Genomic DNA, 70,916 nt, shown 5'->3' with positions numbered 1-70,916 from the left:
GAAGATACGTGCAAGGATTCTAACTGCTCAAAGTCGACAAAAGAGTTATGCGGATCAGAGAAGGAAACCGGTAGAATTTGAAGTGGGAGAACATGTATTTCTTCAGGTGACACCGACAACTAGGATTGGAAGAGCAATCAAGACCAAGAAGTTGAACCCAAGATATATAGGACCGTTTGAGATTTTGAAGAGATTCGAGCTGGTGGCGTATCAAGTTGCTTTGCCACCTCATCTATCTAACTTACATGACGTATTCCTCATGTCACAGCTTCGTAAGTACACATTGGATACGGCTCATGTATTGGAGCCTGAGTCGGTTGAGCTGAGGGAAAACTTGACATTCCAAGTAACTCCAGTGAAGATCGATGACACTAGTGTGAAGAAGCTATGAGGAAAGGATGTTCCATTGGTTAAAGTTTCTTGGGAGCGAGCGGGAGTAGAAGACCACACTTGGGAATTAGAATCTGAGATGCGAAAAGATTATCCCAAGCTTTTCTAAGGTAATTAAAATTTTGAGGGCAAAATTTCTTATTTGGTGGGGAAAATGTAAGAATCATGGTTCTGAAAATAGAACCGGACCGGCTGGTTCAACCGGATTAACCGAGAACCGGTCACTTAGCCGGTCCGAGTAAGGCCAAAAACCGCGTGGCAAAAAACCGGTGAAAAAATCGGTCGAACCGACAGTTAACAAGTAAACCGGTAGAACCGTCTAGTTTTTTAGCGGTTTTTTGGTTTGAAAATAACACCCCTAAACGGCGTCGTTCTGTCTTAAAAAAAAAGAAAATAGCGTAGAAGACCCAATCCCCTCTCCCTTCTATCTCAATCTCAGTATTCACCAAAATGAAAATGGTGAAATCCCTAACCCTATCAGAGCAAACAGCCGCCGCTACTCTGTGCTCGCTGTGAAGCCCGCCTCTGTCCACGCCGTCGCCGCCGCCTCTTTCTCGTCATCGAAACACCTCTGTCTCTGAGCCATCTCTCTCTCTCTCTCTCTCTGTGTGTTTTGGGCACCACTCTCAGTGCGTAGTGAGAACGTACCCTTGCCGCCGTGGACTCTTTGTTGTCGCCGTGAGTTCTTCAATCTTCGCCGTTCTTCAACATCTTCTTCATGCTCTTCTTTATTTCCACTGATTTTCTCCCTTTTTCACTTTAGTTTCTTATTTGTTTCCTCTGTTGTGGGTGGAATGAGTTATTGATTTTTCAATTTTTTTGTTATTTTTATTTATTCTGATTTCCTTCCTTTTTCACTACATTGTTTATGTTGAAGATGGCCGATCCGTCACTCAATAAAAAATCCAAGATCTCATTACCGTCACTTTCTTTCTCCGTCCCTGCCGGTACGTCAATTTATTTTTGCTTGTTTTCAATTATTTTTAATAATATTGATTCTATGATTCTGAGTTGCTGGGTTTGCTATTTTGAGTTACTAAGTTAGTATAATACTGATTTTGTGATTTTGTGATTCTGGGTGCGTAGGATTAATATTCTGAATTGTTGCTGCTTGTTTAAGTTAATTTTGTTAATGGTTAGTTTTTGAATTGCTGCTTTTTGTTTGAGTTAATTTTGTTTGAGTTAGTATAATACTATTGTTTGAGACTAATTGATTATGGAGGTTGATTTGGTTGAATTTGTGTAAATTGTGTTGTTTTGTTTTGTTTTGTTTGGATGGTGTAGGCTGAAATTCAAGGAGCATATGCAGTACTGGAGTAGATAAGCAAGCTTGCCAAGGTTCAGAAAAAGGTCTCTGAAGTTAAGGGTGTTATGATCTAGAATATTGAAAAGGCTGTAGAAATGTGAAAACTTTGTTTCAATTAGATATGCAGTTTTATTTTTCCCATAGTATCTATTGATTTGCCAGATTTAGTTTTGAAACTTTAATCAAAATAAAACAGGAAACTTTAGTTTTGCATGTAGCTTAGCCAACTAATTTAGAAAAAAGGAAGCCTTTGGAGGAACAGGGCCAGGTGGAGCAAGAAATATTGCAATTATTTGTTGATGGTTAGTTTCTGAATTGCTACTTTTTGTTTAAGTTAATTTTGTTTGAGTTAGTATAATACTATTGTTTGAGACTAATTGATATTATAGCTTAGCCAATCATTTTTTAGTATAATACTATTATTTGAGTTAGTATAATACTATTGTTTGAGACTAATTTGGTATTATATATTGAATTTTTTTATAATTTTAGTGTATATTTAATTAAACCGGTTCGACCACGATTCGACCTCGGTTGGACCATTGAACCATTGAACCAGTTGCTTCACCGGTTTGATGACCAGTCTGGTTTTCGTAACCTTGGTAAGAATCGCAACTAATCAACCGGTTAATTAAGTGATTATATTGCCCAAATTTGATTCCGAAAAGTTAGAGCGAGAATTTGAGGATTTAAATATCATTTTTGGACTCATTGGGTCTTTCTGAGTCAGAAAATGTGTCTTCTGCGAAAAACCATGAAAAACCGTGACCTGGCAGTTGAACCGATTGAACCGGTTCAAGTCTGCCCTGTACCACACGAGAAAAGTGAAAAATCGTCGAAAACCTTAGAAAAATGTTAGAAGTTGAAAACCGGGCGTTAATTTTAAAGGTTTGGCCCGAAGTTGGGTCAAACGGGCTAAAAAAGCTAACGGGTTGGATCAGACCCAAGTTGGGCCCAAACCTAATATATATAAACATTAAGTGAACCCTTTTCTCCTTCATTAAACACACACACATCATAATTGAGAGAGGGAGAGGAGAAGAGATTGAGCACTATTCACCTCAACTTTCGAAGCTCATATCTTGAGCTAGAGAGCTCCAATCGCTGCACCGTTTGCGGCTACACGTTCCTTGTGAAGAGCTCTACAAAGCCCATACAAGAAACTGGAGAGGTAACTACAAAATTTTTTCTATTCTTCTCTCCAAAATTTCGGTTCTTAGGGTTTGTGATTAAGTGAGTTTTTATGATTTTGGATGTTTAGGTTTGTTATAATCCTTGCTTAGCCTTGGGTTTTAACATCCAAATCAGTTGAGAAAGGTAAGAGCCACTAAATCCTTGTGAATTTATGATTAATTGGAACCCTAGGTTGATTTGAGGTGATTTATATGTATATAGTTTGATTATTGTGGCTTTGGGAGCTATTGGAACTTAATTGTGCTTATATGGGTAGAATTGAAAGCTTGGATTGTGGTTGGAAGCTTGTTTGTGCTAATTTGAAGATTTGGTGCATATAGGGAATCGCCAAGGTATGGTTTCAGTTTTCTCTATGTAGTATATAATATTCATGGACACTTAGGCTAGTGACCCATAGGATAGGTTTGGATTTAAATGGTTGTTAAGTTGTTAAATAATGATATGTGATGATTTATGATGAATTAATGATTGTTGGGTTTGAGTATGATGATTGATTGTGTAACTTGAAAAGGCATAATGATGATATAAGTGATGTTGAATTGGATTATTTGGCATTGTGATTGTAAAAGTGTGATATATTGGTGTTGATATTGAAGATGATGAAATGAGAAAGAAAATGTGGTAATGTTGGTGTATTATGGCACAATAGGTTAATTTTGATGAAAGATGAAGTTTTTGAATGGTTTGGTATGATTGGAATGTGTATGGTAAGAAATTATGTAAATGGTGAACTTTGTTCGATCATAACTGTTGCTTCGATTTTTGAAAATTGATGAAACTCGACTAGAATTAAAGATCTTTGAAAACCCTTTAAATCGATATAAAGTTTATGAAATTTGGAATTTTGTAGAGGAAGTTATGATCATTCAAAGTTGGTACTATTGAAAATCCCATTCGCATCCCTTCGGATCTCTTGAGCGTGCAGGCGCCGGTACCTGGACAGTGATTCGAGCACTATATCTCGGGGGTTACCATATGAGAAATTCGAAGGGCAACGTCTCCATGGAGATGTGTCGGGTTGGCAGTTAAACCGACAATGTGATATCACAGCTAGTAGGGCAGGCATTCATCATATGCATTTTCTATCTATTTGTATGCTTTGTTTACTTGTAATGGCTTGCCTAATTGAATAACATGCTTACTTGCTATCTGAATTAATTGCCTTATATGCTTCTACTTGTGCTTTACTTGCATTGTATATTACATGTGTTTTCTACTGGGATTGAGGAGGTTCGAAAGGCGGTGGCGATGGGATTGCATAGAGGATCGGTTGGTGAAGGCTGTGGGACAGCGGTGTTTGGTTAGAGTAGAAATCCCCTAAGATAGATTACCTGGCTCATTTAAGTCAATGTTGGTATATTATGCTTATCTATTTTAGAATGCTTTAAGCTTGAATCTTGTGATGGATATGGAGCTTAAGAATGCCTTTGGCGTCCCGGGGTCTTATATCCTACATCATTGGGCACTGTTACCATACTGAGAACCTCCGGTTCTCATACCATATTTCTTGTTGTGTTTTTTAGATGCAGATCGTAACCCACCTCGGTGAGTTGCCTTGGATGGTGACAGGAGCGGAGGATCTTGGATTCTTTTGGAGACTTTTGATTTATTTTGTTTATGCATCTCTCACTTTTGTATTTTGTCTTTGCCTAGAGGCTTGTATATGAGAGAACAAAACTTGTATAAGATGTTTTTAAACTATCACGTTTCTGTATGGTCTATATATGGCTAGCTGGCTTAAACTCCGCGTGTCGAGGCTAGTTCCTTATGATATTACACTATTATACTATTATCCTGTTTATATTACATCTATATCTTGTGCCTTAAGTTAGTAGCTTCGTTAGTACGCTTTGCACTTTTAAATCCTATTTTTGAGCTATATCCTTCATCGGACTTCTAGATTATACTATTCTTTATATATATATATATATATGTGTGTGTGTGTGTGTGTGTGTGTGTGTGTGTGTGTGTGTGTGTGTGTGTGTGTGTGTGTGTGTGTGTGTGTGAGCTTAGAACTGTCGTAATCTCTGATTAACCTTTACTTTCCGACGGGAGATAAGGCTTAGGCTAATTAGGGTGTTACATTTAGTGGTATCAGAGCGGTTCATCCTCGTGAGCCTGAGGGATGGACCGATTGTGCTTTATTGCATACTCTGTGTGTCTTTTCTTTGATGCTATTAGGTTATCTGTTTGATATTACATATCATGCTTGTTTGTGAGTGCCTGTTTGGGATAATTGAAGCACTACACTTTTGATATTGAGACTGATCACCTTGATATCGATTGTTTAGTGTAGAACAGATAAATAAACAGACAAAAAACAGAAAAATAACAAGAAATGGGTGTAAAGAGAACGAATCCACCTTTAATGGTGGCGTCTAGTGCTCCTCCTTGAGGATCCAATGTGATGCTTGATCTCTTCTATGTCATTCCTTTGCCTTTGTTGCTCTTCCCTCATAGCCCTTTGATCTTCCCTTATGGCTCTTTGATCTTTTCTTATTTTATTGAGAGTGGTAGCATGCTCTTGATGCTCGATCCTCAATTCCTCCATGTTAGTGCTCAATTCTCCAAGAGAAGTTTGCCATTGATTCCAATAGCTTTAGGGAGGAAAATATATCCCTTGAGGCATCTCAGGGATCTCATGATGAGGCGGATTCACAGGCTCCTGTGCATGCTCTCTGATTTGCTCAATCCGCTTCTTAGTGATGGGCTTATCCTTCCCAATGGAGATATCTCCATTTATGACAATTTCAGCTGAATTGCATAGATGACAGATGAGGTGTGGAAATGCTAACTTTGCATTGGTGTAAGGCTTCTCAGCTACCTTGTACAATTCTTGAGGAATCACCTCATGTACTTCCACCTCAGTTCCAATCATGATGCAATAAATCATGATGGCTTTGTCAATGGTCATTTCTGACCGGTTGCTAGTAGGGATGATGGATCTATGGATAAATTCCAACCATCCTCTAGCTATGGGTTTAAGGTCAACCCTTCTTAGTTGAATGGGCTTGCCTTGGGAATCCCTTTTCCATTGTGCACCTTCTACACAGATGTCTGAGAGCACTTAATCCAATTTCTTATCATAGTTGACTCTCCTAGTGTAAGGATGAGGATCTCCTTGCATTAGAGGCAAGTTGAACGCCAATCTCACACTTTCCGAGCTAAAATCTAAGATTTTTCCTCAGACCATGGTGCTCCAATTCCTTGGATTTGGGTTCACACTAGTGTCATGGTTTTTAGTAACCCATGCATTAGCATAGAACTCTTGCACCAAGAGAATCCCAACATCTTGAATGGGATTGGTTAGGACTTCCCAACCTCTTCTCCGGATCTCTCTTCGGATTTTCAGATACTTATTCTTCTTGAGCATGAAAGGGACCTTAAGGATCACTTTCTTCTCAGCCACTACTTTATAGAAGTGGTCTTGGTGGGCTTTATTGAAGAATCTTTCCATCTCCCAAAACTCAGAGGGCTACTGCCTTTCCTTTCCTCTTTCTAGAGGAGTCTCCAACCTTGGGTTCCGTGAATGGTAATGGAAAGAAAAAAAAGCTATGCTTTTCCAACACCAAACTTAAAACTTTGCTCATTCTCGAGCAAAAATAGAATGGATAAGAAGAAGAAGAAAATAGAAGGAGGGAGAGAGAGAGCCGGCCTTGTTGGGTGTGGAAGGATATGAGAGGTGTATGTATGAAGGATTATGGAGAGTGGTATTTATAGGAGTGGGGAGTGGGTAGGTTTGGCCATAGGGTGGGTTTTGGGTGGAAAATTTGATTTTGAAGTGGGTGGGGGTAGGTGGGAGTTATGATGGTTAGGGGAAATGATATGGATGTGATTGGGCTAGGGTTTTTTTAGGGAAGTGTGTATGGGGAAGTGTGAAAGTAAGTGGGGTAGGTAGGGTAGGTGAAAGATGTTGTGGGACCCACAGGTCTTGAGAGGCTAGGGAATCTAGATTCGCTGCTTTTCTGCATTGGCGTTTGAACGCCCAGGGGCTACTCCCTGGCTGGCGTTCAATGTCAATAATGCTCCCCTCTTGGGGCATTGAATGCCCAGCAGGGATACCCTGGCTAGCATTCAACTTTAACAGTCCATCCAGAGTGTTCTATTTTCACTGCTATGAATTCTGTCTCTTGACTGATGCATATGATCATGACTCTAAAAGAAAAATAAAATAAAATAAAAATAAATATAGTTGAGTAAAGTTGGGTTGCCTCCCGACAAGCGCTCTTTTAACATCACTAGCTTGACCTTTAGCTCCTTAAGGAGGTGAGTATGGGCTTAGATTCTTGCCCCTGACAGTGAACTTTCTTCCTGTCCTCTCATGAATGAGCTTTACATGCTTTAGAGATAGGACACGACTCACTCTATGTGGTAAGACTGACTTCTTAGTGAAGACAACTCTCATGCCAGGTGAGAGGCCTTCAGTAGGAACTTTCTTGTTCCTCCCGCCTTTAGGTACTTTCTTTTTAGTACCTTTGTGCTTAGAGCTTGTTGATAGCTGCCCAACACCAAAATTAGAATTAATGTCTGGGGGCTCTGCAGAGCTCTACACAGAAAGAGAGGGTTGGCACACTAAATGTTGCACTGTTATCTCTCTTTTAGAGGGAGAATTTGGATGAGGCATCTTGAATAAGATGTGGTCCTCCCCTAACTTTAGGGTTAGTTCTCCCTTAGCCACATTAATTATAGCATTAGCTGTGGCTAGGAAAGGTCTTCCAAGGATGACACAGTCATCCTCATCCTCTCCTATGTCCAAGACAATGAAGTTTGCAGGAATGTAATAGTTTTCAACTTTTATCAAGACATCCTCTACTAAGCCATATGGCTTCTTCAGAGTCTTGTCTGCCATCTCTAATAAGATGTGTGCAGCTTGTACCTCAAGGATTTCTAGCTTCTCCATTACAGAGAGTGGCATGAAGTTAATGCTTGACCCTAGGTCATGGAGCTTTATCAAAGGTCATGGTGCCTATGGTGCAAGGAATCAGAAAGCGTCCAAGATCTGGAAACTTCTGAGGTAGCTCTTGCTGAACCAAAGCATGGAGTTATCTGGTGAGCAGTGGAGGTTCTTCCTCCAGAGGCTTTGTACCAAATATCTTGGAATTTAGGTTCATTAGAGCTCCTAGGAAACTAGCAACTTGCTCTTTCTAGTGTCTTTATCCTCATCTAAGGAGGAGTAGTCATCAGAACTTATGCACTGCAAAAGTGCATTCAAAGGAACCTCAATTGTATTTATGGTTTCCTTTGGTTCTGGGCTAGAGGGTTCTTGAGTGGGACTTAGGCACTCAAAAGGTGTGCTTTGACTGGCGTTCAACGCCAGCTCTGTTAGCTTATTGGGCGTTGAACGCCCTTGCTGTCCACCCTGACTAGCGTTAAACGCTAGTCCCTCTAGCATTCTGGGCGTTGAACGCCTAGCAGGGATGTCCTTGCTGGCGTTCAACGCTAGCTTCCCTGGATGAGTGGGCGTTGAACGCCCAATGAGGGGTTCCTCATTGCTGTTTAGCGCCAGAATGGCTGCATGGTTGGGAGTTGAATGCCAGTGAGGGGTTCATCACTGGCGTTTAGCGCCAGAAAGCCTTCCTGTTTGGGCGTTGAACGCCTAGCCTGAACACCAGCTTTTCTGCCAGGATGGACGTTAAACGCCCAATGAGGAATGCCTAGTGAGGGATTCCTCACTGGCGTTTAATGCCAGGCTTGCTGTCATTATGGGCGTTGAATGCCCAGTGAAGGCTTTTTCACTGGCGTTCAATGCCATCCCATTCTCCTCTAATTTAGTCTCTACCTCCATGGTTATGGCCATGCACTCTTCTCTGGGATTCACCTTAGTGTTACTAGGAAGAGTGTGTGGAGGAGTCTCAGAGATCATCTTGCTTAGTTAACCAACCTGTACCTCCAAATTTCTAATAGAGGACCTTGTTTCATTAATGAAACTATGGGTGGTCTTAGAGAGGCTGGAAACCAGAATAACTAAGTCAGATAGGCTCTGCTTCGAGGTTTCCATATTTTCTTGAGAAGATGGGAGTGGTGGTCTGTTGTTGAACCTATTCTGGTTCCTTCCACCTTGATTGAAACCTTGCTGAGGTTTCTGTTGATCCTTCCATGAGAAGTCAGGATGGTTCCTCCATGAAGAGTTGTAAGTGTTTCCATAGGGTTCTCCCATGTAATTCACCTCCTCCATGGTGGGTTGATTAGGATTATAAGCTTTTTCTTCAAGAGAAGCTTCCTGAGCACTGCCAGCTGCAGTTTGCATCCCAGTAAGATACTGAGAGATCATATTGACTTGCTGAGTCAAGATCTTATTCTAAGCCAAGATGGCATTCAGAGTCTCAACTTCATGAACTTCTTTCTTCTGAGGAATTCCATGGTTTACAGGATTCCTCTCAGAGGTGTACATGAATTGGTTGTTTGCAACCATCTCAATGAGCTCTCTTGCCTCTGCAGGCATTTTCTTTAAGTGAAGAGATCCACCTGCAGAGCTGTCCAATCATAGAACACGCCTATGATGGACCACTTCGAGAGCATGTCAGGAGGACATCTCCTGATTAGTTGCTTGTATCCTTTCCAAGCTTCATAGAGGGATTCACCTTCTTTTTGTCTGAAGGTTTGAACTTCCAGTTTAATCTTGCCCATCCTTTTAGGAGGAAAGAATTTAGCCAGAAAAGCAATAACCAGCTTTTCTCAAGAGTCAAGACTCTCTCTAGGTTGGGCTTCCAACCATAGCCTTGCCATGTCTCTTACAGCAAAGGGAAAGAGCATCAGCTTGTAGACTTCAGGATTAAATCTATTAGTCTTTACAAATCACAGATCTATAAGAACTCAGCTAAAAACTAATGTGGATCTTCCATTGAAAGTCCATAGAATTTGAAGTTCTGCTGCAAAAGAGAGACTAACTGAGGTTTAAGCTCAAAATTGTTAGCTCCAATGGCAGGTACTCAGATACTTCTGCCATGAAAGTCAGAGGTAGGCATGGTAAAGTCACCAAGGACCTTTTTGGGCTCCTCTTGAGGTTTGGCCATGTCCTCCTTTTCTTGTTCAAAACTTTCTGAAAGGTCTCTTTTGGAGTGTTGTGCTTTAGCTTGTTGTAAACACCTCCTTAGGGTCTTCTCAGGTTCAGGATCAGGAGTCAAGAGGGGTTCTTTATCCCTGTTCTTGGTCATAAACAAGAAGAAAAGAAAAAGAAAGAAAAGAAGAAGACTTTCTATGCCAATAGACAAGAAGCTCCTCCTTAAAGTCAAATGTGAAAAGAGAAGAAGAAGAAAGAAAAGAAGTAAAAGAGGTAGAAGAAAAATACCTTGGAAATAGTGGATAAGAGTAATTAAAAGAAGATAGAAAAAGTGAAGATGGAAGATGAGAGATGGGGAGAAGTCGAATAATAGAGATATGAGAAGAAGAGAAGTATAAATAGAAAAACTAAATGAGAATTAAAAAATTTTTGTTTTTATTATTTTATTTATTGATTAGTTTTCAAAAATTAAGTTAACTAATTTAAAAAGAATTTAAAATTTAAATGTTAAATTTTAGAAAATAGAAGAGAGAGAAGAAGAAATAGTTTTCGAAAATTGAGAGAGAAGAGAATTAGTTAGGTAGTTTTGAAAAAGAAGAGAGAGAGAATGGTGCACGAAATTGTGATCATCAACAATGGCGCCAATAGACTTGGAGCTCTCAAACGTGAATCACACTTTGTCACAACTTCGCACAACTAACCAGCAAGTGCACTGGGTCGTCCAAGTAATACTTTACGTGAGTAAGGGTCGATCCCACGGAGATTGTTGGTATGAAGCAAGCTATGGTCATCTTGTCAATCTCAGTCAGGCGGATTCAAATGGTTATAATGGTTTTCAAAAATAAAGATAAATAAAGCATAAAATAAAGATAGAGATGCTTATGTAAATCATTGGTGGGAATTTCAGATAAGTGTATGGAGATGCTTTGTCCCTTCTGAATCTCTGCTTTCCTACTGCCTTCCTTTAATCATTCTTACTCCTTTCTATGGCAAGATGTATGTTGGGTTTCACTGTTGTCAATGGCTACCTCCCGTCCTCTCAGTGAAAATGGTCCAAATGCTCTGTCATAGCACCGCTAATCATCTGTCGGTTCTCGATCATGTTGGAATAGGATCCATTGATCCTTTTGCGTCTGTCACTACGCCCAACACTCGCGAGTTTGAAGCTCGTCACAGTTATTCAATCCTTGAATCATATTCGGAATACCACAGACAAGGTTTAAACTTTCAGGATTCTCAAGAATACTTCCAATGGATTCTAGCTTATACCACGAAGACTCCGATCTTTCAGATTGGAGGCAAAGAGATACACGCTCGTTCTAAGGTAGAACGGAAGTGGTTGTCAGTCACGCGTTCATAGGTGAGAATGATGATGAGTGTCACGGATCATCACATTCATCATGTTGAAGTGCAACGAATATCTTAGAATAAGAATAAGCTGAATTGAATAGAAGAATAATAGTAATTGCATTAATACTCGAGGAACAACAGAGCTCCACACCTTAATCTATGGTGTGTAGAAACTCCACCATTGAAAATACATAAGTGATAGTGGTCCAGGCATGGCCGAGAGGCCAGCCTCCAAAACGTGATCAATAGTCTCCTAAGATGAACAATCGATTAAAATTGAAACCAAAGATAAGACAGGACCAGATGTGGTCAAAAGACGACTAGTACAATAGCAAAAAGTTCTATTTATACTAAACTAGCTACTAGGGTTTACAGAAATAAGTCTAAGTGCAGAAATCCACTTCCGGGGCCCACTTTGGTGTGTGCTTGAGCTGAGCTTGAGCTTTACACGTACAGAGGTTTCTCTTAGAATTAAACGCCAAGTTGTAACGTGTTTTTGGCGTTTAACTCTGGTTTGTGACGTGTTTTTGGCGTTTTACTCCAGAATGCAGCATGGAACTAGCGTTGAACGCCAGTTTGCGTCGGCTAAGCTCGAACAAAGTATGGACTATCATATATTGCGGGAAAGCCTTGGATGTCTACTTTCCAACGCAGTTGAGAGCATGCCATTTGGAGTTTTGTAGCTCCAGAAAATCTATTTTGAGTGCAGGGAGGTCAGAATCCAACAGCATCAGCAGTCCTTTTTCAGCCTTCTATCAGATTTTTGCTCAGGTCCCTCAATTTCAGCCAGAAAATACCTGAAATTACAGAAAAACACAAAAACTCATAGTAAAGTCCAAAAATGTGAATTTTTCATAAAAACTAATAAAAACATCCCTAAAAGTAGCTAGATCCTACTAAAAACTACATAAAAATAATGCCAAAAAGCGTATAAATTATCCGCTCATCACAACACCAAACTTAAATTGTTTCTTGTCCTCAAGCAACTGAAAATCAAATAGGATAAAAAGAAGAGAATATACTATAAATCTCAAAATATCAATGAATATTAGTTCTAATTAGATGAGCGGGACTTGTAGCTTTTTACTTCTGAATAGTTTTGGCATCTCACTTTATCCTTTGAAGTTTAGAATGATTGGCATCCATAGGAACTCAGAGTTCAGATAGTGTTATTGATTCTCCTAGTTAAGTATGTTGATTCTTGAACACAGCTACTTTATGAGTCTTGGTCGTGGCCCTAAGCACTTTGTTTTCCAGTATTACCACCGGATACATAAATGTCACAGACACATGACTGGGTGAACCTTTTCATATTGTGACTCAGCTTTGCTAAAGTCCCCAGTTAGAGGTGTCCAGAGCTCTTAAGCACACTCTTTTTGCTTTGGATCACGACTTTAACCACTCAGTCTCAAGCTTTTCACTTGGACCTGCATGCCACAAGCACATGGTTAGGGACAGCTTGATTTAGCCGCTTAGGCCTGGATTTTATTTCCTTGGGCCCTCCTATCAATTGATGCTCAAAGCCTTGGATCCTTTTTACCCTTGCCTTTTGGTTTTAAGGGCTATTGGCTTTTTCTGCTTGCTTTTCTTTTTCTTTTATATTTTTTTTGCCACCTTTTTTTTCGCAAGCTTTTGTTATTCACTGCTTTTTCTTGCTTCAAGAATCAATTTTATGATTTTTCAGATTATCAATAACATTTCTCTTGTTCATCATTCTTTCAAGAGCCAACAATTTTAACATTCATAAACAACAAGATCAAAAATATGCACTGTTCAAGCATTCATTCAGAAAACAAAAAGTATTGTCACCACATCAATATAATTAAACTAATTTCAAGGATGAATTCGAAACTCATGTACTTCTTGTTCTTTTGAATTAAAAACATTTTTTATTTAAGAAAGGTGAAGGATTCATGGAATTATTCATAGCCTTAAGACATGGTTACTAGACACTAATGATCATGTAATAAAGACACAAACATAGGCAAACATGAAGTTCAAAAACCAAAAAACGTAGAGATAAGAACAAGGAAGTTAAGGAATGAGTTCAACTTAGTGATGGTGGCACCTTCTCCTTAAAGGACCAATGGTATTTTTGAGCTCTTCTATGTCTCTTCCTTGCCTTTGTTGCTCCTCTCTCATAGCTCTTTGATCTTCTCTAATCTCATTGAGAATGATGGAGTGTTCTTGGTGTTCCACCCTTAATTGGTTCATGTCATGACTCAATCCTTTTAGAGAAATGTTGAGTTGTTCCCAATAGTTGTTTGGAGGAAAATGTATCCCTTGAGGCATCTCAGGGATTTCTTGATGATGAGCTTTGGTATGCGAAATTGTGATCACTACAACTTCGCACAACTAACCAGCAAGTGTACTGGGTCGTCCAAGTAATAAACCTTACGCGAGTAAGGGTCGATCCCACAGAGATTGTTGGTATGAAGCAAGCTATGGTCACCTTGTAAATCTTAGTCAGGCAGACTCAAATGGATATGAATGATGATATACGAATAAAACATAAAGGTAAAGATAGAGATACTTATGTAGTTCATTGGTGGGAATTTCAGATAAGCGTATGAAGATGCTTGTCCCTTCCGTCTCTCTACTTTCCTACTGTCTTCATCCAATCCTTCTTACTCCTTTCCATGGCAAGCTTATGCAAGGGTTTCACGGTTGTCAGTGGCTACCTCCCATCCTCTCAGTGGAAATGTTCAACGCACCCTGTCACGACACGGCTATCCATCTGTCGGTTCTCAATCAGGCCGGAATAGAATCCAGTGATTCTTTTGCGTCTGTCACTAACGCCCCGCCTTCAGGAGTTTGAAGCTCGTCACAGTCATTCAATCATTGAATCCTACTCAGAATACCACAGACAAGGTTAGACCTTCCGGATTCTCTTGAATGCCGCCATCAGTTCTAGCCTATACCACAAAGACTCTGATCTCACGGAATGGCTGGCTCGGTTGTCAGGCGAGCACTCGGTTGTCAGGCGATCAACCATGCATCGTGTATCAGGAATCCAAGAGATATTCACCCAATCTAAGGTAGAACGGAGGTGGTTGTCAGGCACACGTTCATAGGTGAGAATGATGATGAGTGTCACGGATCATCACATTCATCAAGTTGAAGAACAAGTGATATCTTGGAACAAGAACAAGCGGAATTGAATAGAAGAACAATAGTAATTGCATTAATACTCGAGGTACAGCAGAGCTCCACACCTTAATCTATGGTGTGTAGAAACTCCACCGTTGAAAATACATAAGAACAAGGTCTAGGCATGGCCGTGAGGCCAGCCTCCCAATGATCTAAGAACTAGATGTCCAAAGATGATCAAAGGATCTAAAATAATCCAAAGATCCAAAGATGAAAATACAATAGTAAAAGGTCCTACTTATAGAGAACTAGTAGCCTAGGGTGTACAGAGATGAGTAAATGACATAAAAATCCACTTCCGGGCCCACTTGGTGTGTGCTTGGGCTGAGCATTGAAGCATTTTCGTGTAGAGACTCTTCCTGGAGTTAAACGCCAGCTTTTATGCCAGTTTGGGCGTTTAACTCCCATTCTTGTGCTAGTTCCGGCGTTTAACGCTGGGAATTCTGAGGGTGACTTTGAACGCCGGTTTGGGCCATCAAATCTTGATCAAATCTTGAGAAAAATACCTTGGAAATAGTGGATAAGAGTAATTAAAAGAAGATAGAAAAAGTGAAGATGGAAGATGAGAGATGGGGAGAAGTCGAATAATAGAGATATGAGAAGAAGAGAAGTATAAATAGAAAAACTAAATGAGAATTAAAAAATTTTTGTTTTTATTATTTTATTTATTGATTAGTTTTCAAAAATTAAGTTAACTAATTTAAAAAGAATTTAAAATTTAAATGTTAAATTTTAGAAAATAGAAGAGAGAGAAGAAGAAATAGTTTTCGAAAATTGAGAGAGAAGAGAATTAGTTAGGTAGTTTTGAAAAAGAAGAGAGAGAGAATGGTGCACGAAATTGTGATCATCAACAATGGCGCCAATAGACTTGAAGCTCTCAAACGTGAATCACACTTTGTCACAACGTCGCACAACTAACCATCAAGTGCACTAGGTCGTCCAAGTAATACCTTACGTGAGTAAGGATCGATCCCACGAAGATTGTTGGTATGAAGCAAGCTATGGTCATCTTGTAAATCTCAGTCAGGTGGATTCAAATGGTTATAATGGTTTTCGAAAATAAAGATAAATAAAGCATAAAATAAAGATAGAGATACTTATGTAAATCATTGGTGGAAATTTTAGATAAGTGTATGGAGATGCCTTGTCCCTTCTGAATCTCTTCTTTTCTACTGCCTTCCTTCAAACATTCTTACTCCTTTCTATGGCAAGCTGTATGTTGGGTTTCACCTTTTTCAATGGCTACCTCCCGTCCTCTCAGTGAAAATGGTCCAAATGCTCTGTCACAGCACGGCTAATCATCTGTCGGTTCTCGATCATGTCGGAATAGGATCCATTGATCCTTTTGCATCTGACACTACGCCCAACACTCGTGAGTTTGAAGCTCGTCACAGTCATTCAATCTTTGAATCCTACTCGGAATACCACAGACAAGGTTTAGACTTTCTGGATTCTCAAAAATGCTGCCAATGGATTCTAGCTTATACCACGAAGGCTCTGATCTTTTGGATTGGAGGCTAAGAGATACACGCTTGTTCTAAGGTAGAACGGAAGTGGTTGTCAGTCACGCATTCATAGGTGAGAATGATGATGAGTGTCACGGATCATCACATTCATCATGTTGAAGTTTACGAATATCTTAGAATAAGAATAAGTTGAATTGAATAGAAGAATAATAATAATTGCATTAATACTCGAGGAACAGCAGAGCTCCACACCTTAATCTATGGTGTGTAGAAACTCCACCGTTGAAAATACATAAGTGATAGTGGTCCAGGCATGGCCAAGAGGCCAGCCTCCAAAACGTGATCAATAGTCTCCTAAGAAGAACAATAGATTAAAACTTAGACCAAAGATAAGACAGGACCAGATGTGGTCAAAAGACGACTAGTACAATAGTAAAAAGTTCTATTTATACTAAACTAGCTACTCTAGGGTTTACAGAAATAAGTCTAAATGTAGAAATCCACTTCTGGGGCCCACTTTGGTGTGTGCTTGGGCTGAGCTTGACCTTTACATGTGCAGAGGCTTCTCTTGGAGTTAAACACCAAGTTGTAACGTGTTTTTGGCGTTTAACTCTGGTTTGTGACGTGTTTCTGGCGTTTTACTCCAGAATGCATTATGGAACTGGCGTTGAACACCAGTTTGCGTCATCTAAGCTCAAACAAAGTATGGACTATCATATATTTCTGGAAAGCCCTGGATGTCTACTTTCCAATGCAGTTGAGAGCATGTCATTTGGAGTTTTGTAGCTCTCGAAAATTCATTTAGAGTGTAGGGAGGTTAGAATCCAACAGCATCAGCAGTCCTTTTTCAGCCTTCTATCAGATTTTTGCTCAAGTCCCTCAATTTCAGCCAGAAAATACCTGAAATCACAGAAAAATACACAAACTCATAGTAAAGTCCAGAAATGTGAATTTTACATAAAAAACTAATAAAAATATCCCTAAAAGTAGCTAGATCCTACTAAAAGCTACCCAAAAACAATGCCAAAAAGCGTATAAATTATCCGCTCATCAGAGAAGAAGATACTATTTTCGAAAATTAAGGGAAGAAGATTTAGTTAGGAGGTACTGAAAGAGAAGAGAGAGAAGGTAAGATATTATTTTCAAAAATTAAGAAAAGAAGAGTTAGTTATGAGGTTTTGAAAAAGAAGAGAGAGAAGATAAGATGTTAATTAAGAAGATATTTGATTTTTAAAATAAGATAGAAGATGAGATAAGAAAAGATTTAATATAAAAATTTAAAATATAAGAAAAGATAAGATGAGAATTAAAAAGATTTGAAAAAAAATATGATTTTAAGATTGGATGTTAGAAAAGATAAGATAAGAAATTAAAAAGATTTGAAAAATATTTTAAGAAAAGATAAGATTTTGAAATTTAATTTTGAAAAAGATTTAATTTTAAAGTTTGAAATTTGAAAAAGATAAGATTTTTAATTTTGAAATTTGAAATTTGAAAAAGATAAGATAAATTTTGAATTTTGAAAAAGATAAGATAAGATTTTTGAAAAAGATATGATTTTTATTTTTGAAAAGGTTTGATTTTTGAAAACTTGACAACTAAGATATGATAAGATAAAAATTTTGAAATTAAAATCTGAATTTTATGGTTAATTTTCGAAAATTAAGTGAAAAAAATAAAAATAGAAAAGATTTTTTTATTTTTGAAATTAATGAGGAAAGAGAAAAACACACAGAAGACACAAAACTTAAAATTTTTAGATCTAGTGCACCAAATTTTCGAAAATTTTGAGGAAAAACACAATGGGACACCAAACTTAAAAATTTGACACAAGAATTAATCAAAGAAAATATTTTTGAAAGATTTTTAGAAAGAAAGACTCAAAGGAAGAATAATTACCAAGAACATAAGCACAATGCTCTATCCAATTGAACACAAAAAATAAAAATATTTTTGAAAAATCTTTTTAAAATTTTCAAAAAAAATATAGAATAAGAGAATAAAAGATAAAAGACTCAAAGACTCAAAGAACACAAATTAAACAAAGAAAAGAAAAATAATTTTGAAAGAGTTTTAATGATTTTCGAAAATTAAGAAAAAGAAAATAAAATAAAACTCAACAAAAACACAAACTTGAACAAAGAAAAGAAAAATAAATTTTTTTTTGAAAAAGTTTTTAAGTTTTTCGAAAAATAGAGAAAAAGAAAATCAAAATCAAAGACTTAAAAAAATAAAAATTACCTGATCTAGGGAGTAAGACAATCCGTCAGTTTGTCCAAACTCAACAATCCCCAGCAATGGCACTAAAAACTTGGTAGCACGAATCCCCACACCTTTCGTACTGTTATACCAGCAAGTGCACTGGGTAGCCCAAGTAATACCTGAGCAAGTCAAGGTCGATCCCACGGAGATTGCAGTTTGAAGCAAGTTATAATTGTCTTACAGGTCTTAGTCAGGCAAATCAGAAGGTTGTTGGTTGTGAAAGGAATACCGAATTGTAATAAATGATAGGAATAGGGTTGAGGATCGGAGTTGCGTTGTCTTTCTGAATTAACTCTAGTACTATTGTCTTCTCTGCTTGTGAATGATCTCTTCAATGGCAGGCTGTAAGTGATTGGCGCCTTTATTGAAAGGTCGCCAATACTCCTCCGGATATGAACCACGGGGTTAGTGTGGATCCATCTGTGCTTGAGGGTGAAGCGCGTACAGTCCATTCTCCTTAATGATCATACTCAAAACGCCACAGACAAGGTCGGATCTTCCAGATCAGAGAATGATGCATCATAAGGTTCTAGCCTCTACCACAGAGACCCTAATCTTCCCAAAATCGGCTGAACTTGTGTCCTAAGAAGTCCCCAACAAAGTCGTGGATTAGCCGTCTAAGAGATGTATGATTCAAGCTAGTGGTGCGTGCTTTCACTGAAGTATTCACATGAACCCAAGTAGACGTGGGTGTTTGTCAGGCACGTTCATCTTAATGTGATGAACAGAGCTAATTTGTCAAAGCATCCTTTTCACCATGATGAAGTACGAATATACATATTAGAATTAATCAAACACGAATTAGAGAAGAAATAGTAATACTTTTATAATTCATAAGACTCAGCCGGACTCCTCCCCTCAACCTAGGAGGTTTAGAAAATCATGCTGAAGTAAAACACAAAGTAATTGAAGAAGGTCAAAGAGGGGTCAAAATTACATAAATCTAATCTGATGCCTTAAATACTAAACAAATGACTAGTAAGGGTAAAACAGTCTTTTTAGTGCTAAAATCCACTTCTGGGGCTCACTTGGTGAGTGTTTGGACAGAGCTTTGATGAGATCCACGTGCTATGAAGTCTCTTGGGTGTGGAATGCCAGCTAGGGGATCCTCATTGGGTGTTTGGACGCTGGTCTCTGCTTTTGGGCGCTGGACGCTTGGAAGGGGGCAGGAAGCTAGCGTTGGACACCAGTTTTGGGCCTTCTAATCCGAAGCAAAGTATGAAGTATTATATATTTCTGGAAAGCTCTGGAAGTCAGATTTTTATAGCCATTGAGAGCGATCCATAGTGACTTCTGTAGCTCCAGAAAAGTTCTTCCGAATCAAAGGAGGTCAGATCCGGACAGCATCTGCAGTGCTTTCTCTGTCTCTGAATCAGACTTCTGCTCCAACTCCTCAATTTCAACCAAAAAATACCTGAAATTGTACAAAAACACAAAAACTCAATTTCGTGTGCGTGCGTGCGTGCGTGCGTGCGTGGGCGTGCGTGCGTGCGTGCGCGTGTGTGTCACTTTACTCCTATCCTATCCGGTTTATGTTTACTGCTTATCTTAGTGATGCGCTTTTTTGTTTAACGCTTTTGTTTAACTTTTCTTCGAAAGGCTTCTAGATATAAACTCTTTTCAACTATATATATATATATATATATATATATATATATATATATATACACTTTTAGAGGTTGTAGTGTCTCGCCATTTTTGTTTTACATCTTAGGTGTAAAGTTCTGTGTGATAAGGTGTTACAATCTTTTACTAATAGTAGACTATCAAAAATTGAATATCAAAACTTGTTACAAGTACAATTACTACAAAAACAAGTAAATTTTTTTCTAATTGTCAAGGGGTCAATTACCACCCAATTTTACTACTAAGGTAAGATAAGGATATATATTATACTTAATTTTATGGACTTATATGCTAAATGTATAGACCGATTTTGGTGTTATTGTTGCTAAAATATTTTATTATTAATAGATAATGAATTTGTATAATTATATTTTTTAGCAGAAAATTAGAAAGCCTTGGTCTCCGCCTATAGACCTTATTTTTGGTTAGGACCAATTCTATATTGAAGCTAGAGATGTCTATTAGGACTCCACCAAATTTGGTATGATATAATGAAAGTAGAATTAATTATACATGATTGAAGCTTGACTGTCAAATTGATTCTTAAAACTGATTTTTCTCATGTTGGCTAGGATTTTAATTTGGGTGACTAATACCGTTAATATCATCTTATGCTAGATTTTGTCAAAGTCATGATGAAAAAAGCTTTAGATAGTTTGTTAAGATTCCACTCTAATTTTTTTTAATATTTTCATTTCTAAGTTATAGATTTTAAATTACTAGTGCAGACAAAACTATTTTGTTCTGATAGTCATGAAACTCAACAAAATGGATCATCCAAGACTTAAAAGGAGTTTTATGTTTGAGATTATTATTAGCTTTACATACATGATAGAATTTCGTTATTATGTTGATTGAATTTATAGAGTTAATATTCAATTTAGTTCCAAACTTGTACGTGAATTTCAATTTAATCTCTGAAGTTTTAATTGTATTTTTTAGTTCCCAAATTTTGTAAACGTGATTCACATTAGTTCTTGGGACGATTTTCGGCACAAAAACAATAATAAAACAGTGACATGGACAACCAAATATCATGCTGGAACTTGTAAAACGACGTCCTTATAGATTTGTCACTTAAATAGTCCAAAAATAATGCCGCATCACTTATTTCTGGAGAAAAAAGTTTTAACAAATACCACTTATAATTTTTGGGTAAAGTATTAAATTGGTCTCCTATGTTTAGGCGTAATCTTGTTTTAGTCTTTAAAGTTTAAAGTATCCTATTTGAATCTAAAAAAGTTTTATTTAACTTCAATGTAGTCCCACCGTGAGATCAAAATTAAATAATTAACGAAGTGTCCTACATAACAGCAGTATAAGAACAATGTCGATAATTTGGAGAACAAATACAAGCTCTAGAGGCACAAAATCAACCGAGGATGCATAAATACATTAATTTATCATTCTCCTTACAATTTAAATGAAATATTTTCTATAGAACTAAAGAGAATGACAAATAAATGTATTGATGCATCTACAGTTGATTTTGTTCCTCTGGAGCTTGTACTTGTTCTCTAAACTATCGACCTTGTTCTTGTACTGCTGTCATGTAGAACATTTCGTTAATTATTTAATGTTGACCTCATAGTGGGATTACATTGAAGCTAAATGGAACTTTTTTAGATTCAAATAGGACGCTTTAAACCTTAAGGATCAAAACAGGATTATGTCCAAACATAGGGGACCAGTTTAGTACTTTATCCATAATTTTTTTTAAACTATTGGAGTGCCAAAACAAAAACAATGTCGTTTTACAGAATTCAACATAGCATTCGGCCATCCACATCAGCATTCCGTTAACATTTGTATGTAAAAAATTAGCCTAGGGACTAACCTGAGTCACATTTACAAAGTTTTGGGAGGCAATTAAAACTTTAAGGACTAAATTAAAATTTGCGTACAAGTTGGGAGACCAAATTGAATATTATCTCGAATTTATGATTTTGTAGGGCTATGATTATGTAAAACTTGCTCTATATATATATATATATATATATATATATATATATATATATATATATATATATATAGGTGAATTATATAGTAAAGATGTAAGTTTACAGATTTTTTCTTTAATATAATGAAAGAGATATTAATAAAAGTAGGACCCACATTTTAAATAATAATAAAATAATAAAAAATAACTATAAAAGGAATTATATTCTCTCTCTATACCACTCACATCTGTACACCAGAGTGCTATATATATATATATATATATATATATATATATATATATATATATATATATATATATTATCTTTTGAAACACAATGTTGTATTTTTTGTAGATTTCTACATTTGAGAAGAAAATATTTGATATTGTAGTATTTGTATCCATATAAATTATTATTTATAATGGAAATATTTTTTGTACAATTAATAAAAAAATCTAATGCTGAAAAGATTGTAACAATTTTGACCTACCACAAATGTTTAAAAACGATAAACTTGATGTTGGAGGGATTGTAACGATTTAAAACAGTCACTAGATCTAAAAAAGTGGTCACTAGAATTAATAATTTAGTGACGATTTTAAACCATTGCTAAATATATTGTGATAGTTTAAAACAGTTACGAAATATAAAAAAATTATCGCAAGATTTAGTAATTTAGTGAAACTGTATAACATAAAAAAATACACTAACAGGTGTTACAAATTAGTAATACTTTTATCAACGATGGTCTAAAATCGTTGTTATATCACATAGCAATGCCCGAATTGGTGATGCTTTTTTAACCGTCGTGAAAAGATTTAGTGATGATTTAAACCCTTGCTAAGTAGTAAAAAAAAAGTTGCAGAATACTGTTTTAATGTAGTGAAAAAATACCATTCTGTGATTGATTTCTTTTTACTATAACAAAATATGGGATTTTTAGACAAATAATATAAGAAAATTTGTTCAACATAATTATAATAGAATCATGGAATATCATATTTTTTATTTTACTTGTGTAAACAATTTGCAATTTACTGATGTGGATGAAAAATCAATCAAAAGAAATGAGATCGAAAGAGATAAAAAAAAAAAAAATATTATGTACGTTTGGCTTTTGACTTTAGAACTAATGATCTTTCTATTAATTTTATTATTAGAACCGTAACATTTACTGTCATTTTTTTTTTAAAGTTTATTCCTGTCAAAGGTCCAAAGAAAAAAGAGATCAACGAAGAGTGATTTCAGTTAAAATAAAATGACCGAGGAAAAAGGAACCAATAACGACACAACGAGAGATTCCTGTTAAAAAAGTAGTCAATGAAAATAGCTTACATAGGTTGAATGATATTGCTCCAATCTCTTCCTGTTAAAAAAGTAATCAATAACCCTTTTTTAATCTCTTCCAATCTCTTATTTTTCCTAATTGATTTCTTTTTCGTTATATTTTAATTCGATTTTTTTACACAAATAAAATAAAGATGTACTATGTTGGATGATTCTATTAGGATTATTTTGAACTAATTATTTTTATATTATTTGTGTAAAAATTCCGTATTTTACTACTAATGAAAAAAAAATCAATAAGAAGATATATAGTTTTTGTCATTCTTTTCCATCATTGTTCTTTCTCTATGTTTCCTTTGAATTCAAGAAGCTAGGTTTAATAAAAATTTATTGAGACTATACTTCTTGTAAGTGTGGTTTCAAACCAAACTTTTGTTCGTAAATCGTGATTCTAAACCACCGTGTATTTTGTAATTTACTGTTTGAAACCATTTTACATACACTTGAAATATAATACGAAACGAAAATAACCAACTTTATTTTAAGAGAATTTTATAATATTATATGTATTTTTTAGGAAAAAAAAAGTTTTAACTTAACATTCAAGATGGAAAAAAAATTTATGATTTTTTTTTAAAAGTTTCTAATTATTTACATTATATAAAATAAATTTTACTGAATTTATAAAAAGAAAAATTCTAGACCTGAGTACCTGACGCCATAATAGTGACGTATTTTATTTTTATATCAACTACTAACCACGTTTAGCCTGGTAATTTGGTGATGACCCATGTGGCTAATTGAACCATGCGAATGTTTCTCTTTTCCGTTTTTCTGGTTCTCTACAGACAATAGTAGACAATAGTAAATACTAGGTGTACACCGTTGACCGTTACACGCAAAGGCCGTTTGATAAGAAAAATAAATATAATTTAAAAAATTAAAAAATAAACGACTCCACTGGGGATCGAACCCAGAATCTCTGGTTCCGTAGACCAGCGCCTTATCCATTGGGCCATGGAGTCTTTTACGGATACGCTTTTCCAATTTTAATAACTGTAATATAATTAGAATATACTATTTAGCCTATTATATCGATTCACTTTACGCCCTCATTTGTCTTGTTTGGTTGTTCCTGATTTTAACGATTTTATCCTATTCCATTCCTTTAATAAAGAATCGAATTTTCGTACGGCACTCTGATATCCAAGATTTACACAACATATTAGATGTATATGTACCTATCAATTAAATAGCTGGCAAATATTTCAACCAAAATACCACGTTAATTTTTTTAATTTAATACCCACTTTTACTAGAGACGAAGAGTTTATTTTTTATGCACTAATATTGTAAAATATTTTATAAAGTTGTTATATATGATTATTCAAATAATTAATATAAAAAATAATTATTTTTTATTATTAATATAGTGTTACGTAATTGAATATATATTTAAAATTATTTTAAATTAATAGTGTATCAAAATTAAATTTAAAAAAATAAAAAAGAATTGCACGTTAAGACAACTATTACGTGTATTTTCTTCTCAATTGTTATATGTACATAATAAATCAATCAACAAATCAATTATCCGTATAAAATATATGTTAGGATATAAAATACATATTAAAAATAAATTAAATAACATATATATTTATACATAAGTACATAATAATTTGGTAATTGATTTTTGATGCACATTTTTTTTATTTTATGGGTACATAACTATTATACCTCCTAGAGGCTTAAACACTTTTCTATTGCTTTTAAATGAATTATTTTTACAATTTTTTATAATTAGCTAAAAATTGCATGTCAATATTCTAAAAGTACGATTGAAAAATGTTCTACTAATTTAATAATATATAAGTAAATATTTAAATAAATTTCTTTCATACTTTTATTTTATCTCAATTAAACAACCAACCAAATTTTATTACCAAAAATTGACTATTTAAAGAGGTCTTAGAAAGAGAATATTAAATTCCCAACAGTTTTCTTTCTGTACTCACAAAATTTCCTTTTTATCGCTAGAACTCAAATTCTTAATCAAGTTTTTTTTGCCAGAAACCCTTAATCAAGTTCGATTAAAGGATTAGTGTAGATGTTTAAGCCCAGTAATCTCTACAAAGTAAATTCATACAATGGCATAGTGCATCTAATACATTCATTCCTACAAGGGAAGACACATGTACATTATCTTTTTGGCACACATTTCACATTTCTAAAACTTTGCCAAATGCTACTCTTCAAAATCAGCAAACATCGAATTTTTTAAGAAAAACTATTTGATTCGTACTCCGGCAGTCTGGCGTCCGTGGCCGTTCAGAGAAATTCATCCTCTGACGACTTTAATTTTCCTTCCCTGCAGTCTTCCCTAAACTCGAACAATCACTGATAGCAAGCAAACATCACTTTTATTTCTCCCTTTTTTGTTCTTTTTATCACCTTTCATTATTCCACTCCTCCCTTCCTTCCTATAGAACCCAGACCTCACACTCTTCTTACCTTTGCTGTCACCTCCTTCGTTGTCACTCCATTGGAAAGTGGGTAGTGGTTTTCAGGATTAGAATTTAGGACGAGCAAATTTACAAATCCATTATTTATTATTTTTACATGAAATGATAACATCTAATGAATGGTAAAAATTGGAGGAGAAAAAAAAAAAAAAAAAAAAAAAACTGGAACAAGTGAAGCCAGTTGAAGTGTCTAGATATACAAGTACAACAGGCAAAAGCACACACAAGCATGGAACGAACAAATCAAGGCATAGAAAGGGGAAGGGATATTGGAAAAAAATGTGAAATAAAAATAAAAAAATAAAAAATCACTACATTAACTTCAGTGGGGCAAATGTTGGAATCCGTTCACGATCTAAACAATTAAGGCTATACTGATACAAATTTCTATACTTTCCCTCAATGAATGGTTAGAGCTGAAAAAATTGATGTAATGGAGCTCTGACCAGTTCCAAAAGAAAATTTGTAAAATAACCCTCGAAAAAAAAAAGAAAATTCTCTGGTATATAACATTTATTGCAGAGTATAGTCTATTCTAGTAGAAAATGTTGATTTCCTTTTCCGCCATCTCATAGACATGATCCTTTGCATCAGATAAAGCACTCTGTGATGTGTATTATTATAGTCAGATCCATGAAAAACATAAATAAAGAAGAAAAAGTAGACAACAAAAGCAAATTCAAAATCAGAAGACAAATTTACCTGCCCAAATTTTGTAAGGAAGTTATTCGCAATGTTTATGGATGTAACATTGACATCCTCATTTGACTTCAGAGCTTGAGCAATAGCAAAAGCGCCATCATCCTTTAATCAGATCAATATATGAAATTAGAGATGCTATGGCTTCTGCATGAACTAAAGAATATAGAAGACCAGAGCAATTCATACCCTTATTTCATTAAATCCCAAGTCTAGAGAGGTTAAAGCTTCATTAACCACTTTCAAGCTGCGAGCCAGGCAGAGTGCACCCTGCAATAGTCAATTCATAAAAAGCAGCCTAAGATAACCAACGCAAAAATAATAGGAAAGAAGGGGGAACTGATTCAAGGTACTGTTTACAAACATCATCTCTTAGTCCATTTGCTCGCAGGTCCAGAGTTTCAATTGTAGTATTATATTTTAAAGCATCTGCAATGGATTCTGCTCCCTTTGCTCCTATCTGGAAAGGCATCTTATTAGAAATATAAGTCACTACAAAAAGTTTACATTAGTTCAAGGTGAAAAAGGTTACCTGGCACCAACCAAGCTTAAGTGTTTTTACGTTTCCATGAAACTTCAGAACCTCAGCCAAAGCATTGGCTCCATCTGGCCCAATGGGATTATAACTAAGTTCTAACTATGAACGAGACATAAAATGTTTGTCAGAACAAACAACTGAAGACAAAAAATAGAAGCAGGACATGAAGCTGTCGAGGCTTACAGTGGTAATAACTGAATTATCTTTCAAAACTTTAGCAATAGAAGTCACTCCAACAGCATGAATGTTGTTTCCACCCTGTAAATATTAAATCAGCTAAAGTCATGTCCCAAGAAATTATGTTCCCTCATTCTTTTGGGTTGCTAAAGCCATGCCAGAGGGAGGAATGATGCGGGATAAAGATATATAAATTAACTGGTATAAGTATTCTTACCAGATCTATTGTCGTTATGGAACGGTTTTCCTTCAAAGCATCTGCAATTTTTTCCGCGCCCTGACGATTTAACCCATTCAATATAATGAGTAGTTGAGGACACATATTGGCCTCTAAATATGTAACTTTAGAAGACTATTAATTCTACTGCAGTTAATTGTTTCAGTTATTACATAGGGAAAAACAAAAGTTCAGAGTGGAAGTCACTCTAAAAAGAGTCCCCCACCCCACCTTTCCTTTTGTTGTGTTAATGTTTTGCAGCTCATGCATTTGAAAGATGACGAGAATCTTTACTTTTGACAGTTTATATGGTAATTCACAGTCAGCAGTAATAGATGATTTTAAGATGCTATGATATCACAAATCATATACTATTGCATCTTAACAATTCTATTAGTTGCAAGACTTGGACTATGTTAAACAGTTTTCACAAGATTGGTGATGATCAAAGTATCAAACACTGGGAATAGGTGGACAATTGAGATAATACCTCATCACCAATGTCATTCATGTAAAGGTTCAACCATAGAATGCTCTTGCTCTTCCTGATATACTCAGCAACATGGACCGCACCTTTAGCTGTTATTGAGTTGTTTCCAATGTCCAGAATTGCAAGTTTCCCTGAAAAACAAATAACCTGTCAACTGCTTGTAAAGTGTTACCATGGAATTATTCAAGTAAGAAGGACACAGTTAATATTTAGAAATCATCACAACAGATAGTTTGACCTTTATAGATAGATAATCCTGTCATCAAAGAACGGACTCCTTCATCACCAATAGAATTTCCATGCAGATGAAGCTCCTGCCCAAAACATTTGGAGTAAATCATGCCTATGTAATGCATGAGATAGTCAAATATTTTTTTGTTGTAAAAAGAGAATATATAAAGAAGCAAGAAACATAAACACTCCACATTTTATTGGTAAGACTTACAATTGGTGCTCTCTTAAGAAATTCAGAATATGATTATGTACAGAAGATGTATATTTTGGAATTGAAAAACACAAATGGACCTAATTGCAAATGTGGGCATTACATTTGGTCAAAAATAAAATAATAGTACCCTTAAAGACTTGTTGCCCTCAAGTGCTTTAGCCAATGCATTAGCCCCCAAAGCGCCACCATAATTGCCACTTTAAAAAGTAATAATGTCAGAAAATTTTCAAAATAAAAGGGAATAGAACTTACTTTTTTATTTTTATTTTTTCTGTGTGAGTATGGGAATATTACAAAATCAAAGGATTTTCTTGCAGAAAACATAATGTAAAAATTTTTACTTACTTGAGATGGATATTGCGTAAGCTGTTATTTTCAAGAAGTGCTCCAGCCAAACTTGAAAATCCCTACCTCCATTTTCATTAAACAAATTACATTAAGATTTTGGGCACTGGCTCTACAGTCTTAAGTACAAGCTTATGCATATTACATACAGAATATTCAATCATATTGTTGTTAAGTTCGATAACCCGCAAACTAGAATTCTTCTTCAACATTTCTGCAATAGCTTTTGCCCCCTGCATAACACAAGACGCAATCCTCAGAGAAATGTATCAAACATTCAATGAATCATAGTTATCAATTCGTACCTCATCACCCAAGTCAGTACTGTTTAGCTGGAGCTTCTCAATGCCAGAGTTATCCACCAGTATGTCACATAAGCACTGCAAACAAGGATATGGCACAACATTAATACCTAATGTATGACAACAATCAAGAATACTTGCTAACATTTTTTTCCCCTCTTTTATTTTCTTCTTTTCTTGGCATAAGAGAGGAAGAGTGGATAATAAATATATCTAAAAAATATCTCTAATAATAAGTCTCGGAATATCACCATCATGGTTAGTTAAGCAAGCCATAAGATTCTTGATATTCAGTTCAAGATGCTTAACCGTAGAAGGAAAAAATATATGAAAATATTCTAGATTTCTAGCAAATAAAGTACCAATAAAAGCGCATAGTGTCATAGACTATACATGTCAAGCTTCAAAAAATCTAGTATTTCACTTGAGTAGAGCAACAAGTTAACTAACCATAAAAAAGACAAGACAGGTTCGAATAAAAATAGCTATGCTATATTGAAAAGTGAATTGATCCATTAAAGAATCAAGCTCCAAACACAATTTTGGCTATATTTTTTGGATAATACCCAATACCATATTTAATTGCAAAAGCATAACGAAACCAAAGAAGATGCTATGCTTATATGCTAAACGTGACTTAATCTGCAATGCAATGAAACAATAGGAGAAAATAATTGAGGTTACAACACAAAATTGCAACTGTTTTAAGTTCTTTTTTAAGGACAAGGTGCTTGATGTTCTCTAGAATGAATTAAACTAAGACATAGTTTAGATGATACCCCTACATGTCTCTCTCCTTTCAAATTATCTGAGTTTATAAATAGTGTCGCGTGTTGAAAGCTTACTTACAAATTTTTTAATTAGCATAGTTTATAGTAAAGGAAAGAAAAAGCAAACAAACTGAGAACTGCATTTTCATCGAAGAGCAACCTGTTTCATAATTAGTCCATGTCAAAGTAGTACCAACAAGTATCAAGATAACATAATAAAAAATCAGACTACTGGTACTAACCTTAACTCCTTCATCTCCAACAGGGTTTCCTGAAAGATCAAGAATCTTCAATGCAATGTTTGATTGAAGAACACCATCAAAAGCTTTCAACCCAGCTGCAGTTATTCCATTTGCTGCAAAACTCACTTCCTCCACAATCTATATAGAAAGTATGTCTAAGGACGTGCAGAGCAATAGCAAAAAAGTCTATCTTTGTGAAATATACATGACAAATCAAGAATGAACCTAAATCTGACTTCCATCAAGAGAACATGATATAAGCAGGACAGGACTTGCAAAATTATCATGAAAAATACAGGTTTTCATAAAATATTCTATTTTATCAACAGAAAACTTGAACATAAAAACTTACAAGTGATACTTATAGTCAAGCATTTTCCATTACAATTTACAACTACATAGTTGCTGCCAATATCTATGTATCTACATCATCATCATCATCAACTACAATAACATTAACACATGCCACCCTTATTTAATGAGGAAAAAGCATATTACTTTATCAATCTTAAGTGACATCTATGTTTGGTTCTCAAAGATAGCAATTAATAATTAATTCAGCTATTAGTAAATTTATTATACCATGTAAACAACTACTCTAACAATACATGTGGACAGCTGCACACTATTGTAAGTATTTGTAAGTACAATTGAAATTTGCAAGCATACAGTGAGCAAAAATTACCCAGCAATATAAGAAAGCAATGATATAAAGAAGGATAACTGTACCTGGTTGTATGCCAAGCTCTCAGCAAGAAAGAATAACCCTTCATCGCCGAAGTTCCGTCCTATCAAATTAAACATATGATCATTGAATTTTGGCTTTAATTTACTTAGTTCTTTCAAGTTTCAATAGTACCCTTGCTTTAAAATAGTAGCGTCAAGTGCCTTGAGTGTATTAAAATTGAGATTGGACAATGGCCTAGTTGTAACGACCGAGAAAAAAACGTGCGATAATTGAAACTTCTTTCTGTTACAAGAGCCTAACAGACTATAGTCAGAAGTTACAATAAATGAGAGATAATTTCTATGAATGTGTTGATTAGAGGAAATAAGAGGAAGAACTCGTATTATTTCATTTCATCTAGAAGGGGTATATATACAAATATCTATCAACTACTATCATCAACAGTAAGTTACTAACTACCAACTACTTGCTGACTATCAACATTCCGTCTCAAGCTTGAGTATATAGATCATATGTACCAAGCTTGTTACATAAATAACTTATTATGGGACCTCTTGCCTAAGTTGAGAGATATTAGTCAATTGGTCAAGTGGTGACATAACTGTTGTTTATTACAAGTTATATTGTCATTGCCACTGCCCGTAATAACAATATAATTAGCGTACACAATTAGATATTTACATCCTCGAGGAGTGTGGCGATAGTAAGCAGAGTGATCTTTTTGCTTTGAATCATGCCAAATTGCTTAACTATAATGGAAAATCTTCCAAACCAAACTCAAAGATTCTTAAGTCTATAAATTGATTTCCGAAGGCGAGAAACTAGGCTAGAAGACTCCCCGAGTAACAAACTCAGGTGGTTGCTTCATGAATCACGAAGAAAAGCATTTGATATCTAATCGATATAGTGGCCAATGACAAATTGTGGCGATTGTGAGGAAAAGACAAACAAAGGCCATCTTGGCCACAGGAGAAAATGTGTCACCATGAGGCCAAATCCTTTGGCAACTAAGTGAGCTTTGAGAATATTCACGATATAAACCCACCAACAACCAACCACAGATTTCATGTATGAAAAAGAGGTGAGTTCCCAAGTATCATTCTCCTAAAGCATAGACATTTCATCAAGCATGGCTTCTCTCCACCCGGGACGAGATAGGGCTTCACCCAGATTTTTAGGAAGAGACACAAGACAAAGATGACGCACAAGTATAGTATCCTGGAGAGATACAGTGATAACTCAAAGCAACATAATATGTAGAAGAATTTCAGGCCAAACATATACCTTTTCAAATGCCAATAAGGAGTTCAAACTCAGTAGGCTGGATCAAAATTGATAAAGGAGTCGACATCGAAGGTGAGTTTGGAATAGCCTATGTGAAATATCTGTGTGGTTTGGGCACAGGTGCAGCGGGACGGGCATGAGTCCAGCGATGATAGATTTGAATGTAAGGTGGATGAGTGGGAGACAGGTGTTGGGCTACGAGGAAGAGGATTATGATGTTTTGTAGCCATGGGTAAAATAGGGGATCATAATCAAAGAATGTTACTCTAAATATCCTAAAAAAAACCTTTGGAGACCTAGCATACCCAAGAAAAACACATCTGAGGGACCTAGTGGAAAGTTTGTCAAGTTCTAGGGTAAGATTGTTGGACAAAACAAGTAGAGCCAAAGATATGGGGAGGAAGACAATGCATGGGAGTGTGAGGAAAACAAACCAAGTGTGAGGACTTATGACTTAAAACTGAAGAGGGCATGTGATTAATGAAATAGCATGCAGAGAGGAAAGCATCTCCTCAAAAATTGAGAAGGAACATGATAATGAAGAAAAAGAGTCCTAGTGGTCTAAATTATATGACAATTTTTTCCTTCAGCCAACCTATTTTGTTGAGGGGTATGAGCACATAATGTTTGATGAAAGACACCATGAGACGCCATAAAATTTTGAAACTGATAAGATATGTATTCTTTAGCATTGTCACTATGCAATGTATGTATTGGAACACCAAATTGAGTTTGCATTTCTTTACAGAACTTAGTAAAGGTGGAAAACAACTCAAACCAATTTTTATTAAAATAATCAAGTACTATGGGAATAATTATCAATAAAAGTCAAAATGCTTGAATACTGAAGTGGACACGATCTGACTAGGACCCCAAATATCTGATGGACCAAAGCAAAAGGTGACAATGCACGTTTATTGTCACTTAGAAAATAACTACTGTTATGTTTCCCAAGTTGACACAACTCACATGATAGACTAGATAAGCTAGAGTGGCTAGGGTGTCTTAAGATTGGAGAGGCTGGGATGGCCTAACTGAGCGTGGATTATGAGAGGGTTAGTGGTGGAGTGGTTGTAAACACGAGGCAAAGAAAGAATGTAAAGGCCATTGGAATCATATCCGACGCCAATGATTCGACTCAAACCGTTCCAAAAAAATCAACATGATAAATGGAGATAGCTGATCATTCCAGGAAATCATTTTAATCATCAATGTTAGCCAATCCCCCCCCCCCCCCCCCCAACACTTTCCTTCCCCTTATTTTGGGAAAAACCCCAAGTTTGAGGTTGTGACTTGTGAGGTAAGAGCAGAAAACATCAATGGATGTTGATACATTGGTAGTTCAACTGAATGTTTAGCAGAAACCCAAAGTAATGAAGATCAAACCACATTAAGGAACGAAATAGTGGGGGAACCAAGAATTAAATCATACTCAGGAGGTAATTCATACAATGCCATGGGCATAAAGAACGTTCTTCGTTATTCTAAATCTTTGTCTAGGGAAGTGGCAGGAGGCGATAACTCATTGAAATCATGGAGAGTACCATGCATCTTTCCTAGGTATGCAAACATAGGACCATCAATCTAACAAGGGGAACCAATGCTCATCATCTTTTGACAAACCCCATACAAACGACTTGTATCATTAGTGCAAAGTGCATTTGGCTGCGTCCAAACAGCTTCACAAGTGACGTGTGCACGAAAAATCTGTTTAATAGAAGAATGAATGGTATTCTTGATAATCCTACAAAGTTGGGCATCATTATTAATCCACTTGGCACAATCAGTGGCAACAATTTCTTCAGTCTTTTCGGTGAGATGTTCTACATAATCCTAGCCAATTAAGTACAACTCGATATCCATGGCCCAAGAATCATAACTACTTCATCAAGTTTGTCCATGGCAAGAGGTACCAGCGTAGGTAGCAGTAGAAATAGTAGTAGCCATGGAGACAAGAAATATATCAGCAACACAGGAAGAACATGCCCAGGGGCAAAAACGGAAAGTCACAAATAGCAAAACAGCAACACTGTTGACAGGGTTGGGCATCCGAGGACAAGTCAAGGATGATGATGTGATTTTTTGTCAGATTGGCCGACAGAGTAAACTGTTCTAATAGAAGCTGGAAGGGGTTGTTTGGGCTGCTGGAGATAGAGGAACAAGGCAGGGGATGCTCCAGTGGCCGGAAAGATATACTGTTCTGGAAGTTTTTCAAAAGAGGTCCGTGGATCCTCTCATGGTGCACAATGAATTTTCTCTCTAGGCTCTAGATACCATGTTAATGTAGAGGAAGTAAGAGAAAGAACTCGTGTTATTTCATTTCATCTAAAAGGGATATATGTACAGATATCTATCAACTACTATCATAAATACTAAGTTACAAACTACTAACTACATACTGATTTTCAACAGAATGCTTAGTTTCTATACAACTAGTTACTATGTATGCCTGGTTTCAATGTAGTTAATATCTCATTTCAACAAACTTAATTCAATCCTTCAAGTTAGCCCAAAGCAGAAGCATGATCTGATGCTCACATCAATAAAGAGGGAACTTGAACCATATATCAACCCACTGTGGGATTCAATGCACTCTCTCACGTAAAATGCATGACATTTGAAATACAATGTTATTGACACAGTACATCTGCAGGAGATAGGCTATAATAGTATGTCATGCAACAAAAATTTCCAATAGCTTTAGCTTTTAGGGATTGAAAAAGGCTCAACTCCAACCTCAGTTACAATAGAGTCAACAACAATAAAGCTTGAAATCTCTCATCTCATGTTAGAAGTTCTTAAAACGTGTTAAATGTTTTATTTAGAAATCTATTCACAAGTTTGGAGCTTAGGACAGGTTTAGAAAATAAATTCCATGTTACCGATACCTGAAAAACTAATCGAATCCATTTTGTTTAGATAATTACTCAATTATCTTATTTAAAATATGTAAAACAGCCAAGTAATGAAGAGTATGATTGTCAATCAAATAATAAAAAATTAAAGTAAAGTTTAAGAGAATTAGTGGATATCTAAATAGCGTAAAAAATGGATTTCAAAACCAGATTAATTCCTGAAACTGAAGCTCCAAATCCACTAGATTAGTGTGTGAAAATTAGGATATTCATAAAACTTTCAACTGAACTTAATTGTTTTTAATTTTTAATTTTTTGGGTCAAAATGCACCAATGAAGATTTTGGTTTGAGCAATGAATAATGACTATTCTTTCTTATGTCAACACACCCAACATACCTGACATATCAATACTTGGAAATGACCTCAGTTCTCGAGCAAACTCATTCAGCTTCTGCTTAGATTGCCTTTCAATCTTTGCACCTAGCTGGGATAACAAATTGGTGCCAGCAGCAATAGACCATTTCACTCCTTGTGAAGCAGATTGGCCTTCGACAGTTGATGACTCCAATCGCTTTGGAGTTGGATAAAGAATCTTCTCCACTATTTTCCAAACAACTGTAAGCTGGAAACAAATTAGTATCACCAATATGAAATTTAACAAATAATGCATGCTTGCAATCACAACCAGTAGACAAAAAAGTAAAGAAACATATTAATATCAACAAAACACCGCTCATTACTAAGAAGCTCAAAAACATTCCCTGTGGGGGATATCATGTAGCAGAGCTTCAATGAGGATTTTGTTCCTTTTTTTTTTTGGTGTGGTAGGGGATAAAGAATTAAAATTGCAGGCAAGATTAACAGATGTATAAAAACAATAAGGAAAGTCAAAGCCTCCATAAGAAGGCACAACATGCTACCCTACAGATACTGCATTAAATACATAATTAAATACCATCTGATACTAAAACAATGCATCATACAATTTTGTTCTTTAGATTATTTTTTTAAACCTTTTCGTCAATATGAGTAAAATAATATAAGAAATTGATAAATGTTATTCTTCTTTGGTACCTTCCATGAGTCTATGACATTTTTCTGAAAAAAAAAATTATGTTTTCCACCTTTTCTGTTCACTCATGAATCAAACACAACTAAGCATTGCCCCCACTACTTAAGGTCCGCTATATACACAACTATTTGGGACGGAGGTAGTATATGTTTCGGAAATGTTATGAAATAAGCAAAGTACTTTTTGACATATACGTTACCCTTACCCTTACCCTTTCCTTTACCTTACCCTATGATTCTTTCGTCTTTCTTTTTTTCCTCCAAAAACAAATGTCAATTCCATAGGTTGTAAGGACAATGTGTCATATAATTGTAGAAGCAACAATATGAACTCACCAAGACTCACCAAATTACAATAGAAAGAAAAAATGCACCCAAAAATAAATAAAAAATAAAAACTACAACAACAAAGGAATAAATGGAAACTATGTAAGGGATACCAAAAGAGATGGCGAAAATCAATCCAAATGGAGCAACAAAGTCAGCAACTCGTTTCAGAGGGGCAATTGGCGCCGCGGTGGCCTGAGACCGGCGGTAGACTCTGCGAGAACCGGTGGAACGAGCCGGAGTTCCTTCAACGCTGGAAGAGGCCTTAACGACGAAGCATCCAAACCGCGCTCTGGAGGCTGCACGCGTTCTCCAAATCGGAAGCAGTGTGAGCTTGCCCAAACCGGCTGCAGTCAGCGGCAGCGATTGCAGTCGGCGGTGGCGGCAGCAACGAACCTGCATATAGAAAGAGCGAAAGGCGTTAGGGTTTTGTAGAATATGAGGGAGAAGAAACGATAAGTTATGGTAGTTAGAGAGTTAGTTATTACTTGAGGGTGAGAGTAGAGAGAGAGAGTGGAAGTGAAGGCCATAAGTAGGAGGATTATGAGAAATGAAGAAGCATAGATTCGACGCAGTGATTATTGATTTCACCGGAGAGGCTTTGCTTGGTGGAAGTGGAAGTGAGAGAGCTGAGAAGTGCAGAGAAAAAAAAGGAAGAGTGGGAAGAAGGTAGCTTGGTAGCTAGTATTAGTAAGACTATCAGTTATCAGTGTCGTCGTTCTCTCCAATTTCCATTATCAACTACGGCTATACTAGTAAGTAGTAAGTGAGATTGAAAAGCGTTGGTGGTTTGGGCTTTATGGGGCAATTCGGCCTGACTCGAGTCCAAGATAAGTGGGCTCAACCAGATCTATTTTCATGGTTTATGAAAATTGGCCCAGGCATCCATTTAGCCTCATGAGGGGCAGTTACGTCCGGGGAGGACACTCCAGATCACATACTCCAGATGATGCTGCAGGAAGATACAACAATTAGATACTCAACGAGGGGAAGAAAGTAAGGGTAGAAGTAGAGGGACAAGAATATACAGGCAATCAAGACTCAACCCTCACACCAAGAGAAGAGGAATGGATGGTAGAGCCGAAGAGATAGAGTGAAGGGGGGAACAAAAGAGGTCATTCAGCGATATGGTGAGAAAGGGTAGAATCCAAGTAGAAACTGACAAGAAAGAACGTAGCAGGCAAACCACAATAGAGATGGAGACCACGGAAGGAGGGGTAGCTCCCGTCCTTAGGCGGATTCCCAGACCGTTTCTCAGGAGATGGTCTTAGCCGGAGGTGGGGGTCCTGCTTTGCCTGGCCTGAGGAGCATATGGTCGTGGTTTCAGTTGCTGAAGTGAGTCGGAAGCGGAGGAGGTCAGTGGATAGTAGCAGTGGTGAGAACTTGGAGGAGGAGGGACCGGTCCTGTCAGTAATGGATCGGAATTTTGATGCTCTAGCCTTTATTGATTAGTACCTCTTCTTCCTTAGTATCGAGGAGTACTTTTACGACTGTAACGTTACTGGTCAAGTAAGGTTGGCGTATCGGACTCTTCTCTGCATTTCTGTTAACGTTCGCAAGGCGGAGCTGTTGTTGGCTCAGGTGGGTCTCCTCGATAGCAAGCTTCGCCAATCTCAGGCGAAGGTTGGGAAGCTGAAGGGAGAGTTGGAGGTGGCGGAGGCGGTTTGGCTAAAGGCAGCGAAAGATGCCGAGAATGCTGGTGCCGAGCTTCTCTGTCTTTTCGGAGTTTAAACTTCTCTCCTCACTCAACTTGTTTGTGAGCGTACGCTACAACATTTTGGGTTTATGTCCACGATTTTTTTTTCATGGTAAAAAATCGTGACCATAGACCCTCTGTGGTCACGGTTTTTAAGGGTGACAAAAAAAGCTATGGTCACAGTTTTTTTGGAAAGGGTGACCATAGAGTACTTATAGTCACGGTTTTTTAAAAAAAGGTGGCCTAAAAGAATCTATGGTCACGGTTTTGAGGGGTGGCCTAAAGGGGTCTATGGTCATGGTTTTTTATAATGACCAAAAAGGGTCTATTGTCACGGTTTTTCAAAAAAGGGTGGCCTAAAAGAGTCTATGGTCACGGTTTTGGGTGGCCTAAAAGGATCTATGGTCACGGTTTTGGGGGTGACCTAAAGGGGTCTATGGTCACGGTTTTTCACAGTGACCAAAAAGGGGCTATGGTCACGTTTTTTCAAAAGAGGGTGACCTAAAAGGGTCTATGGTCACGGTTTTGGAGGGTGGCCTAAAAGGGTCTATGGTCACGGTTTTGGAGGTGACCTAAAGAAGTCTATGGTCACGATTTTTTACAGTGACCAAAAAGGGTCTATGGTCACGGTTTTTCGGAAGGGTGACCTAAAAGAGTTTATGGCCACGGTTTTGGAGGGTAACCTAAAGGGGTTTATGGTCACAATTTTGAGGGGTGGCCTAAAAGGGTCTATGGTCACGGTTTTAGGGGGTGACCTAAAGGGGTCTATGGTCACGGTTTTTTATAGTGACCAAAAAGAGTCTATGGTCACGGTTTTTCAGAAGGGTGACCTAAAAGGGTTTATGTTCACGGTTTTGGAAGGTGACTTAAAGGGGTCTATAGTCACGGTTTTGAAGGGTGACCTAAAAGGATCTATGGTCACGGTTTTAATGGTTGACCTAAAGGGGTCTATGGTCACGGTTTTTTACAGTGACAAAAAAGAGTCTATGGTCACGGTTTTTCAGAAGGGTGACCTAAAAGGGTCTATGGTCACGGTTTTGGGGGAAGACCTAAAAGGGTCTATGGTCACGATTTTAGGAGTGACCTAAAACAGTCTATGGTCACGGTTTTACGAAAGGATGACCTAAAAAGGTTTATGGTCACGGTTTTGGAAAGTGACCTAAAAGTATCTATGATCACGGTTTTAGGAGATTGTCCAACGAATCATAAGCTTCTCTGTGTCGTTCGTCGCACGTCGTGGGTCATCGTGCTCATCTATTGTCGCTCGCCATGTCCTCATTGTTCAAAAAATTGTCTTTACTAAAAAGTAAATAAATCAAAGTTATGAGATTTTGAATTTTAAATTAATTTAAATTTATATAATTTTCAATTACAATTAGATATTTTTGTTTATTTAAAATTAATAAGTTAGATTTTTACTTAATTAAAATTTAAAATTTTAATAATTAAAAATAAAAAAAAATTATATATAATTTAAATTAAATAATTAAAAATTTTAATTAATTTTATAAATAAACAAATTATTTAATTACCTCAATTTTTAAATTAAAATACTTATTTAAAAAATCAATTAATAAATTAATTAAATAAAATGATACTTTTAAAATAATTTTATTGAGATAGAATTTAATTTTTAATAACTATTATATTCCCTAATGTTTATTAAAGTTACTCAAATCCTTATTCCCAAATTAAAACCCAAAAACCCTAATCCTAACTCCTCTTGCTGCCCTTCAGCCGCCACCTCTCACCCTCACCCCTCACCCCTCACTCATGCATACACACACTCCCTCTTCACACAACACACACGGGCAACTTTTCCCCTCACCCACACCGAGAGAGAAGAGAAGAACGGAGGAGGGAGAAGCTGCCCAGTCGCGGTCGCCATCCGTAGAGCTGTGAGTAGAGCCGCTGTTGTCGCGTGCCATAAGAGAGGAAGAGAGATCGGGAAGAGAGAGAAGGACAGGGGGAGAAGGAAGCACGCGACAGAGAAGGGGGCACTACTTGCGCCGCTACACCTCGTCGTCGTCCGCTGTTGGGGCTGCTGCGGGGTGTGCCGTCGCCGTCGAACTTGGTGGAGGAGAGAGGAACGCCATGGCCAGAGAGGAGAAGGAGTGTTTCACGAGGAGAAGGAGGCGCTACCCGCACCGTCGTTCATACCTGTCATTTCTCGAGCTCGTCGTCGCTACGTCTTCAAGGAAAGGGTCTCTTTGGAAGAACTTCCTTCCGCCATTTCCTCTTTGACTCACCTCACTGACATGGCCAACCTCTTTAGTCTTCAATGCAGGTTGTTAACTTTTTACTATTTTGCTTCTTTTTCATTGCATACTTATCACATCTCAAATCCTACAATAAAATGGAGTTCTACAATTAATTTCAGATTCGTCAAAGTACTGAATACTTTAGTCACTTAACAATGGTTTAGGATTTAAGTTCTGAGAATGGAAAAATTTGGTGGTCCAATTTGACAATAAGACAAGAGTTATTGATTTTGTTATCATTTAGCTATTTTATTATTAATTTTTTTGAAATTATTTGCCTTCAATTCATGGATTACTGATGTAACTAATGAAGATGTGGCTCCTATTTTTCATGTACATGAGTTAATAATGATTTGGATTGAAAAATTATAGTTGAGTTTGTTGTTAAAAATGATCAACGAGCATAATTTATTGGTAGAAGTAGAATTTATTGCTGTAAATTGAATTTGATGCTAAACATATCACTGAGTAATTTTTTTTCAATTTTGTTGATGTAAATCGTTAGTACACAATTACACATGAAGTAGGTTTCGTGCATGAAATTTTGATTAAGTGAAGTGACTGAAAATTAATATTCTATTGCAATCCAAATTCAATACGCAAAGTTTATTTATTTAATTGACACAATCCCTAAAGTTTGTTGAACGATTTTGTATGTTCAAGTATGCCATGTTTAGTTTCTTAAGTTAAATACTGCACATATATACAAGCTAAGTTAATTTTAGTCTATAAATTTTTTCTTTTTCAATATTGTTTGATGCTTTGGATTGAAAAATTATAGTTGTTTGTAGTTAAAAATGATCAATGAGTAGAATTTGTTGGTAGAAGTAAAATTTGTTGGCTCTCTCTATCACTCTGTGTTGGATTGGCATCACCTCAACTTGCGCCATGGGGCAGGTGCTTCATTTGTTATGCTGAATGTCAAATTAAAATCAAAGTTAATACCATTTTAGAAGTTCATATTTATGTTGACTTCCTTTCATAGCTTTATACACTGGATGGTTGGAGCTTTATACTTCAGAAAATTGTAGTGAGGTTCTATGAAGTAAAAATATAAATATTATACTTCAGAAAATTGTTTCAAACACCCCATTCTGAATAATGTAAATAGTTATAGAAGACTGAATTAAATCAAAATGCTAAACACTGAACTAAACTGAATGGGAGGCTAGTGACAAATTTTCCAATGTTGACTACAAGTTCTAAATATGAGGGGAAAGCGGAGATGCAAGTATTATGTAACAGGTTTCTTTATATGTAGTGTAAACTGTAGAAGAGCCCTATTTCCTCTTAGATTTCCTGTTGGCACTAATTATTACAATTCTTGTTGTGGTTGATTGACATCCTTCTTCTGCATGTTCATGATAATATTATGTTTTGCATGAATTTCAAGCAATTTCCTTTGAGCATTGAACATGCTATTTTTATATTGTGTGCAAAAGTTTTCAAGCTTCCTCACTTTTTGATGACCTGCTCTTCTTCTTCTAGCTCCATTTGTTGTACATAATGTGCTAGCTACAGTACTGGGCCTACCACTTAACCCGAAAGCAGCTGCAGAAGCAGAGAAAATTTTGATATAGGTGAGTTAAATTAAATTAGAAAGAAATTAAATTAAATTTACAACTTAGAATGGTTCGGTTTGAATGGTTAAATTTTGTAATGGAATGGTTCATAATGAAATTGATTCATTCTATTTCATTCCACTAAAATTATGATTCTTTTGTTCTATTTTGTGATGTATATATGTTTTTATAATATGTTTTTTTCCTAAGTTGAAGAAGAATAAATGTAGGTGTTTATGTCTAATGTGGCTTTATTTTGCATGTTAATGAAGCAGGTGCTGAGCTTTCAAATGGAAAAGTGGCTGAAACAAAAGTTCTCGAGCGTTGAGAAGAAATAATAGCAATACCAGAAACAATCTATCCTAGCAGAGTCTAAGTTGTATTTCTCTCACGCCTGTGGAACAATTTTGTTAATAGTGTCTATTTAGTGTTAGTGTATATATCACTGTATAAAACTAAGATTGAGACAAGTGTATTCATTCAACTATATTGATATATTAGCTGGTTACTTTAATTACAACCTATCTTAATTGTCGATTATCTTTTTTATTTTTAGATTTATTTTGTAATTATCATCATTTTGGGATGTGATTATGCTTAAAAAAATTAAATCTCATAAAACAAAATAGGCTATGGTCATGGTAAAAACCTTGACCATAGATAAGGCTATGGTCACGGTTTTAAGGTAGGGTGACCATAGATAGGGCTATGGTCATGGTTTTAAGTGAGGTGACCATAGAGGCTATGGTCACGGTTTTAAGGTGGGGTGACCATAGAGCTATGGTCACGGCAAAAACCGTGACCATAGATAAGGCTATGGTCACAGTTTTAAGGAGGGGTGCCCATAGATAAGGCTATGGTCACGGCCAAACCTGTGACCATAGATATGGCTATGGTCACGGTTTTTATGCGTGACCATAGATTGCCCTATGGTCACGGTTAAAAACCGTGGCCTAAAGTGTCAGAATTTGAAAATTGTAACCGTGACCATAGGTAAAAAAAATGTGACCATAGACCTATGGCTACGGAGGAATAGGCCACGATAAAAAATCGTGACCATAGATCCATGGCCACCCTTTTCACTAGCTATGGTCACGATTTTTTACTGTGACCATAGGCCTTTTTTTGTAGTGGTAAGTGCTCCTCCAATGCTGAGTCCAAGTCTACAGTGTTGTTGTTTGAAGCGGAGGCTTTGAGGGCCAAGGTGGCGAAGTTGAAGAAGGAGAAATGGGAGCTATTGGAAGATGTTAAGGGTACAATCTTGGCTGCTAGGAGATGGTGAGGGCCCAAGCCCTGGTCCTTGCTCTGGGTGTAGATGTCTCCATGATAGGGGCGTTCAAGACCGTCAAGGATGGCCAGATCGTAGATTTATAATGAATTTTCTTTTGTAATATTTCTTTAAGTTTATAGGCCGTTTTCATGACACTATTTTGTAGCTGTTTGTTTGGCTATGACTTTGCTCGTTTATTGATATGGAGCCGTTTTGGCCATTTTACTTGTTATGAGTATTTTGAGATCTCTTGGTGGACCGTTTGTAGGTAATGGGCCTCTTTGTGGGCCGTGTTAGTTTTATTTATGTCGTGGATATTCGTATTTTTTGGACTCGGGAGTGATTGATCCCCTGGTGTAGCCACATTTTAGTTCGTGCCGTTTTGTTGGGGCAAAACATCGAAAAATATTTAAAAGAAATTTATTTAAAGTTTGGGCCTCGTTAAAACATCCCAATGTCGGTAGGAAAGAGTACCCGAAAAAAACATAGTAAGTGAACTTAAACAATGAAAAAGAGGAAAAAGGAAAAAAGAAAGAAAAAGTGAATAAATATAATCTAAACGACCTCAATCTCGTCATTTGGGAGGATGCTTCTACGTGTAGTAGCGCCGCAAGTTGATGGCATTCCAGGATCTCGGGAGTTCGGTCCCATCTAATCGCCCGAGTTTGTAAGCTCTGTTCCTGATTACTGCTCTGATCCGATAAGAGCCCTCCCAGTTGAGCGTGAGCTTCCCTTCTTCAGGGGTGGGGGGCCGATGTCGTTTCGCCATAAGACGAGTTTTCCCGCTCCGAAGTACAGTCACATCGTACTGCAATTGTATCTTAGGCTTATCCTCTGCTTTAGGACTAGCTCGCGCAGGTGTGCTATGCTCCTAACCTCGTCCGTGAGGTCCCGTTCTACTTCCTTATCGTGTCCTCCCACGGTTCTTCGTGGTTGGGTTCCCAAATTTCTATCGGAATGATGGCCTTTAGGCCATAGTTAGCCGAAAAGGGGTCTCTCTGGTCGAGGTTTGGGGGGAGGTCCAGTACGACCAGAGGACGGATCCGATCTTGTCAGCCCATAGTCCTTTGGCTTTGTCTAGCCGATTCTTGATTCCTTTCACTATTATTTTGTTGGCCGCTTCTACTTGCCCGTTTATCTATGGATGCTCTACCGAGCTGAACTGTTTGCAGATGTCGACTCTTTCTAGGAATTCTTTGAACCATTTGTCCACGAATTGGGTCTCATTGTCTGAGATTATGACTTCTAGGATTCTAAATCAGGTTATGACGTGTCTCTGGAAGAACTTTCGACACTGGTTGGCCGTGATGGAGCCAAGGGCTTGGCCTCGATCCACTTATTGTAGTAGTCGATGACGATGATGAGGTATCAGAGCTGTCTGGGAGCCGTGGGAAAAGGACTGACAAGGTCGATTCCCTAGGTTCCAAAAGGCTGATCTCCGCTATGATACTGAGCTGATGTGGGGCGGCCTGGTGGAAGTCAACATGGATTTGGTACTTGTCACAATTTTTTACTAGTTGGAGGGAGTCCTTAATAAAGGAGGGCCAAAATTATCCTGCTCAGATAACCTTTTGGGCCAAGGTCTTCCCTCCCACACGGTGACCACAACACCCTTCTTGGATTTTACGGAGTATGTAGTCCGTGTCACCGGGTTCAATGCACTTAAGGAAGGGCTGTGAGAGTCCACGCTTGTTTAATTGCCTTGCTATTGTGGTGTAGCTCGTGGCTTCCCGCTTCAAGCGTTTTGCTTCTTTGGGATCTTCGGGTAATGTCCTGTTCATGAGGTATTGGAGAATTGGAAAGGTCTAAGAGTGCTGGCTTGTGACCGGGAGAACAACCGAGGTCGTGACTAAGACGGACGGTGTTTTGATAACCTCTTGAATTAGTGACTGGTTTCCCGGGATTAGTTTGGTGCTTGCTAGCTTTAAGAGTAAGTCTGCCTTTGCATTCCGTTCCCTGGGAATGTGCTGGACGGTTACTCCGTCAAACTTAGCCGTCAATTCTTATACTTTGGCTAGGTATTCCTATAACAGGGGGTCCCGTGTTTGGTAGCCTCTGTTAATTTGGGAGATGATCATTTGGGAGTTGCTGTAGACTGCTACTACTTTTGCGCCGACTTCTTTGGCTAATGTTAGTCTAGCTAGGAGGACTTCATATTTTGCTTGATTGTTGGATATCAGGAATTCGCGTTGAATGAATTGTTCGATGGAGATTCCGTTCTCGTTTTCCAGTATTATTCCTGCTCCTCCTGAGCTGGTGTTCGACGAGCCATCAACATGGAGTTTCTAGGTTTCTGCGGGCTCATTTCCCGGATCATTTTGGCTATGAAGTCTATTATAACCTGGACCTTATTGGCATTTTTGGACTCGACTTCGATCTAATATTGTGATAATTCAACGGACCATACGAGCATCCTTCCTATGAGGTCCGACTTCTGATGCACTTGCCTGACCGCTTGGTCGGTTTGAATCGTAATGGGGTGGGCCTGGAAGTATTGTCGGAGGCATCGGGAGGCCGTAAGTAATGCAAAGGCAAGTTTTTCGAGTCGGGAATAGTGCGCCTTTGCATTCTGGAAGACTTTATTTATGAAGTAGATATGGTTTTGTATTCTTTGCTCATTTTCTCTAACGAGCATCGTGGTTAGTTCTTCCTCCGTTATGGACAAGTAGAGGTAAAATGTCTCCCTCGTCCTGGGTTTGGAGAGTTTGGGGGGTTTTACCAATACGCTTTTAAAGTGTTGGAAGGCTTCCTCTTATTCAGATTCTCATTTAAAGTTTATACCATTTTTCATGATTTTAAGAAAGGGATAACCTTCTAGGCCGAGGCACCGAGGAAGCGAGAAAGGGCGGCTAATCAACCGGTCAGCCTTTGGATGTCCTTGAGATTTTCCGGGCTGCTCATCTCAAGAATGGCCTTACATTTTTCTGGGTTTGCCTCCACCCCCGTTGAGTTTGAGGTCTTTGATGAGCTCCTCGGCTGTTCGAATTTTGGCCAGCATGTCATCGATGTAGACCTCTAGCTTAGTTTTAGAGAGGTAGAAAGATTTTAGTGACGAGCCTCTAGTAGATGGCCCCGATGTTTTTTAACCCGAATGGCATGATCGTGTAGCAGTACGTGCCATCGGAGATTACAAAGGCAATTTTTTCTTCGTCATGCCGGTGCATGGGTATTTGATTGTACCTGGAGTAGGCGTCCATGAAGCTGAGGTATTGATGTCCCGAGGTGGCATCAACTAGTCTGTCAATGTTTGGCAGGGGGAATGCGTTTTTGGGATAGGCTTTGTTCAAGTTCATGTTGTCGTTTGCCTTCTTGACTAGTACGACGTTGGCCAGCCAGGTTGTGTAAGGGAATTCTCGGATAAAGCCTGCTTCGAGTAGGGCTTTGACTTGTTTTTTGACTTTGAATGCTCGGTTGGGTAACATTTTCCTTCTTCTCTGAGCCACTGGCTTGAGTTTTGGGTCTATGGCCAAACGGTGGAACATTAGACTAAGGGTCTATGCCCAGAACATCAGCCAGGGTGAATGCGAATAGGTCCCTGTTTCACTTTAGGAGCTCAATGAGATCGCCCTTCAGGTCGTAGGGCAGGTTCTTGTTCATGGATGTGAATTCTTCCTTGGTTTGTCCTATCTACAATTTTTCCATGTCTCTTTTTGGTTTCGGTTGGGGCTAGCCGTCTTGGCGTGCATCGAGGTCAGCGAAGAAGATGTCTGTCGCGTCTTAGGATCTCTTATGGAGGGTCAAGCTGGTGTTGTCACACTCCACCGCGATTTCTCGGTCCCCGTGTATTGTTCTAATGGTGCCGTTGTCGGCTTAGAACTTCATGATTAGAAACTTGGTAAAGATGACAGCAGAGAGGTCATTGATTGTCTTTCTTCCGAGGATGATGTTGTAGGAAATGGAGTCCTTGAGGACCACGAACTCGGATAGGATGGTCTTCCTCTGACTTCCAGTTTCAATTGTTAAAGGTAACACTATGGAAGCGTCCGATTTGAGGAAGTTGTCTCTGAGTCTGTTGTGGGTTTGCAGATTTTCGATTGGAGGCCCAGCTTGTCGAAAGCTTCTCGGAAGAGAATGTTAGAATCAGCTCTGGTGTCGACCAGTATTCTTTTCACAAGTTCGATTTCGACCTTTGCTGAGTTAATGAATCGAGCGTCTTCCGCTGAGGTGCCGTGTTGGCAGTCATCGGGGGAGAATTTCTTCATCGCTGGAATCGAAGAGATTGGTGCTTGGTTTATTACGGTTAAAACTTTAAGATCTTTTGTCAATGGTGATTTTGACTTTTTCAATGCATCCTTTTCGATGATGACGGTTACGATTACGGTGGGTTCGTTTCCGGGCTTTCTTGGGATGCATGTCGTATCACCCTTGGGTTGCATCCTTCGTGTTCTGGTGATCTCTCTCTTTCAACTCTCTTAGGTTCTCTGATAATTCTGGCAAACTCGGAGAGTTTTCCGTCCCGGATGGCTTGCTTGAGAGCATCTTTCAAGTCAAAGTAATCTTGAGTTTTATGTCCGTATCTACGGTGGTAATCATAGTATAGACTCTTGTTACCGCCATTTTGTTCCTTGAGTTAATGGGCCTTCGAGAGGATGCCTCATTCCGCTATTTGATGATAGACTTCTCTGATATGGGTAGGTAGAGGTGTGTAGTTTTTGAACTTCCCTACCCTGGGTGGTTGGTTGGGGACAATGGATTTGAAGTGTTCTTTCGAGGTATCTTTCGGTAGTGGGTTACTACGAGGTGTCGTGCTATCGTGCTACCATTTATTGGCTGCCACGACTTGGCTTACCTCTTCGTCATTTATATATTTCTTTGTGGCGTTCAGAATCTCGTGCATGGTCCAGACTGACTTGGTGGTGAGGTGTTTCCAGAAGTTTTCGTTCATGAGGTCGTTGCTCAGACAAAGACTGGCGACCGAGTTCATAAGTCCATCAACCGTTAGCACTTATCGTTGAACCTGTCGAGATATTTCCTTGTGGATTTGTCTTGCCTTTGGGTGATTTTGAGTAGGCTTATGAGATGCTTTACTTTGGTGATCCTGGTGGTGAACTGGGCCATAAACTTCCTGAAGATATCATAAAAACTGTCGTAAAGCCGTTGGGGAGAGCGTTAAACCATTTGATAGCGGGCTGGCTAAGGTTACCAGGAAGACCCTACATCAGACCGCATCGGTGGCCCCTTCCAGGTTCAACTTGGCCTCGAAGGCCGTTTGGTGTTCTTGGGGATCTTTGGTCCCATCGTATTTCATATCAGTGGGTTTGTCGAAGCCCTTTGGGAGTTTGGCTTTCAAGATTTTCTCTGTGAATGGGGTGACTCCCATTATCACGTGCTCACTTCGTGCTCATTTGGGCACCCAATGGTGCCTCAAGTTGTCCTCATCACGTCGGTATTCTGGGTCTCTGAAAATGCTACGGTCGTGTCGTTTGCTGTGTCGTCACTCAGGTGACCTGTTGTTCCTAGTTTCGCAGAGTGATCAGGTCCTAGAGGTTGCTTGGCTTGCATGTCCTGGGTGATATCGCTCTTTGGACGTCACTCGGCCTTCAAGGTGTTGCACTATGAGCCATAGTTCTTGGATTATCTAGAGTGCGTTTTCTCCCCGGCCATCGGGTGCTCGGGTCTTGTCAGGCTGACAATCGTTCTCCTTCTGTTGCCAGTTAGGAGTTGGCTGGCAGTGCACGATACTAGTTATCCTCCTGTGGGCGTAGGAGGAGTGCTATCCCGAAGTTTGGGCATTGGGCTTCGCAGGTTTGAGTTGTGGTAGTGGCTTGAGGATTGCTCCTTGAGGTTTTCCATCATGCCGCCACGGTTATTGTCCCCATAGACGGCGCCAGCCAATATACTAGAAGTCTTTGGTATAGGTTGTGAGGTGGATTGGGGACTTGCGAGTCGAGATGATCATCGGATTATCGGACTGGAGCAATGGGGGCGGTACCTGCAAAGACACTCTGATGCTCAGGTCAAAATGGATCTAAGAGGTATAAAGTGTGTAGAGTGAATGACGTACCTAAAGGGGCCTATGGCTCCCTTTTATATAGTTGGTGGTAGTTATCTCATCTTATCTTATCTGGCTAAGATAAATGAGATATTTAAATTTGAATGTTACTTAAAGATTGTAGGGCTGGTTTGGGCCGTCAAAAAGAGGCCGACCTCGGGTAATCCAAGTTGAAAGTCGTTCCAGCGTGAGACCCAAGAACCGAGTCCGTAATAGAATATAATACCCATCAATACATCCATCTTTATGCTTGCACAATATTTTTTTTATTAGCACAAAAAACAAACAGAAACAATGACACATAAATATCACATTAGTGAGAATTCACGCTAAACATTAACAAATACTACATAAAAAATCATGGTTCTGAAAACTGGACCAGATCAGCCGGTCAAACTAGTTCAACCGAAAATCGGTGATGTAAGCGGTCTGGTCTTCCTCTTATTATTGCTCGAGAGAAAATCGGTGGAAAACCATTAAACCAGCCGAGAACCAGCTGGTTGGGCCGGACCGGTAACCAGCCGGTTCCCCTAAAACGACGCCATTTTTCAATTTGTTTAAAAAAAAGAAAACCCGATCCACTCGTGTCGTGAACCAACCCCCTCCCCCCTCTTCCCCCATTCAGTCATCTCACTCCATCGTTTCCGAACCCTAGCCCTTTGAAACAAAGGAACTCCGAACCCTAGCTCTCCATCGTCGCCACTGTTCTCAGGTCGTCACACCGCTGCCGTCCCAGATCCTCAGCACCGCCGCTTATTCCTCTTCCTCGTGTCCGGAACCCAGGTGAGTGGCTCCTCGTCTTCATCTTCTCTAAACTTCTTCTTCAATTTTTATTCCATATTTCTTCAATTCTTCTTTGGTCTTGGCTTGAAGTTTAGTTATTCAATTCTTCTTCTTCGGGCTTCGATCTTCGTTCTTCGGTCTTCTTTGTATGTATGGTTCAGATTGCTATGGAAATTTGTATGTATGGATTGGTTGCTATTGCTGGAAACTTACTTTGTTATGTCAAACCATCTTTGGGATATGTTTATGAAGGAATACTAAGGGCAGAAGATGCAATTAAAGAGATATTTAGGCAATCCAAGACTGCATATCAGCCGTACACAGATATTATCAACTCAAGATGGGACAAGCATTTGAAGAAAGATCTTCATACGGCAGCTTACTTCCTGAATCCTTCATTCTTTTTTAATGAAAATTATAAAGAAGCACCTGATGTTATGCGAGGTTTGCTTGATGTTGTTACCTTGTATTGCAAGTGTAACAATTTGGATTCAGTTCAAGCAATGAAAGAAATACATTTATATAGAGATCGGAAGGAAAGTTTTGATAGACCAGAAGCTATTCGAGCTGCATTTGAACTTAAGCCTGGTAAGAATATGGCTGAATATTTGTTTAATTAGTAGTAACTTGTTTTATGCTCCTATGTTCTTAATTGATAACTTCTAATATGTTATGGTTTTATAATTGGTAGATGAATGGTAGAGGTTATTCGGAGGCTCTGCTCCATGTTTACAAAAGATAGCTGTTTGCATTCTTAGCCAAGCATCTGTTTCTTTTGGGTGTGACAGAAATTGGAGTCTTTTGACCAAATTCATACAAAAAGAAGAAATAGATTGGAGCATGATAGACTGAATGATATTGTTTATGTTACTTATAATTTGCGTCTTAAATCCAGGTAATATATGTTTCATGAAATATCATATTGTTTCATATGTAATCTTTATCATAACAAATTTGTAAATTATTAAATCTTCATAAATTGTATTTAACTTTTTAGGAAGGAAAAAGAAAAAAGAAAGCAAAAGACACAATATGATCCAATTGATTATGAAAGCATCAGTCTAGTTGACTTTTGGGTGACTGAAGAGGTTGTAGAGAAAGAGCCTGATCTTCCTAGTAATGTGGATGACTTATTACGTGAGTATAGTATATTTATTTTCTAAAGATTTATTAGAATATTGTTAGTTTATAATATAATGATAACGTGTATTTTATTAGGTGAAATTGATGCTGATTTATATCAAAGTGGCGGTAGTAGTAGTAGTTTTTATGCTGCATCTCTTGATTCTTCTGCTCAAGAGGGTGGGAATGAAGGTGAAGATCATCCACCGAAGCAGATTTGCAACAAGTTCTTGCAGATTTTGATGATTGATAAACCATGATGTTGGGATTTAATATTTAGATATGCTTTTTTTACTATTTAACTTTTGAGTTTGGATTTTGATAAGATCATATGTATTTGGTTGATGATATTTTATGTAGTGTTTTAAATTTCAAAGATATTTTAAGATTTATATTAGACTATAATTATATTTTTGGATGTTTATTTATAATTTATTTATTATTCTATTCTAAAACGATTTTTTCAGTTAAACTACCAGTTAGACCAGTTATGTAACACCCTACCATACAGAGTCTTATGCTTAAGTCATAATTCCGAGATGGCAAGGTATTACGACCTCTAAAAATAAAAATTTAGTACGTATAGTAGTATGAATAATTGATTATAACTAGGAGCCTTTGTAGAAAAAGGGGTAAACAAAAACGCAACCTTAAAGCGCAACACTCCGATCGATAACGTAACGAACAAGGATAACCAACGCGAGATCATATATATACAAAGGAGTGTCAAAAACAGGAATATCAAGACTCAAGATCCGGTTGCGAAGATAACCGGTCCGAGCATAACAATATATACATATGATAAAATAAGGAAAACCCCAAAGGAAACCCAAAGGGACACAAATACATAAATCCTATTCTCCAAAATTCTCCCATAAGAGGAGTCATCACAGTTTGTATTATTTAATGGAGATAAAAGTATCTAAGCAAAACATATAAACCAAAACATAGCCCCGAGAACAAAGGATCTTCGCAAATCTAGAAGTCTCCAGCATGCATCAGCAGGACACCTCACGTCCTGCATCTGAAAACCACAAAATCCGCATGGGTGAGAACCAGAGGTCCCCAGCATGGTAACAGCTTTCACATATATAATACATAATAATGGAGGAAAGCCAAAGGCAATCCTAGAACTTCCTCCAGATAATATCAAAGCTTATAAACAAGCTAAACCATAAAGGGCATCTGACCAAAGATACTTCAGTCTAACTAATACTTCCCTTTCCAATTCCTTCAATCCTCCCAACCACCAACAGGAGTATAATGTAACAAACACAGTTATATCAAGCAAGAAATATACAATTAGGAACAAGTAAGGCATTTAGACAATTAGCAAGTAATATGCAGTCAAATAGGCAATCTCAAACAATTCATATAGTATGCATATGATGAATGCCTGTCCCTAGTGGCTGATGATATCATCTTGTCGGTTATAGAGCCAACCCGACAAGTCCTGGCAGTTAACCATTGGACTGTCCCTCTGTCACGCATCCCCAACTCGAGTTATACTCATCATAAACTTGATCATAATCATGATCTATATCCATCACCTTCACTGGTGAATATTTTCGGGGGCGAGCTCATCCGGGTCTTTCACAGTGCCCGGCCACACTTATGACATAGGGTCAAAAGAGTATCAAGTCTCAACCTGGAGCACGTGGTGGCTAGCCACTGCTACTACCCAGGGAAACTCGTATCTCCGATAGTGGAAGTGCAAATCACAATTATCAATAATTCAGCATAAACATGCATGAATTCTCATCCATGGATCAACATCCATATCAGCCATTCCGGCTCACGGTTAAATCCATAACCAGCCAATATTCATAGCATACACAGCTATTCCGGCTCACGGTTCAATCCAGAACCAGCCAATATATAAACAATTACGGCCCTTCGGCCAATGGCAAAACCAGCACTCCTACCACCATCCTCCGCATCTCACATAATCATGCTTGATCCTCAATGATCATTCATTTTTCCCTTGCTTCACTCGCAAGTTACCTCATTCCCTAGCCCCTTTTTAATAGCTAGGCATGTCATATTGATTTAAGATATGAGTGGTGAAATCGGAGGCTCAGAAGTATGAAATTTGGCTTTTAAAACTCAAAAATCAACTTTGGGATGAAAACAGGTCCACGCGTACGCGCACGCGTGAATGGCCTCAAAACTTTATCGACGCGCAAGCGTCATGCACGCTAACGCGTGGATTAAACATTTGCCAATCGACGCGTACGCGTCAGCCACGCGTACGCGTGGGTGTTCTCGTGCCCCAGGCACAACACTGGCACAATTCTGGCATAACTCTCTGGAAAATGGCTGGGCATTGGGTGCAGCACAATCGGCGCGCCCGCGCACATCACGCTCACGCGTGGATGGCATTTTCCGGAAGAACGGCGCGCACGCGCCAAGTGCGCCCACGCGCAAGGGGTCATTCTGCTAAAAATTTTCTAAGTTAAAAGCTGCAGAATTCACCAATTTAAACCCCAATCTTCCAACGGACATAACTTTCTCATTTTAAATCGTTTTTCACCCGTTCTTCGAACGGCATGGACATCCCGGATCCAATTTCATTTCTAAATAGATTTGGCACAAAACAGAGATCCGTAGTCCAAGTTATGTCCCACCAAAGTATGCCCAAAAACCATATTTTTCATAAAAACCACAAAGTGCCATTTGCAAACAAGCCATTTCCAACTCTTTTCAAAATCAATCAAAACATGCCATTTTCATCCCTTGTCTTTGAAATCAATCAAAATATATCAATTTCAACATCAAGCCTCCTCAACTCACACATTGACACATTACCACAATATACAAAATCACTATCTCATCATTCTAACCCACTTCACCCAAGTGGCTCAAACTCAAATATATTGACATATCATATACTCTTACTCATGCCAATTCTCAACAACACCACTTCCAATAAATCATCATTGTACACAATCAATATCATACTCACCATCAACATGGTTCAACCCACAATTCAACCATAACCAATCATCAAGCATATATCACAACATGCATATTTCTCATACATCATACCATCAAGGCATCATTAATCATCATCACATATATGACCACATCATATATCTCAATCATTCAACAACATCAACCATTCAATGCCTATCTTAGGGCCTCTAGCCTAAGTATTTCCTACCACATTACATATTAGATACGAGAAACCGAAACCATACCTTAGCCGATTTTCCCAAGCTCAACCGGAGCACTTCCAAACCACTTATCCACAAGCTCTCAAGGCCTCAATACCTCCAAGAACAGATTTTTCACCACCAAGCCCTTTCCAAGCTTTTCAAAATCACCAATCAAGCTCCAATATCCACACATACACAACCTAAGTCACAACCATCATACCCATACACAACATCTCAAAACCGAAACATCATAAAACAACAAAATTACACTAGGGTTAAGAACCTTACCACACCCAAGGTCCAAGGAGACAAGATTAACCTTCTCCTTCAAGAGAGTTGGGTCCTATAACATCAAAGAACCCAAAATCTCAACATTTCACCCATGAAACTCGAAAATAAGGGCTGAGATTTCGAACAGCAACACGTGGCTTACCTCAAGATTGGTTGTATGGGTTTTGTAGAGCTCTCCGCGGTGAACGCGTGGCCGCAAACGGAGCGGCAATCGGAGCTCTAGATCAAAAGTTATGGTGGTTTGAAGATCAAGTGAGAGAAAGAAGTTGAGAGAGAGTTCTTCCCTTCCTCTCCACCATTTCAGCGTGTTTGAGTGTGTTGTGAGGAGAGAGAGTGCTGAAAACTAGGGTTTTGATTAAGTTATGTTGGGCCAAGGGCCCACTTTGGGTCCAATTGGCCCAGTTTGGCCCGTTCGATCCAATCTTGGTCCGAATTCTATAAAATTGGTACCAAAATTCTCGTCTCAATCTCCTCTATCATATTTAGCCATAAAAATCACATTTTAGGCTTTCCAGAATAAATTCTCATTTATGGGTTAATTAGCCGTTAATTAACTGGGTTTTACAAGTTAGACCAATAAACCAATAAACCAATAACTATAACGGTTCAATAACCGATCTGGTTTTCAAAACCTTGTAAAAACTCTACAAATCATTAGGTCATCCTTAAACCTGGTCCGTATGAAAAAATGCTATTGTTCCACCATTGGAAATAGAGCATAAAATAAAATCCTTGAACCAAATCACAGAACCATGAAAAAAAAACCTAGCAGAGGCTTAAGTTAAAAAAAATTGATTCAAACTAGCGGCTAACTCTACTTCTCTAATTGCCTTTTTTCTTAATTTTGAATAATTTTTTTATGATTATTATTTCTAGATATGTTAAGTAATTAGAATGGGTCTTGGTTCCTCCAATTGTACTTGTACTTTCGTACTTCGATTAATTGTTTGTAGTACAGTATGTCGTTAACCTTAACCAAAACCAATTAGTTCGTTAACCCTAGACATCAACCATATATAACTTTAGTTGACATCATTTTAAAAATATGTTTAATTTTTTTTGAATAAATAAATAAAAATTTATATAAGTACTTTCAATATAATGTTTTCAAATCATAAAAAACCATAAATAAATTAGTCAATAATTAAAAGTACATTTAATATAAGAAGATTTATTTATTAATTAAAAAAATAAATTAGACTACTGTATTTATATTTATCATCAGATGTATGTCAAACCATGATCGTTGACAAAACATTTTTCGAGTAGTAAACTTTCATTTAGTTAAATAAAAAATTAAAAGAAGCAAATAATGTTCGTACACGCATAAATATGCAGCTAATTAAGAATTATCGAAGAATTAATTAGTTGTTAAAATTTGTACTCTCTGTGATCTTCCTTATGAGCTGGCAAAGATGCTATATATAATTATAAATATGACAAGTAATGCTTCATTAAGCTATATTATTCCCACACAAAGAAGCAGAAGAATTCATAGTTATTCCTTGAAGCAACGAATTAAGGGCACTATTACTGCAAACAAAGTGATTAACAAGATGGCTTTTTCGCAATTGAAGTTCAAATTGTGCATAGTTTTTGTGATTGTTTTGGTTGCAGTGGTTGAAGGTCACACGGACACGGGGCATGATCATCACTCTCCCGAAGGAGCACCGTCACCGGCTAAATCTAACGCCGCTGCAACCATCTTCAACACTTTTATTTATACGCTTTTTTGTGGAGTCTCAACCTTTCTGCTCACATACATTTTCCCTTAATCATTTAGACTTGTTTTGAATTTAGTCTTAATTAAGAGCTTCCAATATTTGCTTTATTGGTTTAAGTGTTGATTTTGTCATTTATGTTTCATTGTTTTTGCCATGGTCTCTGGTGCTTTTGATATGAAAATCAATACCATTTTTTTTCAATTAATCTTGTAAGATGTGATTTTATTAGGGGTGTGATCAGTTTGGTTTGGTTTGGTTTTGAACCGAAAATTAACTGAATTGACCTGTTCAGTTGTGAAGTAATAACAACTGTTCGGTTTATTATTTTTTGGACAATCAAACCGAACCGAACTAAACTAATTACTAATTACGGTTTGTTCAGAAGACGACATTGTGAATTGCAGGAGAAGGCTCGGACCAAGGGTTTACTCGCCAACGAAGAGGAACTGCTCGGCAACGGGGATTGCTGCTCAGCGACGGGGAAGAATGACTCAGACAGAGATCGATGACGGCGAGACAATGGCGTGAAAATAGCGGGTAGATGGTGGCGCTCTCAGCTCTTTGCAACGCTTGTGATGGAGATCGACGACGTCCTTCACGGCGACTAGACGACGACGCTCTCAGCTCTCTGGCTCTCTGTCTCTCTCAAGCTCTTATTCTCTTAGAGTCTCAAGCATAGAGGAGAAAGATGGAAGTCAGTTTATTGATGCATTGTGTTGTGGGGTTGTGGCTGCGCTGAGTAAAGTTAGGGATTGGGAGGTTTGCATATTAGGTTAAAGGGCAAACTTGTAAAAACAAGCATTTCTGAACCAATATTTTGGTTCGGTTCATTTTTTACTGAGCCAACCAACAACCAAACTGAACCGATCAGTTTAATTCGAAAAAACAAAAAAACCGGTTTTTTGGTTTTTTATTCGGTTGTTGTAAATTTCGGTTTGGTTTTGCGGTAAATCTCGGTCCGATTCGATAACTTACACCCCCTAGATTTTATATTATGCAAAATTTTTAATTCATATATTTTTTCTTGATTACAAATAGATTATACAAAATAGATTACAAATAATGCACACAACTCATCTCTTCATTGATTATAATGAGCAAATAAACCCCATATAACTCATGTCATTTAGCAAAGCAAAAACACTTACCTTTCTCTTATAGCAATTCTGAATCTAATGCTTGTTTTGAGTTGCTACTTCTTGATATTTGGGACCAAATTTAAGTCCCTTCCATCAATGCTCATAAATATTTTTTAACCATTGTTGATGACAAGAGTAGATACACCTGGATTTTTGTATGAAAGCAAAGTCAGAAACTTCAGACTTAGTTAAAACTTTTATAAAAATTGTTTAAACTCAATTCAATCACACTGTCAAGTGCCTAAGGACTAATAATGGTCCTGAGATCACTATGCAATCATTCTATGCATTTCAAAGTATTACGCATCACACTTCATGTGTTGAAACCTCACAGTAGAATGGCATAGTGGAGAGAAAACACCAACACATTAGCCAGGGCATTGTTATTCCACTTATCTATGCCAAAATGCTTTTAGAACTTTGCTATAAAACATGCTGTGCATATCATCAACATATTTCCAAGTCAATTTCTCAATGACAAATCACCTTTTGAATTTCTTTTCAACCACATCCTTGATATATCTAATTTAAAAGTTTTTGGGTGTCTCGCCTATGCATCAACTCTTACAAATGAAAAAACTAAATTGGACCCAAGAGCACAAAAACGTACTTTTTTCGATTTTAAAGAAGGAACAAAATGATTTACACTCATTGATGTGAAAATCAAAAGAATTTTCACATCTAGATATGTCATTTTCTATGAAAATCATTTTCATATTGTGCACATGATTCTGATCTGCATAATCACACTGAAATTTCACAGCAAAACTATAACTTTAAGCCATTCAGTTATGATTCTCACTACACTGACTCGTTTACTCTTGGTTTGCATCAACCACACATGCCTCAAAATCATGTACCACTTACACATCATCAAAATCATCATAATTTTCAAACACCATCAAATTCCCATTCTGAATTTGTTGATCACACCATTAATGAACCTGCACATTTAGCACACACTGTTGAACAAACACAAAATCCTACATCACATGCATCGCATCAAAATCCACAACCATTTGAACTCATAAAATCCACAAGAATTAAAAGGTTACCAGTTGTTCGTTACCTAAAGGACCTTGGGTGCTCGACGGGTCGGGTGGTGCGAAGAGAATGAGTGGGTGAGGCCTTGAACGGACTTGGAACGGGAATAGAGGTGTGAGCTGGAAGATGGTGACATTGGAGACGGCGTGGACGGGGGGGGGGGGGGAGGAGGGGGTGGCCACCTGCAAGGACACTCCGACGATCAAGTCAGTGTTAGTACGAGGTGATAGCCGAATTAGGTAAGATGTCACATACCTTGGGGGGAGAGTTGGCCTCTCCCCTTATATAATATGCTGGGTGGGCCCATAGGTGACCTAGCCCACTGGCCAAGAAGCTTCTATGAGCTGTCCTAGTCCACGTGGAGGCCAGGTCGTTCTAACTTCCGGGTCGGGGGTCTTCGGTGCTGCCTCAAGGGTACCAACTCGACTGGTTGCTAGGCATGGTGACTTGAGCCACTATGTGGCAAGTCGCGCGTGCTTCGGGTCGGGTGTGGTGGACCGACCCGTCAAGTTGCCTCTTGAGGCTGGTTCGAAGCTTGGGTCGGAGGCAGTGGTCCGACCCGTCGGGTAAGCGGGCTGGACTGTGGCAGTCCGTAACAGTGCCCCCAACGTGCCAGTCTTGAGGTTTGGAGCTCGGGGTTGGGCGCGTTTGATTTACTCGCCACATCGGGACGTGTCTTCTTTTTCAGGAGCTCGTTGATAACGTCCGTGTTCTTCACACGTAGCTAGCTCGTTTCTCCCTTGGGGCTGTCTCCTTGGCTTCCACGATGAGCATTAAATGCCCATCATTTCATGATTTGAAAGTTACGTGAAATGACGATTGTGCCCCTGTCTTTTGGCACTCCTTTTTTATGGTTTATGTCTTTGGGCCTGCCCTTTTTATTTTATAACTTATTCTTCACTCTCCTTTTCTTCTCCTTCTATTTTCTCTTATCACTGTTGCTTCCATTCTTCTCCCTATTTTCGTTGTTGCTTCATTCTTCTTGCTACTGCTTCAATCTGCTGCTTCAATCTTCGGATTCCTCTTTTGATTTTCTGCGGATTCTTCCTGCATTTTCCTGGTATGATGTTTTTACAGCTTTCCCTGCTTTTCGTTTTCCTTTGGCATTCCCTTGTGCGTTTTCCTTTGTGCATGCCTGGGTTTTGTTTGTTTTGGCTGCGTCTTCTTTTAGAGGGGGTGCCACTGGGTATTTTATTTTAGCTTTTGATTAAGTTCTAGGTTAGTATAAGGGTGCATGGGGGTGGTTTAGGGAACTGTAGCTTGTTTTGACTGCTTTTAGGGTTCCCGACCTCCTGTGCTGGCTAAGTGGTGCCCCTCATTGTAGGTATGGTCAAGCGTCCTGTGGTTCCGAACATGGCTTAGCGGCCGTTAGCTGATCTGGTCGACCACTACGCCTGGGTTACTTCTGACGTGAAGGATATCTTGTCCAGGGTTACCCGCGAGAGCCTCCAAGAGCTTCGCAGGCTGGGCTCTTGTGCAGAGGGGGTCCCGAGGAAGCGCTCTATCAGGTTTACATCCCTGCTGACCGGGACCGTGTTTGACAAAAAAACTTAGCATTTCCGCGCGTGGTTGATTGGTTGTGGGTTTACAGACCCATGTTTACTTTCCTGAGAGTTCATCTCCCTTTTTCTCCCTTCGTAATAGATTTGTTGAACCGGTGTGACGTTGCTCCGTCGCAGCTGCACCCGAATAGTTGGGCCGCTATTCGTTGTTTTGAGATGGTCTGCGAGTACCTGGAGATCCCGATCTCCGTGAATGTTTTCCTCTACCACCTCTTCCTCCTTACGAACCCTTCTCGGGAGGGGAAAACGAAGAAAGGGTATATGTTCTTTAGGGCTCAACAAGGTCGTAGGATCTTTGACCTCTTTGAGAACTCTTTTCATGGCTTCAAATCAACTTTCTTTAAAGTCAGACCGGTTGAGGGCCATCGACCTTTCTAGCTTACTGTGAAAGGAGAAAGACAGATTCCTTTTAAGATTTTTTCTCTACTTTTTAATGTTCGTTTAATTTATATTAATTTTATATGTAATAATTAAAACAAGTTTTATTTTTTTTACTTTTACGCATTAATTATATATGTTAATATAATTTAAAATTATTCCCAACTCAAAAATTTATAATTATTTTTGTTTTTAATATTTATTTATATATGTTTTTCAATTATATATTATTAAACTATTATTAAGAGACGAAGGTAATATATAGGAAGTCGTCTCTAAATTAATTACTAAATTAAATGATTGTGCATAGGAATATAAATTTCTTTTTTTTTAAGAAAAAAAAATGAAAAAGGAGACAAAAAAATTGAAAATAGATTATTCTTATTCATGAGAATATATAAAAAATAAAAAATGGCGAAGTCCATATGGTTGTCAATTACTTCTTGTCTTCTTGATGGTGCATTGTTGCCTAAGTTTTGTCATTTTGGCAATACATGCACATTGAGAAAGAATTTCTTCAAAATATATAATTCATTTTCATGCATTCAAAAACGAGTCAAACGATCCAAGCAAAGAATTTCTTTGTCGAACCTATTTATATTCAACAATGACAAGTTAATTTTTTAAAGGATCATTGTTTTATTTATTTATTTGTTTATTATCACTAGAAGCATGACTTTGTTAGAAATCGGATCGTGCGAGCGGAAGCGCAAAATTAACATAATTGATATAAAATGAACACTAAAATATTTTCTAAAAAAAAATTGTAATATAACAAAATGATAAAATTGGATAACTATTTTATTTTAATTAGATCTCTAACAAGGAATAAAATAATAAGTTGTGATATTCAACTCAAAATAAATTCTAATTATACCCAAAATACTAAACCAATGGTGTAAATATTCAATCCAACACAAATACAAATAGTAGATATAAAAAATACAAAATAAATTTTCTTTAACCAATATGATTTAATACCCAAAACAAATATAGGAACAGAACAATACACAAAGAAAGATTTTACAATTTTGAATTTTTTTCTCTAACAATCACTACATTGTTACTCCATTATACCAAGCTCAGCTAATTAATTCACCTATTTATACTAATCTATAGATAATGAATTACATTGTAAATATGACAACTTGTGGTATCATCAACTTGAATATTTAAAAATTGTAAGTTAATAACCTCAAATTGAAATCTTTGATCAAATAACTAATTTTTAATCTTTAAATTAATCAAACTTTAAAATAATAAACTTTTTAGTAATATCTATATTTATCAACTTGCATCATCATCATTTTTAACTAGTAAAAAAATCAAAATTAATTTCAATTCATCATGATGAAATTGATCTTTTTTTTCAAGCTTCATGTTTTTTCCAATCTAAGTTAAGTTGCTTAAATATCAAAATTAATTTTGCTTTCTCACATACCTGACTTAAATATTACGAAAAAATAAATTCGGTCAAAAAATTATTTACGTTAACCTATTTTGCCATTTTAATCGCACCATATTGATTTGAAGGATTAACGTTTTATAAACTCTGTGTAAATTGATTTTACAAAAATATATAATTATGCATTATTATATTTATAATACAAATAAATATTTTCTATATTCAATATCTGATAATGGTAGCTAGACCTTTTCTTTAAGGAGGCCAAAAAATTTAATTATTTATAATAATAATATCGAAGAAATTTAACTTTTAGTTTAATTGAGTTGATAACCTCAAATTGAAATTTTTGACTAAATAATTAATTTTAAATTAGTCAAGCTTTATAACTAATAAACTTTTTAGTAATATTTTATATTTATCAACTTGCATAGTCATTTTTAATTTAGTAGACAAATCAAAATTGATCCCTTCTTAAATTTTTTTTTTTAATCCAACGCAGTTGCTTAATCATCAAAATTAATTTTACTTTTTCATAGACTTATGTTTCAAATAATCCAAATCATCAAGTTGCTTAATCATTTCCAATTTAGTAGACAAATCAAAATTAATCCCTTTTTAAATATTACAAGAAAAACGTTGAGCAGCGTCAGATATATCGTTGGTAAATACCATCAGATTTATTGTTACAGGTTACTGGTAAATTTATCGACGGTAATGATATCAAATTCGTAAGTTTAACTAATTACTGGTGCATACTGCATTCTGACGGTGATATTTAAAGAGAAAATAAATTAAATTGGCGTGTTCTTTATTGTCGAAAAATAAAATTTTTAGTTGTCAAACCGCTCTTTATAATCAAGAATATTAAAAAAAACTAATTTCTAAAATTATAATATTCAAAACACATCAATCAAAACAAATTTTGATTTTTAATAGATTAACATTTAGCCTTATAAAACTATCATAACATGCAGCAGAAGAAAAAAAATAATCATAAAGATCTATTTTGTACTTAAACTTTATTCGAATAATATATAGATTAGATCTAAATATTTTTGGACGCTTTAGTAAAAACTTTATTTTTCGATTGTATAAAGACTCTATGTGTATCCACATCGATACCAACATTTGCTATCAACTCTTTGATCAATGGATATCTCTTATTTAAATTTAAAAATCTCCTTGCAACTTTTTGCATACCATAAAATTCTTCTCCAAGAATTATACTCACACATACATTTATGTGTGTAAAGGTAAAGGAATAAAACTCTTATTTTGGTTTCATCTATTTTTTTCTACTCTTGACATACATATATATAGTATGAGATTTGTTATTGATTTTAAATTTGAATCCTTCAAATTTTATGAATCATATCATAACAATTTAAAATAAAATTAGTTAGGATCTCATCCAAACTTAGAATTTAAATTTAGAAATAAAATAACTAATTATTCTCAATTCTCATTTAATATTCTCAATTATCATATTATTATTATATTTTTCGTGCTAGCAAAAAATATAATAATATTTTATTTGAATTAATATAATTATTTATTTGATCAAATAAAAATAATAATTAAATAATCCTTTGGTAAGATTAGAACACTCGTTAGTATGTGACTCCATAGGTTCAATACTAAGCAGGTAATAAATTAGTCATACTAAATTTACTAATCAAAGTTGGCGTCTAGCAACACTCCTTAACGACCCGATAGTACGAAGTAATATATTTTACTTATAACATAAGAAGAACAAAATATAATTTCTTCCATCTTTCTAACTCTTAGTTAACACTTATAATATGATTTAATTGTCAAAACTGTAACTTATTGCCATTATTATAATGAACTCTGAATGACTTAAGAAACTCATTTCTTCATTCATTCAATCCCCTTTACTAAAGTTTTATTCATCTCGGTCATTATAATCATAGAGCTCAAACTCTTTATCGAGAGTTGACATATTTTTTATTAACTAATCATTAATTTTACAAGTATTTAAATCATACACAATACCCATTCAACTAGCACCCTAGGGTATAAGGTATCCGGAATCAAAGTATAATAAATACATTGTTAATTACTATTACAGTCGCAGGTCAAATGAAACTCTATTACTATGCTCATCTTGAGAATATCCTATTGACAAATATTCGATAATTATAACCATTGGGAATTTTCAAAGTGAGTTAGTTCAATGGTCATATATTTATATGCATTATCTATATATATAATTTAATAAATGAGATATATTAATCTTTATCCAATAAAGACCATTATATATATTAATCTTTTTGGATTATTAATATTTTTTAATTTTAATAATTCTATGACTAAAAACAATTTATATTAAATTATAAAAAAATTATCTTTTAATATTATAATCACTATCACAATGATAAATCTCTAAATTTAATCAAGGATCTTATTATATTAATATTTTAATATAATAACAATAATAAATTATTTGACACATACATGATTGATTAGATTGTGGTCATACTACTTATTCACAACATTTAATTATATATATTATATATTTTTTATAATTAAAATCAATTGTTAAAAATCACTGAAATACCAATGTATCAATATACTTGAAAATTTTTCAATTTTTTTATTGTCAATACACTCAAACATTGACTCTTTATGGTATTTATAACAAAAAAAAATTTCAACAAATGTTGTTATCGACAAAAATAAAATTAATTTCAAAAGAAAAAATATTAATGAATAAATAATATTTTTTTTAATCTCAATTAACTTTTGAAAAAAAACTGAGCCATTTGATTCCATAAAACGTTTTTTTTTTCTATTTTCAATATATTTTTTGTTTCTTCAATAATTGATTAGATTTTAAAATTTTACTATAAATTATGTGATAAACAATTTATAAGAAAAGTCCTTTTGATAATATTTATTTACATAAACATACCAAAAACCTAATAAAATCTTTTCTAAATATTCGAATAATTTAGATATTAGTTTTTATTAATATTAAGCTAAATATTTTTTTATGGATAGATTTTAAATTTTTTATAATAAAGAAGTATTCAATAGGATCAAAATTTAGCTCTTCGTTATATTTATTTATTTATTTATTTATTTATTCATTCTCTATTTTATTAAGTACCGAATTAGCAAATAAAAAATAATTTTATTTAATATTATGTATAATGTATTTATTTTTAAGAATAAATTACCATTTGTACCTATAAAAGATATAGACGTTGACAAATGTACTCATAATATAAGAATGAAACGACGATTGTAACCACGAAAGATTGCCTCTGTGTGTCAAGAATACCCAGACATTAGTTACGCAATTGGTCCATTGGTTTTAAGAATACCTCCGTGTGGCAACAAAAACCTCCCAAACTTATCTACGTGTATTTTAACATTTTTTTGGTAAAGAAATTAGCCAAAAAAACTCTTCACACCACTGTGTACCGTAGCAGAGCTCAATCGTCACCACCACCACCGTCCAAAGTCGGAGAAGACAATCGACGCACCTCCAAGCCGTGACAAATAATTTCCCCCATCTAATTAAAGTAATTGTATAGAGTAAAGCATCGTGGAAAGCATTTTTCTGTCTTTGCTTCACAGAGAATAGAGGTATGTCGTTGCACAAAGATTGATTGTTAATGTTGGCATCTAAGAACAGAACAAATTTTCTATACGGGATGGGATTGGATTGTGGGTCTTGTCCATTGCAAGATGTGTTTTCTTTGTTTATTTTTTTTATTTATGTTATCGTTCTTGTATATATGTGAACCTATGAAATGGAATTTATCTTTGCTTATCTTTTTTGGATTTTATCTTTACCTAACCTTTTCTGAAAATTCAATTTTTCATCTGCAGTGTCAACATTTATGCTTTAAAACTTAAATTTGATGTAGTTACATAGAATGACCTTTCATATTCTTTCTTGCAGGGATGACCACCATACATATAACTCTTTCTATTAATCATAGAGAAAGGTTTGAGAGAGGTCCATGTGAGAAGATGTTATATGTTGGTGGAGAAGTAACAGAGATTGAGAGGGTTAATATTGATACCATGAATGGATTTTTGATTAGTGATTAATCCTTACTGTGCAAAAAATTTACGAAGGAGCCAACCACAAATTTTGTGCCATGCATATATGGCAAAATTTAGAGAAGTAGAATGACAAACAATGAGGATGTGTATGTGGGTATGTGCAAAGGCAACCACCTTCCGAGATTTCAATTCTGCTATGGAAAGAATGAAGAAATCAATATTCAGACTTGGGAATACTTAGACAAACTTGGACCAAAACAGTGGAGTAGAGCCCATTTTAGTGAGTACCCTAAGATGGACAACTACACAAACAATAACTGTGAAAGTGTTTACTGCAAAGATTAAGAAATTTAGGGAAAACCAATCATCACCATGTTGGAAGAGGTCAGGTGCTACGTCATGAGGATTATAGTAAGGAAAAAGAAAGTGCTGATAGGATATAATAGAAAGTTAATCCCAGAACAACAGAGCAAATTAGAGAGGGAAAAGAGGGAGAGCAACAAATGGAGGCCTATTCTGACAGAAGATGATGCTAAAAATATTTATGAAGTGTAGTGTTTACTTGTAAAGATTGGTGTAGACTTGGGCAAAGGAATATGTAGTTGTAGAGTGTGGCAGTTAACTGGTCTCCCTTGTAGATATGTTTGTACTGTCTTAGCTTACCAGAATAGAAGACCTGAAGACTTTGCTCATAATTGGCTCATTATGGGTGCATACAATGCAACCTATCAAGTAATGCTGAATTTTTTGTTTCTACATCTAGGAACCTCAACCAAATCTCCCAAATCGTCAACTGCAACCTCCACTAAACCCTCCAACAACCAAAAAGCCCAACAAAAGGAGAAATTCCAAGAGACCTCCTCCAAGTGCACCTTCCAATGTAACACCTTGATGTTAGAATTTTTACTAGTAAAGAATTTTATAAAAATATAGTCGCGTTGTGAGTATAGATTCTAAACCAACAGAAAATCCCTTCGTACAAACGTTTTGGTTGTCACAAGTAACAAAACCCAATAAATTTATAAACCGAAGTATTCAAACCTCGGGTCGTCTTCTCAAGGAATTGCAGGGAGGTATGTTCTTATTATTGGTTATGCAAAGGTATATTTTGGGATTTTCAAAAGCGTTAAACAAGTAATTTAATTGACAAGAAAAATAAATAAATGACTATAAAATAAACTCTTGGCAAGATATGAGAAATTGGAAGTCCTATCCTAGTTATCCTTATCAGGTGTGATGAGAATTGGGTTTTAATCCCACTTAGTTAACCTTTACTAAAGCAAAGGAAAGTCAATTGGACTAATTAGTTTGATCCTCAAGTCCTAGTCAATCCCTGTGGGAAGACTAGCTTTAGAGCGATCTAGATCAATTAGAATCTGCCAATTTCAACCACTGCTGAGTTTGACAACTCAAGAGTTACCAATTAATCAACCAAAGCCAAAAGGGAATAAAATCTACTTGAATGGAAATAATTTGGATAGAGCCCAAGCATAAATAACATAAATTAGAGAAAACAATCATAAGTCTGAAATACCTCAAATAATATTAATTAAGAAAATCCTAACATGAATGTCATTAAGCCAAATTGGCAACATATATAATTAAAAATAAGAGAAGTCAAAATAAAGGAATATTAAACCTAGAGCTCAGAAGAATTTTAAGTTAAAATAATAATAAATCCTAGAGCTCAGGCTGACAGCTTTGCAGTTCCTTCAACTTCTTGTATTCCTTCCACTTTTGCATGCTTCCTTTCCATCATCTGAGCCATTCATGCCCTGTAATCCTTGAAATCACTTAACACACATATCATGGTATCTAATGGTAATAAGAGAGGATTAATATTAGCAAATATAAGGCCAAAGAAGCATGTTTTCAATCATAGCACAAAATCAGGAAGGAGAACGTAAACTCATGCAATTAGTATGAATAAGTGTACAAAAGATTGATAAAATCCACTCAATTTAGAACAATATAAACCATAAAATAGTGGTTTATCAACCTCCCCACACTTAAACATTAGCATATCCTCATGCTAAGCTCAAGAGAACTAAAAGAGTGAAGAGGAATGATAGAATATATTAAATGCAACCTATCTGTATGAATGCCACTACATGCAAAGATGTTTCTACCTACTTGGTTAAAAGTAAATAAGTTCTCCAAGACAAAAATAATTCAAATTCCACTAATTCAAATCATACAGTGAAAACAAGTAAACTTGTAAGAAGATAGACATAGAATCAAGCATTGAACCCTCACTGGTAGTGTATGTCTCACTCTAGTCTCTCTAGTGTATAGGGTAATCACTCTATTGTTCTCTAATCATGCTTTCTAAACTTTGTTCTTCATCTAACCAATCAATAAATATTTAATGTATACATACAAACATCATCAGGTCTTTTTCAAGGTTGTAATGGGGTCAAGGCAAGGGTGAGGATATATGTATGACTAAGTGAGTTATAAATTGAATCTTTGAGTAACCTGAGCTATCACCTAACATACATACATTCTATATAACTTCTAAAATCATGCCTAGCTACCCATAATTCCCACTTTTGTATCACATACTCATGTATCAACTTTTCTTTTAATTTGTGTCACATATGCATTGATCTTAGCATTGGGGTAATTTTGTCCCCTTTATTTATTTATTTATATTATATATTTTTTTCTTTTTCTTTTTTTTCTTTTTTTTCTCTTTTTTTTATAGAGATATAAAAACTAAAATAACATATCAATGCATATGGAATTTTTTATTTCCTGTTTTACATGAGTAGATACCCAAACTTCTCAATATTCAGAATTAGAAACATGATACATTCCCTTATTAACCCATGTTTCCACAGTTTCCCCACACTTAGTTGATGCACAACCTCTATCTTAAGCTAACCAAAGATTCAATTGGGATATTTAATTTATTTTTCTGCTTAAGGCTAGTGATGTGGTTATAAAACAGAAGGGGATTAAAAAGCTCAAAGTGGCTAACAAGGGTGACATAAAAGGGTAGGCTTTTTGGGATAAGTGAGCTAAAACAAGTAATGGCCTCAATCATATGCAAGCATGTAAATACACTAAATATTGGACACATAGATTGGAACAAAATAAAGATTACAATCATAGAGAAGAAAACACACAAGAATAAAGTATTTATGGTTAAATAATGTAACCATGCAATTAAGCTCAAAATCTCACGGGTTGTGTATTCTTTAGCTCAAAAACCATGTTCCAATTTACAATCTTCAAACAAATTTAACACATAGAAAATTTTAAAAAAATTATTTTAAATTAGTGAAAATTTTCAAAAATAGGGTCTTAAAAAGAAACTTATTATTTTAACCAAGCAGTAGCTAAATGCATAAAATCAAACAAACATGCAATGCAACATGCAAATACAAAAATGAACTATAAATGAAACAATGGTGTTGAAAAGAAGAAAATAGCTAACCCATGGAGATCGGTATCGACCTCCCCACACTTAAAGATTGCACCGTCCTCGGTGCATGCTAAGATGTATAAGTGGACGGACTGCTCCAACTGATGCCTTTTGCTATAGATTGTGTAGATTGACTTGTTTGTCTCTCCATTTAGAAGCTTTCCCTTTCCCTTCCTCGGTGGCCATCCTGAAAGAAGAGGAAAAAAAGAAAAAGTGACCCAGAAATAAAAATAAGAATATAAATAAAGTCTGGGTGTGTTAATACCAAATAATGAGGGTCTCAATTACATGGTAGCTTGATGAGCGGATAATTTGTACGCTTTTTGGCATTGTTTTTAGTATGTTTTTAGTATGATCTAGTTAGTTTTTAGTATATTTTTATTAGTTTTTAGTTAAAATTCACTTTTCTGGACTTTACTATGAGTTTGTGTGTTTTTCTATGATTTCAGGTATTTTCTGGCTGAAATTGAGGGACCTGAGCAAAAATCTGATTCAGAGACTGAAAAGAACTGCAGATGCTGTTGGATTCTGACCTCCCTGCACTCGAAGTGGATTTTCTGGAGCTACAGAAGCCCAATTGGCGCGCTCTCAACGGCGTTGGAAAGTAGACATCCTGGGCTTTCCAGCAATATATGATAGTCCATACTTTGCCCAAGATTTGATGACCCAAACCGGCGTTCAAAGTCACCCTCAGAAATCCCAGCGTTAAACGCCGGAACTGGCACCAAAATGGGAGTTAAACGCCCAAACTGGCATAAAAGCTGGCGTTTAACTCCAAGAGGAGTCTCTACACGAAAATGCTTCAATGCTCAGCCCAAGCACACACCAAGTGGGCCCGGAAGTGGATTTTTATGTCATTTACTCATCTCTGTACACCTTAGGCTACTAGTTCTCTATATATATGACCTTTTACTATTGTATTTACATCGGGGTAGCTATCCTTGTTTTGATGCTATCTTAGATCACTGGGAGGCTGGCCATTCGGCCATGCCTAGACCTTGTTCTTATGTATTTTCAACGGTGGAGTTTCTACACACCATAGATTAAGGTGTGGAGCTCTGCTGTACCTCGAGTATTAATGCAATTACTATTGTTCTTCTATTCAATTCCGCTTGTTCTTGTTCTAAGATATCACTTGTTCTTCAACTTGATGAATGTGATGATCCGTGACACTCATCATCATTCTCACCTATGAACGTGTGACTGACAACCACCTCCGTTCTACCTTCGATTGGGTGAATATCTCTTGGATTCCTGATACACGATGCATGGTTGATCGCCTGACAACCGAGTGCTCGCCTGACAAACGAGCCAGCCATTCCGTGAGATCAGAGTCTTCGTGGTATAGGCTAGAACTGATGGCGGCATTCAAGAGAATCCGGAAGGTCTAACCTTGTCTGTGGTATTCTGAGTAGGATTCAATGATTGAATGACTGTGACGTGCTTCAAACTCCTGAAGGCGGGGCGTTAGTGACAGACGCAAAAGAATCACTGGATTCTATTCCGGCCTGATCGAGAACCGACAGATGGATAGCCGTGCCGTGACAGGGTGCGTTGAACATTTCCACTGAGAGGATGGGAGGTAGCCACTGACAACGGTGAAACCCTTGCTTAAGCTTGCCATGGAAAGGAGGAAGAAGGATTGGATGAAGACAGTAGGAAAGCAGAGAGACGGAAGGGAAGGCATCTTCATACGCTTATCTGAAGTTCCTACTAATGAATTACATAAGTATCTCTATCTTTATCTTTATGCTTTATTCGTTTATCACCATACCCATTTGAGTTTGCTTGACTGAGATTTACAAGGTGACCATAGCTTGCTTCATACCAACAATCTCTGTGGGATCGACCCTTACTCGCGTAAGGTTTATTACTTGGACGACCCAGTACACTTGCTGGTTAGTTGTGCGAAGTTGTGTTTATGCCATGGTATTGAACACCAAGTTTTTGGATTCATTACCGGGGGTTATTTGATTTATGAAAAGTATTGATCACAATTTCGTGCACCAAGTTTTTGGCGCCGTTGCCGGGGATTGTTGAGTTTGGACAACTGACGGTTCATCTTGTTGCTTAGATTAGGTATTTTTTTTTCGAAATTCTTGAAGAT

The 70,916-nt window shown here is 36.7% G+C and overlaps 1 protein-coding gene and 1 non-coding gene across 3 annotated transcripts; both read right to left on the bottom strand.

Annotated features, from left to right (window-relative positions):
* Positions 1-23,923: 23,923 nt before the first annotated feature.
* On the bottom strand, positions 23,924-23,996 carry TRNAR-ACG (transfer RNA arginine (anticodon ACG)). The gene has a single exon. It is a non-coding gene; the product is annotated as a tRNA-Arg (tRNA).
* Positions 23,997-25,780: 1,784 nt separating this feature from the next.
* Positions 25,781-37,695, bottom strand: LOC112801047 (uncharacterized). 2 transcript variants are annotated; one of them, XM_029298280.2, is made up of 19 exons: positions 36,977-37,695; positions 36,437-36,900; positions 36,062-36,344; positions 34,947-35,172; positions 30,451-30,509; positions 29,722-29,859; positions 28,713-28,787; positions 28,557-28,640; positions 28,408-28,469; positions 28,190-28,259; positions 27,853-27,928; positions 27,615-27,745; positions 27,125-27,184; positions 26,914-26,988; positions 26,725-26,829; positions 26,557-26,652; positions 26,382-26,462; positions 26,196-26,297; positions 25,781-26,097 (listed from the first exon to the last, which is right to left on the bottom strand). In XM_029298280.2, the coding sequence occupies exons 4-19, from the start codon at positions 34,951-34,953 to the stop codon at positions 26,029-26,031; spliced, it is 1,290 nt and encodes a 429-aa protein (XP_029154113.1). In that variant the 5' UTR covers positions 34,954-35,172; positions 36,062-36,344; positions 36,437-36,900; positions 36,977-37,695; the 3' UTR covers positions 25,781-26,028. The 2 variants fall into 2 exon arrangements, with proteins under 2 accessions (XP_029154113.1, XP_025699359.1); XM_025843574.3 differs by having other exon boundaries at positions 34,947-35,165; positions 36,437-37,030.
* Between the last annotated feature and the right edge of the window lie 33,221 nt (positions 37,696-70,916).

This window comes from Arachis hypogaea, chromosome 5, assembly GCF_003086295.3.
Source record: "Arachis hypogaea cultivar Tifrunner chromosome 5, arahy.Tifrunner.gnm2.J5K5, whole genome shotgun sequence".
NCBI classification, from domain to species: Eukaryota; Viridiplantae; Streptophyta; class Magnoliopsida; order Fabales; family Fabaceae; genus Arachis; species Arachis hypogaea.
The sequence above is the reverse complement of the archived record's forward strand: the minus strand, read 5'-3'. Positions and strand labels throughout refer to the sequence as shown.

Excerpts from the sequence above, each read along its gene's own strand:
- LOC112801047 (XM_025843574.3), bottom strand. The coding sequence starts at position 36,478 with ATGGCCTTCACTTCCACTCTCTCTCTCTACTCTCACCCTCAA. Across the intron at positions 30,510-34,946 it reads TCCAAGTATTGATATGTCAG|GACGGAACTTCGGCGATGAA; the intron begins GTATGTTGGGTG and ends TTAATTTGATAG. Across the intron at positions 27,746-27,852 it reads AGGATTATCTATCTATAAAG|GGAAACTTGCAATTCTGGAC; the intron begins GTCAAACTATCT and ends TTTGTTTTTCAG.